Here is a 69,115-nt window from a genome sequence, read left to right as displayed (position 1 = left end):
TGCTCAGTGCCAGACAGGGAGGGGTGGGCAGCAGGGGCAGCCTCTCGCCTTCTCCAGAGGTGACGGGATGACGTCACTCAGTCCCCACACACACATGGTGCCGACCTTTGGGGACACGTCAGGCCCAAGCTTCCCAGCCAGGGGTGATGGGTCCCGCCTGGGCCCCGGATCCTTTCCCAAGAGCCCCCGCCCAGCTGCACCCTGACGGTGGAGGCCCATGGGGTGGCTCAGACCTGCCTGTGCATAGGCATCATCTTTGGGGGCCTCTGGCCTGCTAGGGGCTACCTGCTCCTCCAGCGTCCTAGCCCCTCTGCCTGGAGCAGCCCTGACCAAGGCTGCTGTGATCCTGGGTTCTGACATGCTGCTGAGCCTCGAGAAGGAAGCAACCCCTACAGCCTCCCCACACACCTGGGGAGCTCTGTAGCTTCTGAGGTGGGGGGTTTCCTGGGTCCTTCTGGGAGGAGTCTAGAGTAAACAAACCTGAAGTGTCTTCCAGAGCCAAGGCCTGCTTGCATGTGCACGTGTCCACAGCAGAGATATCCATCCAGTCTCCCATCTACATATCCACATCCATCCATCCACTCCTCCATCCATCCATCCCTCCATTCTCCATCCACCTGCTAACTCACCCCTCCATTATCTATCTTGCATCCATCTACTCATCCATCCTGCCACTCACCCATCCATCCATCCATCCACTCATCTGTCCGTCTACTATCCACCCTGCTATTTGTCCATCCACCCACCCATCTACTAACCCATCTATCCCTCCACTCGTCCATCCAGGTGCTCGTCCATCCTGCCTTCCACCCATCCACCCACCTGCCCACTAAGCCATCCATCCATCTACACACCCATCCACCCATCCACCCCACATGTGTTCTGAGCTCCTGTGCAGGCACGTGCTGTCTTCCAGGAGCTGGAGTCTCTTGCGTTAGGGAACACAAGGGAGCAGGAGAGAGCTTTGCCCTAGTGGAGCTGACCTCTGGTTGGGGAGACACAAGCATTTAACGTAAGGTCAGGCAGTGATGGGTGCCATGAAGAAAAGCAAAGCAGAAGGAGGGCTCCGAGTGTGCTGCGACCTGTCCAGATGTGGTGCCTCACGCATGCTCGGTCCTTAACCCTTGCATGTGCATGCCTGTACACATGATCACAGTGCCTGCAGCTCTGATGTGTCTGGGGAATGGGATGCAGCATCTCCAAAGGGGTGGCTCCGGGCAGCCCCCACCGAAGAGCTCTGTTGGCTCCATGCCCCTTGCAACCCTGGCTTCCCCATGGACCTCTGCGGCCTGCTCATCTGGCTCAGCTGGGAAGGGTCATGGGTGGCTCCTCTACAACTGGCTGTTTAAGTTTGTCTACTTGTTTGTGTCTTTTATTTGGAAGGCAGAGAGACAGACCTGCCATCTGCTTGTTTACTCTGCAAATGCCTACAACAGCCTGTGCTAGGCCAGGCTGTAGCTGGATACCTGGATCTCCATCTGAGCAGCAGGGGCCCAAGCGCATGAGCCATCGTCTGCTGCCTCCCCGAATGCTGCAGCTGACAATTTAGATTCAATGTTCCTTGTGCTAGTTGGGGTTGTGGCTGGGAACACAGCTGCATTTAGCAGTGTCACCCTTACCACCCAACACAGGGTGCTCCCAACCCCAGGCTGTGGGAGATGGAGCCCCTACACAAACACACATACTCGCAGCATGCATGTATACACACACAGTGGGAGGAGAGAGGCCACCCAGGGCCCTTTCACCCCTGTTGGGGGTGTGGGAAGGCATTTGGAGGGGGAGGTCCCAGCAGGACTTGCCTCATGGACTCGGACATCGGCTGTCCTTCCCAAATGAGGTGGCTGGCTCCAGGCACCGAGCATTGCAAAGTGAGAATATGTTCCTCAGGAGACCGTCAGTGTGCACTCTGATTTCAGAGCACACCGCTCGGGATGCAGGATGAGTTCATCTTTCTAAACCCATGGTTCTCCCCAGGATTCATCCTCCGTCCCCACAGGAGATGTGGCAATGATTGAGGACACTCCTGTTGTGGCCTAATGGGAGGGGGGGATTGCTACCAGCACCCCGGGGACACGGTCCAGCATCCTGGAGCACACAGAACTACCCCGCCCCAAATGTCAACAGCGCTGAAGCTGAGAGCTAAATCCCTGGACCAGCATCATGCCACCCTGACTTTGGATGTGCCAACGGCCTGGGTGTGTTCAGTGTGAACTCAACACGTCCAGGTGACCTGCGTGGGTATGTACCTCTTGGGAAACTGGAGCCACTCAGAGGGAGAGCCAGGGCAGACTGTGTGGAGAGAGAGCTGCTGTGTAGCCTGCTTGGCTGCAGGGCACAGATGCCAGGCCTAAGAGTGTGGGTCATCCTGGGGCAGGGAATCCTGGGAAATATTTGAAGCCAAGGGAGGATGGAGTCAGTTGCATATTGTAGAAAGATCCTTCAACAGTGATCCCCTTACTCACAGAGTTGGTGACAGTACAAAAGTTGGACATGGCCGGAGTCTGGAAGGAAGTGGGAACATGGGATTCCCATGCCCTGATGGTAAGAACAGAAATTGGAGCACCGAGTTTGCACAGTTCTCAGGCCTTGCCTTGCAGATGTCAGGGTGTGACGATCTTATCTCAGTAATTCCACTTCCAGGCTTCTTTGCTGCAGAGGCTCTGTTGCTTGTGGGCACAGGGACAAGAACTGTTGCCCCCTGAGGTGTCCATCTTGGAGAGCATGAGCTAACGCGTCGTGTGGTCTTCACACAGTGGGTCATTGCTGTGCAGGGGAAAGTGAATGCGCCGGACAGTCTGAATACAGGTGAAAAGTGGGGAGCAGAAAGGGCCGCCAGAAGCATCCACCATCAGGATGCTACCGTAGGCCCCCTCATGCAAGGTCTTGGTGGTGGTGGTGTCAGCTCCCTGCCACCATCAACCACAGGCCACAAACACTAAATGGAAAATTCCCAAGATAAACAGTCAGTCAGCTTTGTTCTGAGCAACGTGATAACATCTCGTGCTGTCCTTCTCCCTCGGCCCAGGATATGACTCAACCTCCCTGTGGCATGTCCACGCCGGCCGAGTATGCACTACCCGCCCGGCAGTCACTCGGTGGCCCTCGGCTGTAGACTGGCTGCCGCCGTGTGCAAGTGCTTCTGTCCAAGTAACCCTTTTTGGTTTCACCATGACCCCAAAGCACTGCTGCTGGCCGTTTTGACACAGGATGAGCTGTAACTGCCTTGTTTTATGATTACTTACATTCATCCCACACTGTGCTCATCAGTAGATTGAACTTTAGCATCCCGTGCAGGATGGAAGCAGAGTGTGTGGAGGGCTCGGTGATAGGTGTGGCTTCGGGTGCGCACTGTGGGTGTTGGAACGGATGCCTGGGCAGGGGGGAAGAGGACTACTGTAAAGTGTAAAACACCACAGAATAAGAATAGCGTGGTTGGTGCTTTTCCGTGGCAAAAGTGCAACATTTGCTGGAATGCGGGGGTCCTGGCTACCTCTGGGGTGGGTGGGGCTGGGGACGTGGACGATGTCTGTGATGTTTCTTTCTTAAAGCTGCCTCCATTCCCCCCTGCCCCCGACCCTGGAAGGCGGGTGGGAGCGGTGACTTCCACACAACGGACAGAACGTGCACATGCAGAGGTGACGGCGCCATCCGTGGTTGCCGAGCATCACTTAGGATGCAGCTGGGAGGGCCAGGGTGCCCAGGCCCCTGCAGCTGTGAGAGAGGGGCAGAGTCTGCTGGGAACCTGGGAGAACTCGGAAGCCGGCCCATGCCCAGTGCAGCCTCATATGAGAGGGCCAGCCCTCGTCCACTCCCGGACCATGGGCAACAGCACCGTGCTCGTAGTATTATTATATTAGCTGTGCTTTGGCGTATCTGAGACATTTCATAATTGAATTTTTAGGATTATTTATTTATTTGAAAGAGCTGCAGAGAGAGGGAGAGACAGAGAGGTCTTCCATCTCCTGGTTCACCCCCCAAACGCTCCAAGCACTTGGGCCATCTTCCGCTGCTTTCCCAGGGCACATTAGCGGGAGTTGTGTTAGGAAGTAGAGCAGCAGGGACACAAATCGGCACTCACATGGAATGCCAGTGCTGCAGGAGTGAATCAGCAGATAGAAGATCTGTTTCTCTCTCGCTCTCACTCTCGCTCTAGCTCTGCCTTTCAAATAATTTTTAAAAAAAGAAAGAAAGAAAGGAGAAAGATCGCTCCAGTGGTCTCACCGGAAGGAAGAGGAGACAGGCAGCAGACCTGGGGGGCTGGGAGACAGGAGAGAGGTGGGGCTTCACTGGCTGCTGGGCAGGTGTGTGTGGAAAAGCCCCCCATCCCTAATGTCTGAGCAGAGGGAGGGGCCAGCATGCTAGGGAAGCCTGGACCACAGCCTCACAGCCCCACCCCCAAGCAGCAGGGCCTCGCCTGGCAGGGGAGGGCAGGGAAAAGGCACACAGACTACATTTTCCCAGGGCCCCCAGGGGAGCACTGTGCTGGGCGGTGGGTGGGGCCTGGGGAGGACAGATGGGTGGAGGACTGGAGCAGCTGCCCAGGGCCTACCCTCTCCCCTCCCCAGCCCGCGTGTGTGGTGGAAATCCTGTCCCAGCCCCGCCAGTCCCTGAGACCCCTCACATCCTTGCCCCTACCAGTCCCGTCTTCCCAGCCGTGTGAGAGGGATGACCTGTGAGGCCTTACCTGAGTTGGGGGCAGGAAGGGAGGAAGATGCTACAGCCACCACACACATACCAGGAGCATGCCACTGGCACCGGCCCAGGCCCTGGCAGCATGTGGTTCTTGGGGAAATGGAGCACAGAAAGCGAGGGCAGTTTGCCCAGCTCCCCCCTCACCCTGGTCTTCGAGGCATGGAGAAGGGCTTGGGAGCCCAGGCTGAGCAGTGGGGCTGCCCAGGATGAGCCATGAGTGGGAGATAAAATGGCATGAGAAAGGGTCTCCTTGCTGGGTGGTTTCCCCAAGGAGCCTCCGCGTCCCCCCAGTGTCTTCACAATTCTGCAAGGTGTGGTCTTGTTTTGCCTGCGGGAGCCCCGGGTGAGCTAAGCCCCTTGGTCTCTGCTGCATAGCAAGGGAGAGGCAGGTGTGTCTTCCCCCAGCCAGGCCTTGGCGCTGAGTGGCATTGGTGTTAGGGAGCGGGAGGCCCTGAGGGCACAGGGCAGGGGAACTCAGATAAGGCTCCTCCAGTTCCTTGATTGAGGTTTTGAAGGATGATGAGAACTTCTCCAGGGGAGAGGGACCTGCCGAGAACAAGGCATGGGACAGAAAACTGGTTATTGTTAATGCTATTATGATTATTATTATTTTAACTACACAAGTGGCAAAATCTCATCAAAATAATAGACTGAGGTCACCCAGGGAAGAGCGCCTGTCCTGGCTCCTGCATACCACACTTCTCAGAAGGGGCAGCTGCTGTGGATCAATTTCCAATGGTCCCAGGCACGTGTCCATGGCTGCACAAAGCCAGAGCCATGCTTTACATGTTGTTCTGCAACCCTCCCCCCCACACCCAGTGCTTATCCTGTGCTTACATGAGAGATCCCCCAGGAGGGCTGGCCGGGCCACCGAGCGTTTGCAGTCGGGCTCACTTTGGTCAGCCGGTGGTATGAACCAGGTCTGCTTGTGCACTAAGTGGGGCTTGCCTGTCTGACATTGGTGAGGCCGAACCCCGCTCTGAATGTCTACTGGCTGTTCAGGTCCAGGCAAAAGCCAAGAGAAGCCCTAGAATTCCATGTGGGTCTCCTACCTGGGTACAGGGTCTCGAGCACTCGGGCCATCTTCCACTGCTTTCCCAGGAAGCTGGATCAGAAGTGGAGCAACTGGGATTTATACTGGTGCTCATGTGGGATGGCGGCATCGCACGCGGCTGCTCAGCCTACTCTGCCACAGTGCCCACCCCATTTGATGTATCATTTTGCAGATTTTTCTCCTTTTGAAGGTGGGTTTTTTTAATTATTTATATTAAAAGTAGATTTTTGCATTCTGAAATGGTGCATAATTTGCAAAACTGTCTCTCGTTCTGCTATGAAATTATTCTGGAATATTAATTTTAATCATTAAGGTTATTAGACCGCATTGCAAAACCTTGGGAAAATGGGAGAAAGAAGAAGGAAAAAATCATCTTTCACATAGATGCCGCTGTTTGGTAATACTTGGTGAAAATTCTTTCCACTCAAGTGTCGTAATTACTGCCATAATTACTGCTGTTTAGGTAGATGGCATAAAGCACATTCTTGTTGTTGCACAATCACCGCCATCGGTCTTCAGGATCTTTCCACCTTCCCAAACTGCAACTCTGTCCCCACGCAGCTGTCACTCACCGCCCACCCTGGCATCCCCTGTGCTGCTTGCTTTCCCTGTGGCTCTGATGCTCTAGGGACCTCTTCCCAGTGGGCTCAGACAGCGTCCGTCCTTGAGTGTCTGCTTTATTTCACTTCGCGCCGTGCCCTCAGGGGTCTTCTGTGCTGCAGTGTGGATCAGAATGTTCTCCTTCCTAAGACAGAGGAATATTCCAGTGTAAGGATGGACCCCATCTTGTTTATGCACTCATCTGTCAGTGGACTTTGAGGGGCTTCACCTCTTTGTCTTACATAGATGTATTTGAAAAGCAGAATGAGAGAGAAAGAAAGGATCCTTCATCTGCTGGTTCACTCTTCAGATGGGCCCAGTGGTAGGGACTGGGCTGGGCTGAAGCCAGGAGCTGGGAAATCCATCATGTCTACCACATAGATGGCAGGAATCCAAGTACTTGGGCCATATTCTGCCTCCTGCCTAGGCACATTAGATTAGCAGGGAGCGGGATTGGAATCAGAGCAGCTGAAAATCAAACTGGCACTCTGATATGGGCTGCCAGCCTCCCAGGTGACGGCTTAACCCGCAGCACCACAGCTGCAGCCCCTGTCTCCGCCTTTTGACTGGCGAATCATGCTGCTGTGAACATGCGTGGGCCAACATCTCTGTGAGTCCCTGTCTTCACTTCTTTTGGATATTTACTCTGCCCTTCCCCCTTTCTGAGGTAGTACGCCATCTCTTGGTTTTGTAAATCATGTCCTAAAAATCTGTGCCAAGAGCTTCTTGCAAAAGGTGCTTGGATGGAAACCTAACACTGAAGTCCTGGAACGGGGGTTATGAGCTCAGAGCTGATTGCAGAAGCACTGTCCCAGGCGAGCCTGCCACCCAGCCTGGAGCACAAGCAGGCTCTTCTGGTTTGTTCAGCAGCTCCTCTGCATCTGGGAAACTCTTGGTTCCTAGAGAGGCTGATGGAGCCTAGTGGGGTACAGTGAGTCGCTCTCACCATTTGGGGGGTGGCCCAGCTGGGTAGGTTGCAGTGCTTGGTGTGAAGACTGCATCTGTCTCAGGCCTACAACAGACATGTGTGGAGTTGTCAGGACTCAAACTCAGTGTCCCCAGGACCCAAGCAGACACGGGGACAGGGACGGGGGTCAGGTGAAGGGGAGGAAGCAGGACTTCGGGAAGAAGCAGTCTCCTTGCATCTGAGTAGAGAGATTCAGAAATGGCCTAGACTTCTGCCTATTCAGGGGAGAGTCCCTAATTTAAAATCACTTGTGACCCATTCTTTTTTTTTTTTTTTGCAAAACACCACACAGCCCCGACAGAACTTGTGCCTTGGTGGGCTAGGTCTCTGGAGGAGATGATCCCAGCGGGATGCTGACCAGCTGGTCGCTGCGGCCTTGATTGATTCGGGAAAGCTCCTTTATCATCCATTATCTTGTAAAGAATAGAGTCTGGCCCATTGATCTGCTTATTCTTATGGCAGAACCACAAGGTTTGAACGATTGTGATAACAGAATCCTGTTTAGTATTGGAAACCATCACACATACACATACACTTCACTTTCCTAATTTTCTGACTTAATTCTGCTAGTCTCATGTGTGAGTTTTTACAGATAAAGTTGGAACCGTTCTATCATTTTGCCTAAACACCACACACACACACACACACACACCAGCGCTTTGCAGGGATACCTTTGATCTTGAAACTCATTTCGGGCTGGCCTACCTTGGACTACCTCTACCTTGGTTGCTCTATTTCCTGTGGTTCAGGTGAGCGCTGCTGGCAGGCCTGTGTGGCGGCCGGCATTCCTCATTCCTTTGGACATTTTTCCCCTGGGGCGCGGCCTGTTTCTGCAGCCCTGGGAGACCAGGAAGACTGTTCCTTTCTCTCTCTCTGTCTCTCTGTCTCTCTCTGTCTCTCTCTGTCTGTCTCTCAGTTACCGGCAGGCAGAAGGCACTGGGCTGGACCCTAAGAGTTACAAAGGCAACTTGGTTTCTTCCTACGGAGAATGGAAGAAGCCAGGCCTGGAAGAGGCCCAGCAAGAGGAAGGGAGGAAGGGCTGTGGACCCAAGCCGAGTTGTGGGCCGGCCAGCCCCACCTGGGTGCAAACAGATGGAACAAAGGCTGACCCCACCCCGGCCACCCTGGCGCCAGGCCCCACGGAATCATAAAGGCCGCCATCGCCCTGCTAAAGGCAGTCAGTCGCTCACACTACCTGCCCCATGTGTCTGGCCTCGCTGCGCATTTTGTGGCCACAGAATCAAAATTGGCTGCCCTACACAGTGGACAGTGGGAGGCGCTGTGGGGAGCTCATGGGTTTACAGAGCAGGGAACAGCAGCCCTCTGAGCCTGGGCTCTGTGGTTCCAAAGTAACCAGGACTTGAACCTGAGCCCTTACCCTGCGCCCCACTCCACACCTCCCCCTGCCTCTCCGAGCTCTGGCCAATGCCTCCTGGTCAGAAACGGCTCCTGCCTACCAGAATTTGTCACCAGAGCAAGAGTCTCGGTGGATGTCATTCTCACCCCACACTCTGGGAACAAACAGGGCCCATGGACAGACACTTGTGGGATACAAAGAGGAATCTCTGCACCTCCCACAAGCCAGTGAGGGACACAGGGGACAGAAGAGGGACAACACACAGTCCCTGCATTCTTGGAGCTGCCTCCACAGGGAGAAGGAGCCCACCCATCTGCTCCTGCCGGGTACCCACCACTGGGCCTGGCCTTCGGTGCTCTCAAAACACTGATTGACAGGGGAAGGGACATAAGCCAGGGGGAACAAGAAAGAAGGTGGGCTCCTCGGATGCTCATCCCGAGCTCTGGGCTCTGGATTCTTCCCTCTAGGCCCTGAGCTGAGTTCTAAGCTCTGGATTTGGTGTTCTAGGCTCTGGGGCCTACAGCCTCATTCTCCATGTCCTTGGTGTTAAGCTATGGTTTTCTGGGTACCAGCCTCCAGGTTGTAGATTTGGGGTTCCACGTTCAGGGCCCCAGGTTCTAGACTCCGTGTTCTGAGATCTGGATGCTAGGTTGAGGCTCTGGCTCTGTCTCCAAGTTCTGGGTTCTGAGCTCCAAGCTCCAGGCTCTGTATTTAAGTGCCGGCCTCTGTGCTTTTCATCTGGGGCGCTGGGCTAGAGAGTGCTGGGACACAGAGCTGTGGTGCCTGGTTTTAGCTTCTAGGCTGCAAGATTCTAGACTTCAACCCCGGGCTCCAGGTTCTGGCTCTGAGCAATGGGCTTTGGGTCAAATAGCAGGGTTTCCAGGAGGCCAGGAATGCTGCCTCGCTGAATGCGTCAAACGTAAGCTCCTCAAAGGCAGGAATTCCTGTTGTCTTTGGAGTGCTCGTGTCCGGGAGCTGTGCTGCAAGCACGTACCTGTGCACACTTGAATCCGTGATCACCTAGGCACAAAGCCTGCAGCTGTGTCCGTCCCTGCCCTCACGGTGGCTACAGCTGGCAGGAAGACGCGAGGCCTGGTTACTCTGCAGCTGGATGTGAGGAAGAGGAGCTGCTGAGAGGGCCTGGGGGTCCAGGGCCACTGCACCGTCTGCTCTGGGTACCCAGTCTACAGGGAGGGAAGTGGGCAGGGGAGTGGAGAGACACAGGGCACGGGTGTCCATGGTGAGTCCCAGAGCCGCCCATGCCACTCCATCCTGACGGCTGGGACAAGCTGGTGGCCTCCCCAGCTCTGTGACCCTGCTTACACCAGCAGTCTGTAGCAGGATTAAGCCAAAATCTCCTGGACCAAAGACATCGGTGATCAGCCAGGGAACCTGGCAATCAGGAACGGCCGGAGGAGTCAGCCAGAGATGCTGTCATTCAGACGGAGCATTGACCTGAGAGGGGCGTGCCACGCGCTAATGACCGGAGGCAGTGCTCAGAGGCCTGGTGGCCAGAACTAGCACCTGGGGACATGAGAGACAGAGGATGTGAGGCATCAGAGCAGTAGTGATGACAGCGTGGGGTGCACTGGTCCTTGATGCCCAAGCATGCAGGAGACACTGGTGATCCGACTCGGCGCCTTCAGACGCGGCTCCAGGGAGTGTGGTGAGGGCAGCTGTGTGTGACCGCAGCACCGATGACCCGAGAATTTAGTGATCAGAGACACTGGTGCTGATGATCCCAGACGCCAGGGAACTTGGTACCCAGTCACCGGAGACCAACCACGCTGATGGAAAGTTCCATGGCGAGAGAGGATTCTATAATCAGGGCCATTGTCAATAGGAGATATTGGTCATGTGACATGGACATGGCTACAGAAACATTGGTGAGGGGAAATAGTGTGATTGGAGCGGCTGGAGATCACAGCTCACAATCCATCATGAACACTAACCCATGACTTGGGTAACACAGATGACCTCGCACATGCGTGACAGGGTGCATGGTGACCAACACACAGGTGTCAGAAACATCGATGAGAAAAGATATTCGTGATCAGATGTGGTGTGGCAACTACTGGGAGCCGCTGGTGACCAGACACATCGCTGATGAGAAGCATGGATGAAACACTGGTAGATAACTGTTGGTGATCAGAGAGCTCTGGTGGTCGTGTGTGTCTTGACCAGGAACGGCAGTCATGGTGGCTGTCTCTGATGACCACCATCATCGACCCCAGATGACAGCAGTCAGTGGCATCAGTGAACAGACACCAGTAATCATGTTGGCCAATGAGCAGGAATCAGAAACCAGAACTGAGAGGAGGTGAATGGGGGCCGGGGGTGGAGTCAGGCCTTGTTGGGCTCTGCAAGAGCCTCCCCACTCCCCACAGGAACTTTGTTGAGCCATGAGGAGAAGGCCCAAAGGCTGGAGACTCCTCCCTCCACCTCCACAGTGGGCACCCAGCAACACGGACCTCTGTGAGGTGACAAGGAGGAGACCCGCAGGGAAGCAGTTCAGAGGAGGGGTACCAGGACATCCATGTGAAATCCAACCTTCAAACCCAGGCCAAACAGGGCCCCACCCCATACTCTAGAAGCCCCTCCCTTCCACCCCACGACAGGCAGCAGGAGCAGCACCACACAGCTCGCAGATCCACACCCGGGACCCAGCAGCCCCGGGAGCTCCCAAGACATGCCGGGGCGTTCACAAAAAGTATTTTATTATTCTTAACAGTATTCACTTTAGAGGAATAGGAGGATAGCATACAATCTTTACAGACAATATATAAATGTTGTACATAATTAACAATAACTTAGTTCACTAATCCAAAATAAAACCGGTCAAATAAAACATAAAAACAGAAAATACTGCCGATTCCTCTGCTTCTGCGATACGAGTACAAAATAAGTTACTCTGGCCACGGTGCTCCCGCAGCGGCAGCCTGCCCTATTGCACAGCCCTCGTCCCGGGCCGCCGCACCCCGCCACCACCGCGGACACAGCCGGAGCTCGGGACTCGTCTATGTACAGCTGTACCTTGGGAAGGATCCAGAGAGCCACAGTGAAGCAGACCCCCCAGGACCCCAGCCGGGAGGTGACCCCAACTTCTGGCTTTACACAACGCCAGCCAGCCAACAGGCGCCCACCCTGACCCCAGCCCTCAGCTTCCCTGCTAGGGCCTTGGGATCCAAGCACTTTTTGCAAACGTAACTGCGAAAGCGCCAACCTATTTGCAGTCTGATTCCCTTCCAGAGCGCAACTTCTGCAGCACCGTACAATTGGACCCAAAAAAAAAAAGTTTAAAAAATAAAACGACTAACTCATCAGCGAGTTAAGCTTATGTAGTTTTTTTTTTTTTTAATGTTTTTTTTTTTTTTCTTTCGTCTCAGAGTGAGAGGGGAAGGGTGGAGGGATTTGCAGAAAAAGGCGGTATTTACAGGGGGTCTGCCTGGCAGAAGGCGGGCCGTGACCTGGGCCCGCGGAGGGGACATGGGTCACACCAGCTTCGGCCTTGTCCGAGCCAAGGGAGCGATCTGGAGACATTTCCCCTTTCAAGAAAATGTTGTTTCCTTCCTGTGACCCAGCCCTGGCCTGGGAATCTGCGCCGGACCGGACCGCCCGCGATTGTCTCTGCCTCCAGGGCCCGGCCACCGGCCCCTCGGTGGTGTTTGGGAGATGGCAGCCAGAGGAGGAGAAGGGGGTGCAGGCTGGGGTCCCGCAGATCTGCCTCTGCCCCATGCCACCCCACGCCGCGGCCCTGGCAGGTGGACAGGCCCAGGGGAGAAGTGGGAGAGCTTGGGACAGCTCAAATCTCCGAGTCTCCAAGTCCTTGTTAGAAACAAGAGCAAAATAAATTATTTTTGCCTACTCCTTTTTCCTTCAAAATAGGATTTCCTTCATCTGTTCCCCGCCCCCTCCTTTTCTGTCCCCAAGTTGTCCTTTTAAATTGCTCTCCACAGAGTTGTCCACCAAGGAAACCCTGGCTGGGCGGCAGCCGTGCACACGGGCGGCCTCTCTCATCCCGGCTGAGAGCGTTCACAGTAACTGCCCCCAGGCCGACACGGGGCCCTCAAGGGAGAGGGGCCCAGGCTCTGGCTGGGCTGGCAGGAGCGGCAGCAATCTGCAGGGAGGGCTGGGCAGCCAGGGGTCGGTCCACCCATCCTGGGAGTGTCCAGCCTCAATCCGCCAGCCGCCCTCCTCAGCATCGCCCTGTCGTCCAGCGGGAGGCTGTCCCTAGCCCATGGCGGTCACCATGCTGGATGGGTGAGGGTGGCCAAAAGAGAGGCTGGAGGAGGGGTGGATGGGCGTCGGGGTGGGCAGGATGTGTCCTGAGTGGCTGAAGGGCGGGAGGTGGCCCACAGGTGCCATGTGTCCAGCCAGGGCAGCCGCACTGAAGGGGGACGACTTCTCCTGCATGCACTTGGACAGCTCCTCGAAGCACTCCGCCCCTTTCTTGCTCTTCTTGGATTTGTTGGACATCTTCCGGTTCCGGGTCTGGATCCCCTCCTTCTTCATAGTCAGTGGCCTGTTAACCTAGAGGCAACCAGAGGCAGCCCTCAGGGGTCAAGGTCCCTTCCCCAGCAGGACCCCCTGCTGGACGTCTGCACAGGCGGGGCAAAGGCAGGCCTGGCCTAGGGGTCCCCAGGAAATCGGCCATGCCTCTGGGCCAATCTCCAGACGCAAACTGCAGCCCTGCCCTCATCAGCCGCTACCCTGTCAGGAGGGCAGCTCTGGCTGGACAGGACTGGCCCACTCCAGGCATTCACTCAGCCTTCCACCAACAATGCCAGACAACTGAGATGCTTCCCACCCCCAGCATCTTATTTTATTACAGTTTCTATACATTTTGAAGTTTTAAAGTATATTTACTTAGAGGCAAAGAGTCAGAGTGAGCTGCCATCAGCTGCTTCACTGGCCAGATGCCCGCAGTGGCCTAGCCCTCTCAATCCTAGCCAGGAACTCATTCCGGGTCTCCCAGTGTTGGGGTGTCAGGAACCCAACTGCTTGAGCCATCACGGCCGCCTCCGCCCGGGGTCTGCCTTAGCAGGAAGCTGGAGTCAGGAGGTGGGGCCAGAATTCAAACCCGGGTGCTAGGATGTGGGATTCCAGTGTGTAAACCACTGCCCACAGCTTTTTTTTTTTTTTTTTTTTTTTTTTTTTTTTTTTTTTTTTTAAACACAGAGATCCCACCTCCCACCTCCCTGGACCCATTGGGCCCTGCCAGCCAGCTCTGTCCTTTAAGCAGGGACCCCTCTTATGGGAGGGCCTTCTGGCGCCCAGGGCTTGTTGTGCGGGCAGCAGCAAGCTTCCCAAGCCAAGCCAAGCTGGATATTGTGACTGGGGCCTCTTGCCTGGCAGCACAAAGAGCAGAGGTCCCTGGGGAGGGGCAGGCAGGCCGGGGCGGGGCGCACTCACATTGTGCAGCTTGTAGTAGAGGCCACAGGCGTTGCAAACAGGGTCTCCGTTGGCGTTTCGGCGCCATAAGGTGGTAGTTGTCGTCTGACAGTTCGCACAGCAGGTGCCTGCTCTCCTGGCGGCGGACTGGGAGGGCGGGGAGGGCGGGCAGCGTCAGCGGGCTGGCTCCCACGCCCCGCCTCGACCCCCCTCCCTGACCGCCTCCACCCGCTCCGCCAAGGGAGCGCTCAACCTCACAGGGGAAGGGAGACCTCTCAGGACCGAGGAATCTCAGAATCTGAGAACTCCACAAGTCCGAGAATCACGGAGCTCTAGAAGAAAGAGCTCTCAGAAGCCGGCTTTGAGAGTCCAGGGGATCGCAAAATCGAGACGGGGAACTCAGCCCCCTCACGCAGCTGCTGAGCAATCCAATTCCGTGACCAGGGAAACTGAGGGCCTGAGAAGGGCGGCCCCCAGGCTCTAGAGCCTCCCTCGGAATCCATAATCCTGGATGAGTCAGGGTCCCGGGAGGCCAGGGCCAGAGACCCCGCAGGTTGCCCAGGATGGCTAGGGGAAGGGCCAGGCAGCCACTGACATGGGCCTATTTAAGTCAGACTGCGACATAACAAGGTTAAAAATGCCCTTCCTTCGATTGCACGCTCCACGTTTCAAGTGGGCAGGAGTCACGTGCATGTGGCCAGAGACACATGTCCATGTGTAGCCAGCTGGGCCAGGTGCTGGGCTGCTGGTCCAGCCCCATGACCCCAAACCTCCCCCTCCCAGCCCCTCTGTGTCCCATTCCCTCAGGAAATGCCTGGGAGAAAGTGAGGAGGAGCCTTTCTCCAAGAGAGCAGACCCTTACCCCGGCCCCCAGCTCTACCAGCGCCAGCCCCACGCCCACAGGCGGGGGTCCCCCCCAGCCCCTTGCTGGAGGCCACAGGCCCAGGGAGGGGGTGGTGGAGGGAGCTGAGGCCAGCAGCATCGGGAATGGCCCCAGGCCCGAGCCTGGCCACGGAGGGGATGAGGGACTGCAGCTGCGGGGGCGGGGAGGGGCAGGGTGAGTAAGAGGCCTGAAGCTGGAATTCTGACTCAGGGGCCAACGCCGTATCCTCCACCCCCCTCCACCCGGGCCCTCACCCCGCCCTCGCTCCAGGCGGGTAGAAAGGGCCCCCAAAGCGGGGGAACGATTTAAGCCTCATAAATCACTTCGCCCTGAAAAAATATATTTATTATTCTTAGCATTTTGCGCATTATTTGCAGAGCGGAGGGTATTAGAAATTTCAAAACAGCCCAGCGAGAGGCAGGACTGAGCCGGGGAGACTCTCACAACTCACAGAGTCCGGAAACAGATACACGGAGTTTCCTTATCTTCAGGCTGCAGATGTCCGGATAGGAAACTCCGGCAGGAGATCCGAAAGGGCATTTTTTTTAAATCACCCAAATGAAAATACACAGTATAGGTGACTCCATGGAAAAATAATAAAGGGCAGGTTTTTTTGGTGGCCGGCATGAGTGTGTGTGTTTTATTTAAATAAGCGGGAGGAGATTGGGAGTTGGAAAGCCGCGGGAGGCTGCCCAGAGCCAGCCACGGGGAAAAGTACTTCACGGCCCTATTTTTATAAAGAGTTAAACAGAGGCCAGAGGCCGGGAGGTGGCCCCTGGACACTCAGCGAGGGGGCATCCCTGAGCCGGTGACTCGGGGCTGCCGGTGGGCTGCTGATGAGGTCTGGCCAGAAAGAAGGACGCTGCAGCAACTCTAATGTCAGAGGGGTTTTAGTGCAGTCTGCTCGGCCAGGACAGTCGGGTTTTCTCCCCCTTGACCCGTCCAGGCGGGGGTCCCTTCCCCGGCCCCGGGTCCCAGCCCGCCTGGCCGCGCCTTACCAGTCTCCGCTTGGGTTTGATGAGCGGCCGGTTCTGCCCGTTCATCTTGTGGTAGAGCCCACAGGCGTTGCACAGGTAGTGGCCAGTGCCATCGCGCCGCCAGAGAGGGGTGGCCGTGGCCCCGCAGTTGACGCACTCCCGGCCTTCTGGATGGTGACAGGAGGGGAGACAAGGTCACGGGCGGGAGCCAGGGCGGGCGGCTGGGCAGCCGAGCCGGCGCTGGGCGCCACTCAGGCATGCGGTCCGCCCGGCCAGGCTGCATCTGGGCTGATTTCAGTCCCAGACCTGGGAGAGGGAGGAACTTGGGAGAGGGTCCCCAAAACCGTTTACGGCCAAAATCCCCCATGACAAATCCTCCCGGGGCAGAAAGGGAAACAAGGGAGGAGGACGGCACGGGGTCAGGGCCAGGAGAGGGTATTTACAGCAAACTTTGCCCAGGGCAGGGCGGGGGTGGGAGTCACCCAGCCCCACCTGGCTGCGGCCCGCCCCAGGGGCCACCTTTGGGCCCGCGATTTCACCTCTCTCCTTTCTCCCGCCCGGTGTGCGTCCCCAGTCAGCACCCTCCACCCTCTCGGGCTTTCTGCTCCCCGTCCAGGGTCAGAAAGAAAAGTTATCTGCCCCCAGCTGTTCTCCCCTTCCTCGGAAGCCCTCCGATCCATTCCTGGATCCGGATCCAAGCTGTCAGTCTTTAAAGCAAAATTTAAAAGGAGGCTCTTTCACTTTGAAACTAAGTGGCCTTTTTGTTTTGTTTTGTTTTGTTGTTGGTTTAGTGGTGCTTTTTTTTTTTTTTTCATTTTGTTGAGAGGCCATCTGGAATTCAAATAAAATGAAAACTAACTTGAGAGAAAGGACTAAGAAAATGCAAGCTGGCCGGTCTGAGTGGAACCGGGGACCCCCGAGTGGAGTCGGGGCAGCGGGAGCCGGGGGCCAGAGCCAGCAGCCACAGGCTGCCCCAGGAAATTCTCCCCGATTCACTCGAAAATTGTCGGTGGTTCCTGTACTCAGGATGAAAGTTTAAGGAATCTTCCCCTGCCAGCTATTAACAGCAGGGCCCCCAAGCTAGCCTCGGGTGTTTGTCAACGGCCAGATTCCTAGACAAATTCAGCCTGGCCCCAGCCGGTCACTGCGGGCATAGGGGGTGCGGGCACCCGCAGCCTCAGCCGCCCTGGGAGAGAGGGCCGGAGGGCTCACCCGGGCAGGAGCAAGTCCAGGGGATTTTGCTTGGGGCAGATCTCCCAAGGAGATCAGGAGGCATCAAAATCCCAGGATCAGACTGATTAACTTGGAGAACCAGATTCCTGAAGGCTCTGGACCTCAGGAGTGCCTGAAGCTCACACGTGTGCGTGTGCACACAGACACACGTACACACACGCACACGCAGCCCTGCTTCTCGCCTACAGCCTGCATTCCCGCGCTCTCAGTCATAAGGCTGCTCGAATTTTCACTTAAGATCTGGGGAGGGCAAGGGGGAATTCCCATTCTGGTCTGGCAGTGGCCAACTTGGGAGGGCAGGTGGCAAGGGGTGTAGGGCAGGGGATGGGGCTTTGATGGCCACCAGGGACACTTAAGAAGAAGGGACAAAGTTTCAGGATCCCCTCTCCCCCGTTCTGAGGTCGCAGACGTCTGTCAGGGGCTGTCAGAGAGGAGCATCACCTGTTCCCAGATCCCCTCTCCAAATTCACAGTGCGCCCCAAAGGCACCAACCACCCCCACTTCCACCAAGAGCCCAGCCCCAGCCTTTACCTGAGCAGGAGCGTGCTTTGCTGCGCTGCTTAGGGGTGAAGCTGGAGGCCGGGCCGCCCAGGAAGCCCCCTGGGTGGAAGAGACCGCTGCCGTAGTCGTGGGCGGCAGCCGGCACGTAGGAGGGGTAGGTGGGAATGGGGTGGTGTGTGGCGGGCTGCGTGCCCATGGCGGCCAGGCCCGGGCGCAGGGGACTGCCACCTTCCATCTTCATGCTCTCGGTCAGCGACACCTGGTACTTGACCCCGTCCTTGTCCTCCCCCCGGGCCGCGCTACCCCCTGCAGAAGAGGAGGCCGGGGAGGCGGCCCCTGTGGTGCTGGGGTCTGGAGACACTTCTTTGGGCGGTGTGGGCGGAAAGCCAAAGAGGTGAGAGCCAGAATGGGCAGCAGTGGGGGTGAGGGAGGCCACGGAGCTCCCACTGCCTCCCCCGCTCCCTCCCCCTGCCCCTGGGTACACGGAGAGCGGGCCCCCAGGGCCTCCAGCAGCTGAGGGGTGCAGCGGTGTCTTGGAGAAGGGGCTCACGGTCCAGGGGTTGTGGTGGTGCGCGGCGGCAGCAGAGAGGGCTGCTTTGCCCCCGTCCAGCCAGGGCAAACCCGGGCTGTGCAACAAGTGTGGACGGCACATCTGGCCTCCGGTGAGCCTGGCTGCAGGTGGAAGGAGAGTGGGTCAGGGAGGCAGGGGGCTGGGCTGCGCCCTAGACAGACACACAGGGTCACAACTCAGAAACCAGCCAGCAGGAGCCCCCTCCCCAAAGAACACCAGAAACACAGCGCGCCAGCTGCTAGCAATCAGAGTTACCAAGCCAAGGCTGAGGGACCAAGGCCTACGGGGTACCCTCAGGAGCCAGCTGGAAATGGACAGAAACCCCGTTGGTCCCCAGTCTTCCCCAGGAGGCTGCAGCCCCCCTTCCCTCCCCGATTTCTCAGCTGCTCGGATCCCTGCGGATCCCACATCCGGGAAGCCAACAGCAGGGCCCTCCTCCCTTCCCTCGCCTGGCGCGCGGCGCCTGCACTCTGGGTCACCCACGGGCCCGGGCTCACCGTGCGCGGGGCTGTAGGAGACGCGCGCCCGTGCGTGGGCTGGGTTGGCGTAGTAGGGGTTGCCCTGCGAGTCGAGGTGGTTGAAGAAGACGTCCACCTCGTCAGGGGGCAGCAGCTGTGCGGGCTCCATGTAGTTGTGCGCCAGGCCTGGGTGGTGCGAGTCGGGGTGCTGCGCATTCAGCACGGCGGGGTGCGCCATCCAGCGCGGCTGCTCCGGCGCCACCTCCATGGCCCGAGGTTCAGGGTCTGGGTGGAGGCAGTGGCGGCCCTGAGCGACGGAAGGGAGAGTGAGGGGTGCCTCCGGCCCCCGACACCGCCCTCCAAGTCCCACGACGCGCCGTCCCGCACGCCACTGGGCCGCAGCGGAGCCCTGCGGCGGGCCAGCCTCCGGCGCGAGGACAGCGCAAAGCTCAAAACGAAAGGAAGGCGGGGGAGGGTGCCCAGCCCCGCACTCTCACGTGGTGACCCGCAGCCCCGGAGCCCAACACTCGTGCACTCGGGGTCACGCACAGAGACTGGTCCCGACGCCCGCGACCCCCAACACACACAGAGTGGTGCCCAAGGCGGGCGCTCACACTGGGCCCCCGCCCTCGGGGACAAAAACAGAAACACGGACCAAAAGTTAGAAAGCCAGGTTCTCACCCCACCCCCCCGACACGCACGCACCGACGGCGCAGGCGGCGCACCGCTGACCTGGGCGCCCCAAATGCGCACAGGAGCCGGTGGCTGAGAGCCAGGCGCCCCCCAACTCCCTTCCCAGCGCACGGGCGCACGACACCCTCAGTACCCCTGCCCACGCACAGCAGAGCGATCGCCCACCAGCTCGGCGCGGCTCGCAGTCATCCGCAGAGACCCTGAAGCTAAGAAAGCCGCAGGCCCCCTGCCGGCTCTCGAACCCCAAACTTACACGCGCAGCGCCGTGGGGACAGGAGGCACGCGGGAGCCGAGCGCAGGGGGCGCTGGGGGGCGGCGGGCCCTGGGACGGCGCGTCGGGAGGCTGGCAGGGCTCACGAGGTAGGGGCGGGGGGCAGCGCGCGCCTCGGCCTCGGGCCCGCCCGGCTCCGGCCCCTCGGCATCCTCCGGCCGCCCTGGCGCCAGCTGCCGACTCCTGCACAGACATGAAGCGGGGGCCGCGCACGCCTAAGAAGCCAGCGCCAGCCAATCAGCGCGGCGCGCCGCCCAGCCTCCGCCCCCCATTGGCTGCGCCCGAAACTCCCGGGCCGCGGACCGCCGGACTGACCCGCGGCCGGCCCCCTCCGCCGGCGGGCCCCCTCCCAGCGCCCTCCCGGCGGCCCCTGCTGCCAACGCCGCCCGGGACCCTCGCCCCCGGCCGGCCCCTGCGCCCCTTCCTGCGGGCTCTCGGTGTCCTGCGACCGCTGGCCCCTCCCGGTCACTAAGCACCAAGCCGGCCTCCCCCTCTCCCTCCCCTGGAGCCCCGGGGTCCTGTGCCCGGGACCCCGGCCCCTGCGCTCTCTTGGAGGAAGCCCCACCTCCTTTACCGCGGGTCGCGGTCAGTCCGAGTCCAGCTCCCAGCCTGACCGCTCCTTCTCCCAACTCGGGCGCTGGCTGGGCGGCGGGTGGGAGGGCTCCGAGGGCCGCTGCGGGACAGCCGGAGCCGAGGGCCTAGAAGGCACCTGGGCCCCAAGTACGCGGCCGCTCGGGGCTATGCTTGACCGGGGGGGAGGTGGCCAGGCCGGCGGCTCCAGAGAGGGGGAGGCGGTGTCCCCTCCCCGGGCGTGGCCTTCGCAGACCCCCCGGCCGAACTGCCCGGGGCGAGGCGGTGGAGCCGGCCCTGGCGCCGGCGCGGGCTCGAGGGAGACGCCTCGGGCAGGAGAAGGCATTTTTTTCCTCCCGCGGGTCCCTGAGGCGGACCCAGGGGATGGGGCGGAGGTGGCCTTAGGACTCTGTCCCCTGAGTCACCTGGAGTCGCCCTCCGCACACCTCCCGCCCCCAGGCCCGCTGCGTGGGTCGAGGGGGCCGGACGCACCGAGGTCTTTGCTTCCCCCACCCTCGGTTGTTCGGATTGGGGAGACGAGGGCTCGGAGGGAGCCTCACACCGAGGATGGGGTGTGCCAGGCGCACACCTGGGGGGGAGCCTGGACAGGTGCGGGTTGCCGGGGGAGGCACCGACGGCCTCCAGCCACTGTCCCCTCGCTGGGCACAGCGCTCGCAGTGCACAAGTCCAGAGGGATCCCAGGTGGGTCCGGTGCTGGGGAGGGCTGGGGTCTGGGCCACCCCCGGGAGGCTGGGGGAGGGGCGGCAGGATTGACAGTCGGTAATTGGGTAACTGGAGGCGGCTTCTCCGGCCGGGCGGCCCCGCCACCGCGACGCCGGGCCCCTGACGTCACCCGATTCGCCAGGAAATGAACTTTTTAATAATCTGAGGAGGGAGGAAAGCCCTCGGTCCCCTCGGCTCGGGGGGCGCCCAGCCGGGCCCAGCTCCGCCGGCGCGCCCCCGTCACCTCCTGCCAGGCCAGCTCGGGGCAGCGCCCAGGGGGGCGCGGGCCCTGGCTAGGGCCTCCCCCGGCCTCTGCGTCTGGCGTCCGTTTGTCCGGTCCCCGGCGCAGGTAAAGGCGTGGGGGCTGGGGGGGGGGGGAGGGCGGAGGCGCATTGGGCTGGGAACCGGCGCGTCTTGGGTCCTCGGGGACCCGCTGCTCCTCCCGTTCCTCTCCACTCCGGGGCGCGCAGGGCCGGGCCAGCCCGGAACTGCGCTCCCCAGGAGAGGGGGCCGGCGTCCGCCCGGGAAAGCGCGCGGGACCCGGGAGCGGGAGCGCCACAGGCCTCGGGAGCCGGGCCTCTGCGGCCGGGCGGGGCAGGTGAGCGGTGCCCGCTAGCGGCGCGGGAGGGCCGGGCCGGCGGCCTCGCGAGCGTTTCTAACTTCTCCTGGCCTTTCGCTCGCCATCCTCCAGCAGCGCGTAACGTGAGATCGCCACGGAGCCTACCGGAGCCTCTCCAGGACGCCGCGGCCCGGGAGATACCCCGCGCTGGGCACGGCCGCTCGCGGAGCTCGAACCCCGGACCCCGCGCGAGGCCGAGCGGCCGCTGTCAGCCGGTCGCGGGGCCGGGAACGCCGGAGCCGAGCGGAAGCTTCTCGGCCGGCAGCGACCAGCGCCGCAGATCGCAGGGAAGTGGCCGCGCAGGGCCCTCGACAAAGCAGGTAATTCGCCTTTTTCTGCCAAAGGCGCGCTTTAAAAAAAAAAAAAAAAAAAAAAAAGCTCAAGGTGTGTCTGCGGAGTCTGCGCTTCGAACTCAGCCTCTCCGGGGCAGCGTCCTGGCCCCCGCGGGCGTAGAGGTGGCCAGTCCGGCTGGGTCCCCTGCCCGAGCGGAAGCCCTGCGCTGCCCGCCCGCCTGGCGCGGAGCGGACGGCAGGCCAGGGGATTTAATTACCCCGCTCGGCAGCTCAGAAAATCGCCGCGCAGAGGGGCTTAGCGGGGCGGTGAAGCAGTGCTTGGGCAGAGGCCTCGGGAGACCCGCACCGACCTCCCTGCCCGCGCGACCTGGACGTAGAGAGGGACGGGGACGGGGGCGTCCCGCCAGGTCCCTCGGGCGCTCCCGGGGGTGCTTTGGCGACTCCGCGGGCAGGCTGCTGGCTGGGCCGCGCCTCCGCCTCCGCGGGAGCTCCTGCGTTGGACGCGGGACTGCTGCGTTCTCCGGTAGGAACGAACCCGCTTGGGAGAGAGAAACCGCTCCGAGCTGCGCGCAAAGGAGGGTCTGCGCTCCTGGATATGTGGGAGTCAGACCGACCGACACCAGCGGGAGCCTCTCCTGCTTCGGCCACAAACAAGCCCACGTCCCGGGAGGGCTGGGGCAGCCCCCAGGACCAGCTCCATCTAGGGCTGCGCTGCAGGCCTGCTGGGAACAGATTTATTTCCGTTGACCGAGTCGGGCTTTGGGGTGCCCAGAACACCGTTGGAGGGGCACGGTCCCCTCTTCGATTTTTTGCTCGCTCCCGAGAGTAGCTGAAAATGCCGGCGGTTGCCTTTGATCGCACTAAGAAACTGCCGTTTTCCTTGCCTGGGAGCAAGATTTCTTGTTGGGGAAGATCGGCCTCGAAACCGAATTTCCTAACGACCCGTTTGAAGTGATGCTGGAATCCCAGCCCGACAGGCAGAGGGACGGCCTCGGACGCTTTGCCTGCAAGCTGCGGGTACCTGGTGCCGGGAGCCTGGTTCTGGCGCACCGCACCCACGACTGCCCAGGTCTCCCCTGCTCAGAGCTGCCCTCCCTTCTATGCCCTTTGTTTAAACTTTGCTCATCCAGGCGGCCCTCTGGGACCCTAAGTTTGCCCTCTTTGAAGCCTAATTCTTCTCGCCTTTTGCTCGGGCTGGCTAATTGGCCTGCAGTGGAGGGGCGGTTAGCCAAGAGGCTGCCCTCCACGGGGACGTTTAATCCACAACCTAGCGGCCCCCAACTCACACTCCAAAAAGCCTTGAGGGCTGTGAAGGAGAAGGTGGGGGCACCCCAGCAAGAGAGGGCCAGAATCCCTCTTGGAGATCTTAGATCTGCTCTGTCTGCCAGCAGCTTTGCCTCCAAAAGGGTCCTCAAGGGGAGACTTTCCCTAACAGTCCTTGCTGCTCTTTGGGGCCCAAGTCCAGCTCGACCCTCACCCCCAATCAAAAGACCCCATCTCCCCCAGCCTCCGGGTGAGGCTCCCAGCCCTTGGTACCTTGAGTCGTTTGGCATGGCAGACACCCGTTCCCAGGTTCCAGAAGTCCCGGCCCCTTGTGGCAAGGCGCCTGGGAGATTCCAGTCGCCCCCTTTTTTACTGGGTTACAGCCGCGGTGGATCACGCCGCGTTCCTCCCTCCTCCACCAACAGCTTTGGTTTACGCTGAGCCCCCGGCGGCCCGCGGCTTGTCAACTGGTAAATGCGTTTTGTTAAACGCAATTTGTTTGCAATTTGTGAGCCCTGCTGGGGAAACGCTCTCCAGACGCCTGGGCAGACGCTCTGGCCCTACCTGGTTCTCGAATCTCGCCTGTTGGTAAACGAATCCCAACGCGAGGTGCCTGCGTAGACACCCCCCCCCCCCAAGCTCGTCACCGCCGGGCGTTCTCGACCCGGGGAGACGTGGCTTTTTCCAAAACAACGAATTTCCTTCCTTGTTTTCCGGTAAAGGAGCCGCCGCCACACCCGAGCCCCCTGAACGCGGGGCCTTTCCCCTCGCGGTTGGGGCAACCCGGAGTTCCAGCCTGGCTACCGCCGAAGGATTCTAAATGCCCCCGCGTCCAGACGCAGCCAAAACGCCATCCACGCCTTCCCGGCGGCAGATCCCGGAATCCGGGCGGCCCCATTCTTATTGAAATCCCACTAAACGGATTCCGACTCCGGCTTGAGGCAGGGGGGAGCCTTCCAGACCCGGTGCTCTCCCCCACCCGGACCCCAGCCTCACAAGGATAAAGGACGGCGCGCGGGGGCGCAAGCAGGAGCGAGCCGGGTTAAGCCGCGCAAAGCCGGCGCACGGGACTGGCCGGCAGGTGCAGCCGCCGCTCCGCTGCCCGGCTCGGGCGCATCCGCCTCGGCAGCCCCGGGATGGGGGGTGGAGGAGACAAAGGCTCCTGCTCGGGGACCGGGAGGGGGGAAGCTTTTCGAGGCTCTGGAAATGCCTAGGGCTGTCGGCTTGGGGCTCGGAGAAATGGCCAGGCAGGAGGCCCGAGGCAGGCCTCCTGGCCCCAGGGCCCCGAGTATTCTCCCTGGGCATAGGTCCCTGTGCCCGGGAGTGCCAGTCGCTAGCAGGGCCAAGGCGAGCCCCAAATACGGAAACCACAGGGCCAAATGGACCGTCCGATTTGGGCGCCCAGCGGGCAGAGCGGGGGGACGGGAAAGGCCGGGGCCGGGCCAGCCGGGTGGAGTGGAGAGAACTTACCGAGCGCGGTGCGGTGGGCGGCGCCCCCGGGCGGACAGGGCCGGAGCGGAGCTAGGAGCACGGTGCGGTGCGTGGCTTAGGCGGGCCGGGGCGCCCGGGCGCGGGATGGCGGCGCTCACCAGCAGCGCTGGGCCAGCGAGCCGAGGGGCCGCATAGCGCGCAGCGGGCCGCTTTTGTCCGCCTGCTGGGCGCTGTTGGTCGGCGAGGGTGGGGGTGACGGCAGGCAGGAGATAGAGACCTGAGCGGCGAACCCCAGAGGCGCTGGCCTTGCAGTCTCACTCGCGCTCTCACCGCCTCTCCCTCCCCCCTGGCCGCAGCTTTTTATTTCGACATCACTTTGAGGGGGCGGGAGCGCCGCAGGAGGGCAGGAGGATGCCCCGTCCAGCCGCTAGGCTGGCCGCCCGCGGGCCTCGGAGCACGCGGGGAGCACTCGTCCGCTCCTCCACGCCCCAGGTCACTCCGGTCCAGTCCGGAGCGCCAGCGCGCGCCCCTGCTTTCCGGGAGTCTCTGTCCTGAGACTCTCCCAGGACCCTTGCGAACCGTGGGTACCGAGCACTGATGCCCTCACGGACACGCACACATCTGTACACACAGCTGGTGCTGGGTTAAGGTCCCTGGACAGGCCATCTGGGCATCAGCACACTCAAGAGGTAGCTCCACACTCTGGTACCCGCACAACTCCCTGGCTCCCAGGCCAGTTTGGCTAAGTGTAGACCCACCCCCTCTCCCTCCCCACCTCCACTCCAATTCCCAATTCCAGAGCGGGCATGGGCGTCTTAGGAGTGGAGCTTCCCAGGCAGATCCCCACACTGGAGGGAGCGGGATGCCGAGGGCTTGTTCTGAAGAGGCTGAGGCAGGGGGCGAGGGTGGGAGTCCCTACCAGGAATTTCAGAATCCCATTCCAGCTGCCCAGGGAGAGAGAAAAATGACCTGGGGATCTTGGGCCAGAAGAGAAAGTGCTTCGCTTTGAAAGTACTCAGGTGTCCGAGGGTCCACAGTTGGGTGCTCAGGTGTGCCCCCAGAGAAGAGTGTGCCTGTGTCCCCCACCTCACCCCACCCCGTGGCACCTGCTGTCTGTGGTCTTTCTGGAAATCTAGTGGGGATGGCACTGATAGGTGTTATGTATAGGCTTCGTGCATGTGGTTAATACCTGTGCCCATGAGCACAACGCAGTGCCTGCCACATGTGTCACTGTGTCCATTTCTCCTCGTGAGTTCCTCAGGCTTTGTGTATAGAGCACTGGAGCTTGACCCCAGACCGCACAAAGGAACTGTGGGACTGGGTGTGTGACCCGGTGCCTGTGTATCTATGGGATCATCGTGTCCAAGAATCATGTCATGGGGAGTGGGTATTTCCAAGTGTTTGTGTGTAAATGCGTGTGTCTGTGTGTGGAGCAGCGAGGGGGCACCCTGTGTCCTTGAACTGGTGTTTTTGCTACACATGTGCACATGTATCTAGGCACATACTGCTGCGTCTCTCTTTGCTAGTATATTCCTGGCTGTGTCCGCATGTGTGTGTCTGGATAGCCACGTATGATTCTACTTACTAATTGATAACTGTCTGGGGGGACGGTGTTTGTATCTGGACAAGCATTAGCCCATGTGTACATCTGTCTTTAACAGCATAGGTATGGGTGTGTGTCAGTGTGACTTTGAACTGGTGGCAGGGAAGGGGAGATGTGTACAAGTGTGTCTGAACATCTGCGCATGACCCTGGGTGTGAATTGATGTGTGCAGGGATGGCTGGCTGTGGTCTGGGCGTCTGTACAGATGGCTGTGTCTCTGAACCGGGTGTATTTCTCTACCTGTGTTTGTGGTCTGTGGAGGAGTCCGTTCCTGGGTGACACACCGTGGGTGCATCCCCTGGGATCACCAGCCGCCGGCACCCTTTCTCACCAGCAGGGCAGCCCGCCAGCGGAGCTCCGGGGTGCCATTTGTGCGGGCACTTTCTGTCTGTCTGTGGGAGGGGAAGATGAGCTGATAAGGCTTATCTGCTGTCGCCAGCGCCATGCTGAATAACTGCTGTAATGAGGTGGCCTCGCTGGGACCACCCGCTCCCAAGGCACCCCCCTCATAAGGGAGGGCCGGCCAAGCCAACCCCCTAGCCCGTTCCCAAGCCAGGAGGGCCCTGGTGTCTATGGGGCCTCCTTTCCTTGGCGGGAGGGGGGGGTTCCTGACCTTGCATCCACCCCTCCCCCCAAATTGCACCTGCTGTCTGCCAGTTATTGGGCTGGGCTGACCAGGCTAGAGCTGGCAAGAGTCTACCCATCTTGGGTATGCGGCCAGGGGCCGGGTTTGATGGGCACCCAGCATGACACCCAGAGAAGTGGGGACCTCTGAGGTGAGAGGGATGGAGCCACCCAGAGAGACCCAAGGACAGATTTTTTTTTTCCCCCAAACAGCAGTAGTGACAGAGAACAAAAGTACTGGTGGGAACGGGGGTCAGGATTGGAGACACTCGGGGACAAACAACCAGAAAGTGGCAGAAGGGTCAGAGAGATGGGATTAAGGGAACAGGACTGCTGACCGGAGAGAGACAGAGGAGAGAGCGAGCCAGGACGAAAAATACAGAGGGGTAGAGAACCCCCGAGCGGCTGCCAGTGCTCAGAGGGAAGGGGCAGAGGCCGAAAAGGCCGGGAGTCCAGAGTCGGGAGACAAAAGAGCGAGGGCTGGGCGGCCTGGCCGGCCTGAGAGGGGGACCCCGGACCGCTGAGCCCGAAGGAGAGCCGGGGGAGCTGAGCGCCAGGCGGCGGCCGGCAGGGGCAGGGCGTGAGCGCGGAGCCCGCGGGCCGGCCGCGGCGGCGGCAGCGGCGGGCAGGGGGGTCCGCGCGGGGCTGCGCCGCTGTCCGGGGTAATTTTTCATCTCGGCCGGCTAATCTTTGTTCCCGGCGAAGATAATGAATAGCCAATCGTTATCTGCCCGGCTCCCGGAGGCTGCCCGAGAATGGGGTTGTACAGGGCTGGGAATTGTTTCCAAAGTGCCGCGGAATAAATGGTGTTCCTTATCTCTGCCTTCCAGATTATCGGAGCCCTTTCAGAGCGCGCACAACAAATGCGCCCGCCATCGAATGCATCATTTACCACCGCAGATCCGCGAGCTGATGGGCCGGCAGATAGCCGTCCGCGGGGGGCACGCCGGGCGCCCCGGGGCCCGCGCCGCCGAGTGTGTGCGCCCTCGGGTGTGCCCGACGGGTTTGGATGCACTTGTGGGCGTGCCGGTGCGTGGGCACCGAGCAAGCAAGGCTGTGGGGGGTGCGCGCGCGCGAGTATCAGACAAGCGGGCAGCGAATGCGCGCCCAGGGGCTCCCCCGTAGTGGACGTGTGTGCCCGGGGCCGGTGTGGCTGTCCGAGCGGGCACGCCGGGTGCACGGGCGTCCCAGGGAGGGGAGACGCGGGTGCACAGGGGCGCGGGTGCGAGCGCCCGCGCTGAGCAGGCGGTTGAAGGGTGCCGGCCGGGGGAAGCGAGTACGCTGTGCACAGGCGGGCGGCCGCGCCCCACCATGTGTTTGGGGAGCCGGCACTCCCACGTGCACGTGCGTCTGCGGTGGGTCCACGGGGTCAAACTTCCTGACAGGTAGAGCCTTTCTCTGGGCTGTGCGTGGGACTGTATGAGGACATTTGTGGCCTCGGGTACCTCTCTGCCCAGGTGCACTGCCGGGGGCCGAGGAGGGGCCGTCGGGGGTCCGCCCTTGTGCCTGCGCGTGTAGCCTCAAAGCCGGCAGTGTGACAGACGCCGGGGCGGCCGAGGGCCGTGTGCGGTGTAAGCCGAGCGCTGGGGTAGAAAACTGGGGGTGCAGGGGAGTCGCCCGGGTATGCGGCTGCCCCAGGGCCCTGGCGCCAGCGCCTTCCCGCTGGGGCTCCGCAGGCCCCGAGCCCCGCCGCCCGGGGTCCCTGCGCCGTGAGTGACACGCGCCGCCGACAAAGGCTGTATTTTTCCAGGCTCGCGCCCCGCCCGTGCGCGCGCGATGGTCCCCATGGCGACGCAGATAGCGCCGCAGCCATTTTCCCTATCTCCCGCGAGTCTATTATACGGCGGGATTAGCTCATCTCCAGGCAGGTCAAACCCAAAGTCACACAACCTGCGGCGCGGGCCCCGCCCCCCTCCCGGCCGCCCCTCCCCCGCTAGGGTCGGGTCTCAGCCCCAAGACCACCCCCCCCACCCCTCCCCAGGCCGGGCCGCGGCCCATGCGCAGGCCCAGAGCGCCACCTGGCGGCCGCGGGCGCCCGGAGTCGGGGGGTGCGAGAGCGGCAACCTGGGGCGAGGATTGGGGGGGCCCTTCCTCCGGGGCATAGGGCTCTCCGGGGCATAGGGGCTTTGTTTGGTCACTGCAGTGTTCCCAGGGCTAGACGGGCACACAGTAGGTGCTCCAAAGGTGCGTGTTGAAAGGATGGATGGATGAGCAGGAAATTCTAGAGGAGGGGGCATCTGCCAAATGCCACAGCCTACTTGGCAGTGAATCATTTCTGAGAATGCATCCCCTTGAATTTAGAATAAAAGCCAAACCTATGTAGTGGCCCTTCCTTGCCCAAAGGTAGCGGCCTTCTATCCCATCTCAAAACAGGTGGAATTGCCCCCTCCCCGGGGGGGGGGGGGTTGCCTATGTCTGCCCTGAGTGCCAGGCTCCTACCATCTCCCCTGCCTTTGTCCTGCTGTGCCTGGCCCCACCAAGCCACCCCAGCGAGCCACGTAGGACCCTCCGTACCTCTGCACCTGCCACGCTCCCAGAGGCAGAGAACACTTGGCGGCCAGCTCTCAGGCAGCCGCGGCCTCCCTGGGGCGAGATGTCACTCATAATACAAGATAATTATCCCAGGCTTGTTATTCGGCCGTGATGATTAATTGCTGTGCATGGGCACGGACAGCAAACCGTAGAGAGCAGAGACGCGGCAGGCTGGCTGGGCTTCGAGGTGAGCTCGGCCTGCCCGGCTCTGTACTGCAAGGGGCTCAGTGGGCGCCAGGCCAAGCTTCACCCTGCCCAGACAGGCTTGGGACGAACCCTGGGAAAGGCCTTGGCCAAGCGCTCCTGAGAAATGCCCCGACTGATTCTCCCCTGGAATTCTCTCATGGGAGAGCTCAGAAGGGGCCTCGGGCCTCCACTCCCGTCCACACCGCACACACGGCCCTGCCTTGGTGGAGGCCGAAAGCAGATTCCTGCTTCACTCGGAGCCTCAGGCTCCAGGACTGCTGTGAGAGTGAGGCACGAGCGAGGATCGATAGAGTTCGGAGCCCAGGCTCTGCAGATTGGCGGCCTGAGTCTCAGGGGCCTATGCCAACATTGTCAAGTGCAGCTTCAAGTACAGACTGCATTTTCAGCTTCTCTTAAAAAAATTGATAAGATTGAGGGCCGGCGTAGTGGTGCCTCACATTAAGCCACTGCATACCACAGGAGCACTGGTTTGAGTCCTGGGTGCTCCATTGCTGGCCCAGCTTCCAGTGTGCCTGAAAAGGCAGCAGATGATGGCCTGAGTACTTACTTAGACCCCTGCCACTCACATGGGAGACCCAGATGGAGCTCCTGGCTCCTGGCTTCAGTCTGGCCCAGCCCCAGCCATTGCAGCCATTTGGGGAGTGAACCAGTAGGTGGAAAATCTCTCTCCATTTCTCTCTCTCTAATTCTGCCTTTCAAATAAACAAATAAATAATCTTCTTTAAACATGGTAAGATTGACTATGCTGGACCTGCATTCCTGTATCACAACAGAAGGCTGGATTCTGTGGCCCCAACCCCTGGAGCCGGTGCCCCAGGTCCCCAGCCACACACCTCTGGCCCCGGGGTAGGGACTGTGTCCCTCATGGAGACCCTGGGTACTGTGGCTGGGTTGGTTCAGGCTTTCTCCCCCACATCTGTTAGTAGAACATATAATGTCTTTCTCCCTCCAGATCCTGTAAAATATTAATTAATTAAATAATTAATCCAAGCAGCATTTTTAAATAACATGCTAGGCCACACTGTAAGGACCTCCAAGGGTACAGCCCCAGTGGAGCAGTCAGTAGAGTGGAGGAACCAGACCTGACTCACGACCCAGATCAATAACCGATCACAAATGATAAGAATTCCAAGGGCAAAGAACCTATACTTACTGATGTGGAATGCAAGCTTTTTTTTTTTTAATTTATTTGAGAGGCAGAGTTACAGACCGACAGAGGGAGAGACAGAGAGAGAGAGAGAGGTCTTCCATCCACTGGTTCACTCCCCAGATGGCCGCAATGGCCAGAGCTGCACCGGCTGGTGGGGGCGTCCACTGGCACACTCCCAGTGGGTGGGCAACGAGACGTTGTCAAACTTTCGGAACTGTTGTCTTTTTTTTTTTTTTTTTTAAGATTTATTTATTTATTTGAAAGGCAGAGTTAGAGGCAGAGTCAGAGAGAGAGAGAGAGAGAGGTCTTCCATCAAATGTCTGGAGCTGCACCAATTCGAAGGCAGGAGCCAGGAGCCTCCTCTGGGTCTCCCACATGGATGCAGGGGCCCAAGTGCCTGGGCCATCTGATACTGCTTTCTCAGCCCAAAGCAGAGAGCTGGATCAGAAGAGGAGCAGCCAGGACTCAAACCGGCGCCCATATGGGATGCTGGCACTGCAAGCAGCGGCTTTACCCGCTACACCACAGCACCAGCCCCTTTGAGAAAGGAGTTCAATTATGGAACTTGGTTGGATGTGCTGTTACATCTGCGAAATGCAGCAGGAGCTCCGAGACTGTGGCCAAAGATGGGAAAGGAGCCGTTCGTGTGGAGGGGCAGGGGACGCTAGTGTGGAGCAGGAGGGCGGGTGCCCTGTGTGCTGACGCAGGGTGTTGGGAAGACAGGACTGGCGTGAAAGCACAGGCGCGAGGGGTGCCGTCCTCTGACGAATGGTCGAAGGAGAGATGCACAAATGGTTGCTGACGTATTTACACGAACTCTCTTGATAGAAAAGCAGAGGCGCCGGTAACAGTGGTTGAAATCTACAAAAGGCCCTGGGCCTGGGTGGGAGGAAGATGTGCCTGTGTCCCCTTTGATGAGTGTTGAAATTATATAGATAGAGGTCGGTAGGTACATACACACACACACATACATGTTACATATATAGCCTCTATGTTCAAAGGTTAAAATCCAAAGCAAAAACTTTGCAATGAATAAATTTGGGGCAGGCATTTGGTGCGGCAGGTTAAACTCCCACTCAGAACACCTATGTCCCGTATGGAAGTTCTGGTTCCGGCTGCTGGGCGTCCCATCCAGCTTCCTGCTAGTTTGCCTAGGAGGTACACAGGATGGCTCAAGTACCTGGGCTCCTGGCCACCCCTATGGGAGACCCAGAGGGAATTTCTGGTTCCTGGCTCCTGCCTGCTGCAGCCCTGGCTATTGTGGCCAGTTGGGGAGTGAACCAGCAGATGGAAGAGCTCTCTCTCTCTCTCTCTTTCTCATTGTCTATGTTTCTCTGCCTTTCAAGTAGATGAAAATAAATAAACTTTCAAACAAACAAACTAAAGAAAGGAACTTTGGACCCAGGCTGCTGGCCCATCTCTGGGTGCTGGAGAAACAGGTGGTGGCACATCTTCAAAAGAGAAATCGTGTGGCAGTGACATGGTGTGTGTCTGTGTGGAGAGGTGCAAGGGATGTGATGTCACCGTCGGAGAGAGGACTGGTAGAATTTTAACCAAGAATATGTTGTTTATGGAAACGAAGTAAAAGCATGGAAACACAAATGGGATTAAACCTTCTAGAAGATTTTAAAACAAGATCAGGACAAGATCTTGGATTGGGAAACTTAGGAAATGTCAGTTCTCCCATATTTTCCATTTAAATGTAATGTAATTCAAATTGAATACCAAGAGGACAATTAAAAAAAAAAAAAAAACTGGATAAAGTGACCTCAAAGATTATGTGGCAGAATAAATGCCCAAGAATAACCAAGGAAAATTGGAAAAAGAATAGCGTGGGGGTTTTGCCTTACCGGAAATAAGAAGGCACTCTAAAGCCACTATAATCAAATCAATATGGCACTGGCAGAGACATAGACAATGGAAAGGATGGAGAATGTGAAAATAGGCCCCGGTGCCTGTGAGCAGGTGGTAGATGCGGGTATCTGTGAGCGTGTGCTGTGTGACAAAGGTGCTGCTTCACTTGGAGGGAGGAGGTGGGCGGGCAGGTCCCTGCTGGCACCAGGAAGGCCATGTGCAGGGCAGTAAAGCTGGACATCTCATAGACCTTCAAACACATTCCAGATGGGTTACAAATTTCCATGTGAAAACTGAAATGACTGACGACAATCTTGCAAAACAAGATTCCGCGAGAAGGAAGAGCACGTGCCAAGGCCAGAGGGCACAGCAGCTCAGTGAGGTCGACAGGAGCCCCCCACCATGGCTGGGAGGAGGGCGCAGCCACAGGGCGAGTGGGGAGCGCAGGGGTCGGGGCGCAGCGCCCCCGAGTTTCCATCAGTATCTATCGATGTTTCCGTCATGTCTCTGGATCCCCTGTGTGGCTTCCTGGCTCTTTTTCTTTCTATCAGTGCGTGTCTTTAGACTACAAATTATTTCCAAGAGGCAAACTTTGTATTACTCCCCAGATGAAGCGTACCAAGGGCTGGTTACGTGTGTTCTGAGTCCCATGGAAATAATGTGGCGACTATTAAGGAGAAAAAAATGTTCTGGAATCACTTATGTTGGCATGTGGGCCCTCCCCTGCCCTTCTTGCACCCCCCCAGACATCTGCCATTCCCGCGTCTCACCACTTCCCACCATCAGCACTGGGGCCACCCCGGCCCACACTGCCATCAGCTCTCCCCGGGGTTCCTGCCATAGCCTCCTCCCTGGGAGTCTCCTGGCATCCCCAAAGCCAGCAGCCAGAGGGGTCCTGTGCAGACCTGAGGCTGCACACCCTCCCGCAGTGCCGGGCTCACTCAGGAACCCGCATGAGCTGATCACTCACTGCCTCTTTGATCTCACTCCATTCACTTTGCTCCACTCCAGCCCAGTTGGCTTCCTTCCTGTTTCTCGGACAGAGCTGGCACGTGGCCACCCCAGGACGTTTGCACTTGTTCCTGTTAGCCCTGAAGGCACATGGCTCCTGGATGGATAGACCTCAGGTCTCCAACGTGCTGCCTTCCCAGAGTCTCTCCCGGTCAGCTGTGGGTGACTGCAGGCTGCAGATAGTTCCTAGAGACCCTGCCGTCTCCAGGCAGCGGCTGGGAAGAACCAGCAGCCTTGGAGCCAGCGGTCAGGTGTGGGGCTGATCTCCAGCTTCCTGCAGCTCCCTAACAAGATGGAGGCAGCACCCTTGCCCTTCCAGGAGTGACTGCTTAAGATCCAGAACATGTCGTGGTCCAGGGCCATGGCCGCGCATTCAGCTAAAATCCTAGGGAGAGAGGGAAGCATGGATTTGGAAACTACCTGGCAGCCTCTTCCACAAAGCCCTCTGTCCTTGTAACGACCAGTATTAATTTGAAAGCCTTTGGCTCTGAACACCCGCCATGTGCCAGCTCCCGCGAAGCTGATCACCAGATTGATCCACACCGGACGTGGCTGAGGTGGCTGGCGCATGCGTAAAAGTAGCAGACCCTCAGTCCATGCTGGCTTCCTTTGCTCTCTGGCTGCCCGTCCTGCCTCTCTCTCCAGTGGCCCTTCTCTGCCCCCCACCCTGCAAGGCTGGATCTCACCTCTAGGAAGAAGCCCTGTCCTATCTTCCGCAGGGCACCTGTCATAGTTTCCGTATTTGTCCACTGTCCACCCTCCTCCCTCTAATAATAATAAGAAGAGGCTGGGGTCCCCAGGGCCCAGCCGGGAAAGCAGAAACCACTGGCAAGTCGGAAACGTAATTGAATGCTTAAATTCGGGGACAGGATTGTGCAGGAGGTAGAGCTGCTGAAACAGGGGCAGAGGCAGCACAGCACTGAGTAACAGGAAGCTGTTCCCTCCCCCAGGGGCAGAGAGAAGCGCAGCATCCACGTCCAGTGGCAGCTGGAGCCACAGAGCAGAGAGAGCCAGCCAGCGACGCCACCCGAGACGGAGCTGAGCGGAAAGACCCTGGCTGCCCCCTTCCTCCCACCCTCCTGGGCTCCCATTGGCTGAATGCACAGGAACCCAGCTGTGAAGGGGAATCCACCTGTGAGGTAGGTCCTGACGTGACCATGACCATGACCGTGAGGCAGAGCTGCGATGGGGGCGGGCCGGACTGAGGACTAACCCTAACCAGACCCAGGAGGTGGCATTGGGACCTCGTATGTCTCTGGAGCTTTGCAGACCTGGTCCGGCGTGATGCAGGCTGGGGCTGGGGCTCTCAGGGGACCATGACGACACCAAGGGTCCTGCTTGGCCGGGATCCAAGTATCAGCTCCTCTTGCTTCAGCCCCTGCCAGGGGGCCTGGCCTCCCCCTTGCGCTTCTGTGTGCCCTTGCTTTCGAAACACTGCGCAGGGTACAGCCCGCCTGCGAAGGCTGTGAAAAAGCTCTAGGTGCGCCTAAGGGGGCTCCCACCCATGGCAAAGTGGGGAAGCCTTCGTCCAGATGCACGTGCCGCAGGAGGAAGCCCAAGGATGGGTGGATGGGCCCTGAAGCCGGCAGGGAGGCCTGGCGCCAGAGCAGACGGCCCACACGTGGCTGGTGGGCATGTGTGCTGGGGACCATGCTTTGGCAGGGGTGTGGCCGCCGTAGCAAAGATGTGCGCACCAGCTCGGCAGTTCCACAGGACTCACAACAGCCACAGAAATGACCTGGCCCACGGATAACATGCCCGCACACGGCCCACAGGTGTGGCACAGCCGTGTGGAGGAAGGAATCACTGTAGCCATGCAGGAGAGCGCCACACAGCAATGCCAACTCCCTAGTGGTGCCAAGAGAAAGGAAAGCAAGCCATGGGCGGGGCGTTTGGTGCAGCGGCTCAGCCGTCGCCCAGGACACTCACGTGCCGCGTTGGAGTGCCTGGCTCAGGCCCCAGCTCTGCTGCTTCCGAGCCAGCTTCCTGTGAGTGGGCACCCTGGGAGGCGGCAGGCTTGTGTCCTCCGTGGGAGACCCAGATGGCCCAGAATGGGCTGGGCCAGGCAGAAGCCAGGAGTGTGATCCCGGTCTCCCACCTCGCCAGCAGGGGTGTTTGGGCCATTAGCAGCGAGCTGGATTGGAAGTGGAGCAGCAGCTTTAACTGCTATGCCTCAACACTGGCGCCCATGATTTCACTTTAATTGTGTTTACAAGCCAGTAAGACATTTCCACATTCTGTATTTTCACACTCAACGTTTGTACAGAGCATTGCAAATGCAATACTTGGGCACAGACACTGAGGGGGTGACCCCTGGGGGTCTTCAAGAGCAACGCTGGCCTTGGCCTCCTGGGGAGTGTCAGGACATGTGCAGTTCTTCACCTGGCCCAGATGAGCCCTCTCGGGCTGCTGTGAGGCCGGGAGGGATCCCAGGACATGGCCTGACTCCAGGCTCGTGTACAGTAAGTGGCAGGTGTTCAGCAGGGTCCTTGGCAGATGGCCCTTATCTTAGGAGTGGATAGAGACCAGGCAGGGAGGGGGCGTTGCACAGGGGAGTGTAGCTTTTGGCTAACACACTGGCGACTTAATCAGGGATTGTCACAGCTGCCCGGTGGCACTTACAGATGAGCCTCCTCTTGGACGAGAGAGCAACTGGAGGCCTATTGTCCTTTTTCCCCATGTCACAGGGCAAATTGCATCCTCCCTCACCCCAAGCTGATCTGCCCACAACCTAAACCCCACCCCAGCCACTGAGAATGTGACGGCATTTGGAGACCAGGAATGTGGGCTCCGGTTGGTCGCACATCCAGAGGCTGCTGGGAGAATCCCAGGGAATGCAAGACATTGAACGCTCATGGGGTCCGGCAGTGCAGTCCTAGGTATCCACCCAGAGAAATGAAAACACAGCCCCAGGAAAATGTGTGTGCCCAGCACTCATCATAACGGCTAAGAAGTGGAAACAACCCAAGTGCCCATCAGCTGCTGAATGGGTTAACGAAGCGTGGCCTGTCCGTTCGATGGGCTGTCCATACAATCCAGCTGCAGAAGTGACCTGACACTCGGGACCGCTTGGAGATGCTATGTGATTGGAGCCGGGCACAAAAGGCTGTGTGTGATCCACGTGTGTGCAGCGCTCCTAACCAAGGCAGAAAGCGAAGACGCTGCCTGGGATGTTGGAGTGCTCGGGTTCGAGTCTTGGCTCTGCTTCCTGTTCTAGCTCCTGCTAGTATTGTACACCCTGGGAGGTGGCAGATGGTGGTTCAAGTAGCTGGGTTCCTGCCACCCACCTAGGAGATCCAGACTTGGTTCTGGGCTCCTGTCTGTAGCAGGCACACGGAGAGTGAACCAGTGGACAGAAGATTCTGTTTCTGTCTATGTTTTTCTACCTTTCAAATAAAATTTTTTAAATGTTTTCATTTTGGGGTGCCGGCATTTTGTTATAGCAGGTAAAGCTGCCTGTGATGCCAGCAGCCCTTATGGGCGCTGCTTCATGTTCTGGCTGCTCCACTTCCAATCCAGCTCCCTGCTAGTGGCTTGAGAAGGCAGTGGAGGATGGCTCAAGGGCTTGGGCCCCTGCTGCCTTTGTGGGAAACCAAAGGAAGCTCCTGGCTTCCAGCGTTGGCCTGGTCTAGTGCTGACCATTGCTACCATTAGGGGAGTGGCCAGCAGATGGAAGATCCCTCTCTCTCTGTCTGTCCCTTTCTCTATTTCACTGACTTTCCAATTAAAAAATATTTTTAAACAATGTTTTAATTTTTAAAAAATTGGAGGGGGGATTTTTTTTTCAGCCAGATTTGGAGTTTTTCTGATAGTATAACATAATCAAAAATTTAAATATTCCCCTCTTTATTATTTCTTTTTTTTTTAAAAGATTTATTTATTTATTTGAAAGTCAGAGTTACAGGCTGGCACTGCGGCTCAATAGGCTAATCCTCCACCTGCGGCGCTGGCACCCCAGGTTCTAGTCCCGGTCGGGGTGCCGGATTCTGTCCCAGTTGCTCCTCTTCCAGTCCAGCTCTCTGCTGTGGCCCAGGAAAGCAGTGGAGGATGACCCAAGTCCTTGGGCACTGCACCCGCATGAGAGATCAGGAGGAAGCACCTGATTCCTGGCTTCGGATCGGTTCAGCGCACCGGCCATAGCAGCCATTTGGGGGGTGAACCAACGGAAAAAGAAGACCTTTCTGTCTGTCTCCCTCTCTCACTGAGAGAGGTCTTCCAGTCACTGGCCCACTCCCTAGACGGCCGCAACGGCTGGAGCTGCACTGATTTGAAGCCAGGAGCCAGGAGCTTCTTTCGGGTCTCCCACATGGGTGCAGGGGCCCAAAGACTTGGGCCGTCTTCTACTGCTTTCTCAGGCCATAGCAGAGAGCTGGATCCGAAGTGGAGCAGCCGGGACTTGAACCAGCGCCCATATGGGATGCCGGCGCTGCAGGCAGAGGCTTTACCTGATACCCCACAGCACTGGCCCCCTCTTTATTACTTCTAAAAAATAAATTGCAGGGGCCGGCACGATGGTGCAACGGGTTAAGCTGCGGTCTGCTGTGCCAGTGTCCTGTATGGGCCCTGCTTCCAGTCTGGCTGCTCCACATCCTATCCAGTTCTCTGCTATTGCATCTAGGAAAGCAGCAGAAGATGGCCCAAGAATCTGGGCCCCTGCGCCCACGTGGGAGACCCAGAGAAGCTCCTAGCTCCTGAGTTTGGGCTGGCCCAACCCTAGCCGTTTGCAGCCATTTGGGGAGTGAACCAGTGGATGGAAGATTTCTCTCTTTCTTTGTCTCTCCTGCCTCTCTGTTAACTCGGACTTTCAAATAAATAACTAAATCTTTGAAGAACTGAAAAATATTTGAGGTACACAAAAGGTGAAATAAAATAATATTTAAAAATTTCTGTACCCAACGCCTAACTTCAGCATTCAAGTCTCACCGACACAGTTGAAGCACAGGAATTTACTACATACCAAGATAAAATATGTGACCTTGGAGTGCAAAGGAATTTCATAAGTGTTGCAAGGAAAGCAGAAGCTATAAAGAAAAAAGATTGATTTATTGAACTATTCAAAAATTCCAACTTCTGCCTCATAAAACATACTACAAACAAATTTAAAAGACAAACAATAGATCGACATAGTATTTGCCATGTATATAATGAAGTAACAGCCAGCATCTATAATATGCAAAGCATTCCTAAAAATCAATTAGAAAAAGCCAAATAACCCAATGGAAAAACAGGCAAGTCACACGAGAAGAATAGAATGGTCAGTAAAGATTTGAAAAGGAAGCGTGCCCTCATTTCTGATCAAATAAGTGGAAACTTAAGGAGACACCAGTTTTCATCGGGCAGATTGGCAAAAGCCATTTGCATAAATAACAAGAACCGCGTCATCCGTCCCACGGCGACAGCAAGCAGGTTCTCTCGGACACGGCTGGTGCGAGTGAAAGTTGACGCAGCCCGTTGGGAAGGGCAGCTGGCTAGGATGGATCTGAATTTAAACTGCTCACATCACAAACGGGCGCCCAGTGATACAGCACACAGAGGTGCCAGCACGTGGGAGAATTAGTGCCCGGCCATCACTTAAAGTGGCAGCAGTAACGGAAGCGGCGTCCGTGTCGGTTAACAAGCCTCTACAATCACCCACAGCCTCCACTACGCAGGTAGAGGGCGTTTTCCATCATCTCTCTGCAGTTACTGCGGTGGGGGGCAGGAGTGAGGGCGGTTATGACCGCGGGGCAGCCGGTCCCGGGAAATCTCTGTACTTCCCTTCCAATTTTGCAGAGATCCTGAAACTGCCCTTTTTAAGTCTAAAAAACCAAGTTACAGAGCAGGGGTGGGGAGCATCCAGCCCACAGGTCCTCTGAGAGCTGCAAAATCATTCGTTCTGGCCCTGCCAAGGCAACCGCAGGAGGGACTCGAAATTCAGTCAATCTGTAGCAGGTTATTTTTACATTGATCATTTTGTATGGCCCGTGACTGCTGTTATAATATCCAAATGGCCTTTCGGAGAAAATATATTATAGAATAAAGGATGTATTCTGATTCCATTTTATTAAAACACACACACCAAATATGTTGCTGTATAAAAGTACATTCTGTTGGGTGTCTCTGAGTGGCACTGTTTGAATTGTAATAGCATTACAAAAAGCATAGGGTTCTTGTAATCTAAAAAAATAACCTTTCAAAACCCTACAGATAGGTTTTATCATCAGACCGAGTACATTTCCTTCTATCCCAAGTTTGCTGAGAATTTTTATTGCGAAACTGTGTTGAAGGTTTTCAAGTGCTTTTTCTGCATCTTTCAATAGTTATAATGCAGCTTTCTCCTCTTGTTGTATTAATATAGTGAATTATATCGGTTGACTTTTGGATATTATACGAACTTTGTATTCCTGGGTTAAGTCCTACCTAGAAATTATACATTTTATTTTTTCTGATATTTCTGTATTTAATTTGCTAGAATTTTGTTAAAGACTTTTTCATAAGGGATTTGGGTCCATAGTTATCTTTTCTTGTTATGCTTTTGTCTGTTTTGGTATCAGGATAATGCTTGTCTCATAAAATTAGTTTAAAAGTGTTCCTTCTTTTTTTTTTTTTAAGATTTATTTATTTATTTGAAAGTCAGAGTTACACAGAGAGAGAAGGAGAGGCAGAGAGAGAGAGAGAGAGAGAGAGCGCGCGAGTCTTCCTTCTGCTGGATCATTCCCTAACTGGCCACAGCGGCCAAAGCTGTGCTGATCCGAAGCCAGGAGCCAGGAGCTTCTTCTGGGTCTCCCATGCAGGTGCAGGGTCCCAAGGACTTCGGCCATCTTCCAGTGCTTTCCCAGGCCATAGCAGAGAGCTGGATCAGAACAGGAGCAGCCGGGACTCGAACCAGCGCCCATAGGGGATGCGAACCAGAGCCCATAGGGGATGCGAACCAGTGCCCATAGGGGATGCCGGCACTGTAGGTGGTGGCTTTACTCGCTATACCACAGCACCGACCCCCCCCCCCCCTTTTCTAAATTATGAAATAGTTTTCTTTAAATGATTTCTTTGTGGAAGGGTTTTTAGTGGCAAACTCGGCTTCTTTAGTTGATTTGGGGTTATTCAAAATTTCTGTTTCTTCTTGGATCAGTTTTGATAGTTCATGTCTTTCAAGGAAACTGTCTGTTTCATCTGAATTTACAAATTTACTGGTACACAGTTGTTCATATTGTTTCTTTATCATCTTTTAAGTGTCTGAAGAATCTGTGGTGTTGTTCCCTCTTTTGTTTTTTATTTTGATGAGTTGTAATTTGTGACTTTTTTTCTTGGTCCATTTAGTCGAAGAGATGGGCTTATCAATTTATTTGCCATTAAAAAACATTTATTCTATTTGTTTTATTATTTCTATTTTCCATTTGATTTCTGCTTTTTAATTTCCTTTTCTTCTGCTTACTTTTTGCTTAGTTTGTTATTCTTCTACTTTCTTTTTTTTTTTTTTTTTTGGATAGGCAGAGTTAGACAGTGAGAGAGAGAGACAGAGAGAAAAGTCTTCCTTTTTCCGTTGGTTCACCCCCCAAGTGGCCACTACGGCCAGCACGTTGCAGCCGGCGCACTGCACTGATCCGGAGCCGGGAGCCAGGTGCTTCTTCCTGGTCTGCCATGTGGGTATAGGGCCCAAGAACTTGGGCCATCCTCCACTGCACTCCTGGGCCACAGCAGAGAGCTGGACTGGAAGAGGGGCAACCGGGACAGAATCCTGTGCCCTGACCAGGACTAGAACCCGGGGTGCCGGCACCGCGGGCGGAGGATTAGCCTAGTGAGCCGTGGCGCCGGCCCTTCTACTTTCTTAAGATTGGAGCTTGGATAACCCCAGAATCTGAAAAATACTCAAAAAGTATATCTGGTAAAGGCTTATATCCAGAATTTTTAAAAGCGGGGGGGGGGGGGGGGGCGCTACAACTCAACAATAAGACAACCTACTTGATTACTTTAAATGGACAAACTATGCGAACAGTCACTTCGTAAAGGAAGATCTGTGAAAGACCAGTAGAAGCCCAGGAAGATGCCCGGTGCCGTCAGGGAAATGCATTGAGCCGAAGTGTAGAAGACCGACCACAGCAAGTGCTGAGGGTGGGGTGTGGCAACTGCTGTTTTCATACCTAGTGGAGATGCAAAATGGGACAGCCACTTTGGAAGCCAGGATGGCAGTGTTTTTCAGTTAGCCATTATTTACCATGCTATCCAGCCATTCCTTCCCCGGTTTAGATAGATAGATAGGTAGGTAGGTAGGTAGATAGATAGGTAGACAGACAGACAGACAGACAAAATGAAAACAAGACCTGTGTGTAATGGTGTTCAAGCAGCTCCATTCACAATATCCCCAAACAGGAAATGATGACCCGGGTTTCGTCAGCTGGGGAAATGGATGAACGGTTTCGGCGTATCCATGTTATGGAATAGCATTCAACAATCCAAATGAATGAAATATCCATTTACACAATGGCGTGGATGCATTTCAGACACATCAAGCTAAGCAAGAGAAGTCAAACACAAAAGACCATCAGCTAGGGGTGGGCCCTGGGCGCCTGGGACACCTGCATTAGACATCGGAGTCCCGGCTCTGCTTCCGACCCAGCTTCCTGCTCGTGCATGCCCTGGGAGGCAGCAGTGACGGCTCATGTGGGAGAGCTCCTGGCTCCTGGATTTGGCCTGGCCCAGCCCTGCCTGTCACAGGCATCTGTGGAGTGAACCAGCAGCTGAAAGACACGCCTCTGTCTCTTTGTGTGTCAAATCAATAAGCAAATAAGTCTTGACAGATCAGATGCTGTGTGATTCAGTTTGATGAAATTCTAGAAAATGTACAAATACAGTAACAGAAAGATCAGGGGTTGCTTGGGCTGGGGAAGGGATCGACTGCAAAGAGACCAAGGATGAAGTCCAGGCTGATGGGACTGGCCAGGCTGATTGTGGTAGAAGCTGCACGGCCAGTACCACTACAAGAACTCATCCAACTCTGTGTCTAAAACGAAAGAATTTTTTCTTATGTCAGTTACACTTCAATACATTTATTTATTTATTTGACAGGCAGAGTGGACAGTGAGAGAGAGAGACAGAGAGAAAGGTCTTCCTTTTGCCTTTGGTTCACCCTCCAATGGCCGCCACGGCTGGCGCGCTGATCTGAAGGCAGGAGCCAGGTGCTTCTCTTGGTCTCCCATGTGGGTGCAGGGCCCAAGGACTTGGGCCATCTTCTACTGCTTTTCCAGGCCATAGCAGAGAGCTGGATTGGAAGTGGAGCAGCCAGGACTAGAACCGGCGCCCCTATGGGATGCCAGCACCTCAAGCCAGGCTTCAACCCGCTGCACCACAGCGCCGGCCTGTCATATGCATTTTCTTCCTTTTTTTTTTTTTTTTTTTTTGACAGGCAGAGTGGACAGAGAGAGAGAAAGGTCTTCCTTTGCCGCCAGCACACTGCGCTGATCTGAAGGCAGGAGCCAGGTGCTTCTCCTGGTCTCCCATGGGGTGCAGGGCCCAAGCACTTGGGCCATGCTCCACTGCACTCCTGGGCCATAGCAGAGAGCTGGCCTGGAAGAGGGGCAACTGGGACAGAATCCGGCGCCCCGACCAGGACTAGAACCCGGTGTGCCAGTGCCGCAGGCAGAGGATTAGCCTATTCAGCTGCAGCGCCGGCCAATACATTTATTTTTAAAAATAAGTTATTTTAAAACCTACTTTAGGGGCCTGTGCTGTGGTGCAGCTGGCTAAGCCATGGCCTTCAGTGCTGACATCCCATATGGGCACCAGTTCAAGTCACAGCGGCTCCACTTCCAATCCAGCTCCCTGCTAATGCACCTAGGAAAGCAGCAGCAGATGTTCCAAGTCTTTGGGCCCCTGCACCCACGTGGGAGACCTGGAAGAAGCTCCTGGCTCCTGGCTTTGGACTGGCCCAGACCCAGCCGTTGTGGCCATTTGGGGATTGAACCAGCTGATGGAAGACTTCTCTCTTGTCTCTCCTTCTCTTTCTGTAACTCTGCATCTTAAATAAATCAATAAAACTTTTTATAAAAAAACTAATTAAAAGATATCCTTTTTAAAATATTTTAATTTTAAAAATCTTCTTTGTTTACCTTAAAGTACAGTCTGCTTTCTCGGAGAAAAGGAATGTCAACACGTGTCATTGTGAATGGATCGACACACTGGGCAAGCACACAGCCTGACTCAGCCATCAGTAGGCAGAGTAACGGCCACCTCCCTGGAGGCCACGTCCTACCACCCAAAGCCGGGAATATGTCACCTTCCAAGGCCAAGGGGCTTCGCAAATGGGATCAAGTTAAGGATCTTAAGATGGGAGATTATCCTGGATTATCCCCCTGGGCTCACCATGGCCCTTGTGAGAGGGCGGTGGGAAGAGGGGGAATCCGGGGAGAAGCCCCCACAACGCCGGAAGCAGGATGAGGGAGGGAGGGGTCGTGAGCAGGTGGCGGCTGGGAGCCGACGAGTTTGAGATGGCAGAGACGCCTCCGAGAGGCCCCAGAAGTCAGAGAGGTGGCTGGTGCTGTTTGAAGCCACTGCGGTAACGTGTTCCGGCAGCAACACAGCGATCATTGGAAGACACTACACCATGACACGGGCGAACCTCAGGCCAGAGGGAAAAGCCCACGCTCAAGGCCGCACCCTGCGAGGCCCAGCTGGATGCCTTTCTGGGTTCAGAGTCTAACACTCCTGCTTCTTCATCGTGTGGCTCCTGGGGGGTCACTGAAGTGGCGTCTGCCCCCTGGAAACCCGTGCCTTCCAAAGTGCCTGGGCCACTGCAGACCCTCAGTAAGCAAGGCGGGGAGGGCAATGCCCAGGGCTGCTTCCCGTCTCCAGGCCCCACGGAGCGGGCCCTGCTCAGTCTGCTCCTCATCAGAGCTCCACTCTGGGCCAGAGTGTTCTCGGATCCTCGGCAGCCACTTCTCCCCTTTGTCACAGAACTGTGCAGAACGAAGCCTTGAGGTGCCAGCCTCTTTATGCTTCAGAATGGATGTTGATTTAGTTGCACCAAAGGAAGATGAGCGAGAGTTATCTCTGAACCTCCAGGTCATGCCTTCAGAGGAAGCGGGGTGTCCAGTACCTGCCCCCTTTCCAGCCTGCTGGAATGAAGCCATGATGGCAGGAGCGGGCACAGCCATCTTGGCTCACAAAGGAAGGGCTCATGGGACAGGCAGAGACACCAGGGTCCTCTTCATTGTGGACCACAAATAAGCTGTGACTTGGACTGCCCCTTGAGAGCTAAACAGTGCCTCTGTTAAAGCCGCTGTCACTCTGGGATGCTTGTGACGCCACTGAACCTGAGCCCGGCATAGAGGAGGCATACGTATCTGTCACAGTGTGGGGCCTTGGGGACATGTGTTCCTGTGGATGTTGCTGTGATATGACGCCTGGAGCTGACGCAGCCGTTTTCTGACTTTGAAGAGTCAATCCTGGGGATGGGATGAAAGCAAACTTGTCACAGCTGGCAAAGGGGACAGATGTACAGCCAAGGTGGCCTGGGTGATGCCCCTGAGCCACTCTGTAAGCCAGACCAAGAACGCCTACCACCAGACTCCCTGTGACAGGAGATAGTAACTGTTGGTTCCAAGAAACGCGGCGTTCAGTTTGGTATTGTACAAACATCAGAAAGTGCCCTTCCCCCAGCCCAGACAGTACAGCCTACCACATACCTAGGCTATAGGGTGTCTGTGAGGAGCTGCAAAATATTCACAGAGCCTGGAATTAAAAGACAAGTTTGGCGTGGATGTTCAGCCAACCGATTAAGATGTCTGTGTCTCCTATGGGAGTACCTGGGTGCAATTCCTGGCTTCGGCTCCTGACTCCAGCTTCCAGCTAAGGCAGACCCTGGAGGGCAGCAGGGATGGCTCAAGTGATCGGATTCCTTATGCTCTTGTGATAAACCTGAACTAAGTTTATAACTCCTGGGGCTGGTGCTGTGGCATAGTAGGCTAAGCCTCTGCCCGTAGCAACAGCATTTCGTATGAGCGCCGGCTCCTGTCCTGGTTGCTCCTCTTCCAATCCAATTCCCTGCTATGGGGAGGCAGTGGCAGATAGCCCAAGTGCTTGAGCCCGTGCACCCACGTGGGAGACGTGGAAGAAGCTCCTGGCTCCTGGCTTTGGATCGACACAGCTCCGGCCATTGCGGCCATCTGGAGAGGGAAGACCTTTCTCTTTGTCTGCTCCTGGCTTTGGATCAGCTCAGCTCCAGCCTTTGAGGCCATTTGGGGAAGTGAACCAGCAGATGGAAGACCTGTCTCTGTCTTTCCCTGTAACTCTGCCTCTAAAATAAATAAATAAAAAATCCTAAAAAGAGAAGAGAAGAGAAGAGAAGAGAAGAGAAGAGAAGAGAAGAGAAGAGAGAGGTAGGGAGGGAGGGAGAAGGAAGGAAGGAAGGAAGAAGGAAGGAAAAGAAAGTTTCTAGCTCCTGGTGTTGTTCTGGGCTTCTGGGGAGTAAACCAGTAGACAGGAGTGTTCTCTCTCTCTGTGTGTGTCCTTCTGCCTCTCAAATAAATAAATAATGTTGAAAAGATACATTGACTTGGGTGCAAATACTTCTGAAAACTATGCTTAATTTTTCGTACTACGCACTGCGATGGATTTTTGAGATATCCTCACACATATGCGATAGCATAGCCTATGGTCCTAGGACCACGGTGAACGAAACGACACAAAGATGAAAATCAAACCCAAGAGGAAGCGCTGCAGTGAAGAGACGTGGTAAGCAGGAGAGAAAGGAGGCTGCCACCGGCGCGACACAGTCCTTGCCTTAAAAAGAGCGGAAGGCGTCCACTCGGAAATAACGACAGAGAGTGTAGCACAGCAGATACGTAAGCCAGCGACTTCCTGGCGCATCATCTTCCTGCAGCACGAAGCCTGCCCCCAGGTGTCTGCGACGCTGCTGATGTGGGTGGCCGTGCACCCACACCCGTGAGCGATGCCTTGTGCCACGCCTCGCCGTGGCTGTGACGTCACTTGGTGGCAGGGGTTTTCCAGCTCCTTGGTAATCGTACAGGCCCGCTGTGTGTGTGCACGGCCCACGGTGGGCAGCAGCATCGCTCTGCCCACAGGACTGTGCTTTGGGAGCGTGCTCAGACGCTCAGGGGTCCCCAGCCAAACCATCCTGGGCTCTGTGCTGCAGGAAGCGTCAGCACTGCGGCTTCTTCCTGCCTTGGTGCATGGGGCCAGGCTCTTCCGGGATCGCCAGTTCTTGTCTCTCTCTCTCTCTCTCTCTCTCTCTCTCTCTCTCTGGCCAGGAATGCTGAGGGCTGGGAAGGCTGCATTGCTCTCTCAGGGCTGGGATTTATCAGGCATCTAGCAGTCCATTAAGCTGCACGTGAGCCATGGAGTTCTCTGAGCCCCTGTCTCCTTATCTGCAGAATAAGCTAATGTATCTAACAGTCTCTCTTGCAGGATCTTTGTGTGAATCAAATCGGATAGTGGATTATTTTTAAAGTTTGTTGTAAGCCCGTTTATCCTACTAAAAAGCGAGTTCTTGAGGGCAAACGAATGACCACAATATATCTGTGACCCAAGAAGCTGTGGCAGGGCCTAGCACCAGCCAGAGGCTCAGCAAATATTTACAGGTGAGTTTTAGGCACGGCAAATCAGGGCAGTGCAGCTCTCTCAAGGCTCAAGAGAAGGCTCAGGGTTGGCCAAGGCCAAGTCGACTGAGGAAATCCCAGCACTTCCGCTTGGGTAGCTAGAGACGAAATTTGCTTTCCCATTCATTCAGCTATTGCAGGGTATCCAGCCAGAACTGCTGCACAGAATTTGCCGCATGGAGAAGAGAAGCTTCCGAAGACCAGTCTGCAGAGGAAGCAGACCCCAGAGACTCAGGAAACAAACAGGCTTTGTAGATCTCAGTGAAGCCCCTGGATCAAGCCAGACCGGACTACCACCCTTGGAATTTTGAGTCGCATGCAGCAATATTTCTTCCATGCCCTGTTCCTTCTTTTCTCCTAAGACAGTTTGTGATCCTCAGCTGCCCTAATGAATAGCAGAAGGGCACTCGGTAAACAGCTGAGTCCTACCCGTGCGAGCGGAAGCATGGCTGCTGGGTAGGTTAGTGGGACTGCAGGTGGCTAATCCTGGTTCTGCTCTACCTGGGTGCAGCGCAGTGAGTGGTCACCCCTACTGTGGGGATGAAAAGGCCGTCAGGAGCTTCTCCTGCTCCAAAAAACGTTCCAGAGATCTTCCAAAACACAGCAACTCCCAAGCACTTCCACCACTGTACTGGTGGACGGTCCCTCTGCCTCCAGAGTGCGTCTTCGCCACAACGTTTCTGGCACTGGCCTGAGTTGAACACTGCACTTTGATGGCCAAGTGCTCTGTCCTTCAAGGCAGGGAGAGACCGCTATGGTTTAAAGCAGCCTGAATAATGCCCCAAGGAGGGCAGCCAGCAGACAATTGGCTAGAACAGCAAGCACTTGAACTTGGCCTACATCCTTTGTTGCTCCGGGTCCTCTGAGGTTCAGCTACTTCGCGAGGACCCCCAAGAACAGATTCCAAGAGGTCTACTCTGCATCTCGAGAGGGCACAAGGAAGCAGGGTCAGACAGAGTGAGGCTGAACCCAGCAGAGGCTCAGCCAAGTCAGAGCAGCTCTGGGGCCAGGGTGGCCCTCAGAACGGGTCTTTGATCTCTTCTGCTGACCAGTCACTGGACGCAGGCTGTCCCCGGGAGGAGGGCCTGTCCTGAGAGCAGCTTCCGGAGAAGAACTCAGAGAGTGGCGGCAGCAGCCAGTGCAGAGGAAGAGCCAAGGACCTGTGCGACGCCCCACGGTGTCCAGGACTCTCCAGACTCCAGCGAGCCTTTTCAGGAAGTGAGAGTGTTCCTGGTCCTCTCTGTCCTTGGCCCTGTTTTTCTGGCTTTGCCATCTGGATCATCCCCGACCCCTGGAACAATGGGGCCCAAAGAACTGTGGACCAATGGCCGTCAGGCTCTCAAAGCTTCCTGGAGGTGGCCAGGCCTTAGGCCCGGGTGGTCAGCTGTCCCCAGGTGGCCTGGGTAAGCCTTCCTCTCTCTTTCCTGCTCAGCCAGAGGACCCTCACCCCATCCTCTCACAATGGCCGTGGAGTACACCTCCTTCCCACCCCGCTCCCCTGGCTCACTGTCTCCCAGCATCCTTGGATGAGTCTGAGCAGCACCACGTGCCCCTGTAGGTCCTCCCTGGCACACGCCCTGGGTAGGATCCCACCGTGGACTGATGGGTGAGGATCTCCCTCCACTCTGACTTCAGGGCACCGGAACCCCAAGAGGAGCTCTTAGCATATGATGATGGCTTCTCCAAGACCATACCCTCCTGGGTGGATCTCATGTCTTTCTGATGGGAGGATTGTGGGGGGTGGGGCAGTTCCTGGAACCCCCCTGGTCTCCCTGGCCAGGGGCCCTGGGCACAGCCTGCAGAGTGAGGAGCAGGGGCCTGAGGCTGCTGGCTTCCTGGGAGGCACGATCAGTCGTGTTTCCCTCTCAGTCTTGCTCCGACCTCTCTGGGAGGCCTGGCCCGTGCCAGCTGACACATGTGGCATGGCGGGCTGGGTTGCAAAACATATCCGGCGTGGCAGTTGGTGAAGGAGTTATGCAATCGCTGCCAACTTACGGAAACCACCGTGCGATGTTCCCCAGGAGGAGAGGTGCCTGGCTCTGCCACCCTGGCCACAGGCTCGGGGTCGCTGTCGGTGTCCTGAGGCGCGGCGCTGGCTGAGTGACAGATGTTCTTGCCGAGACGTCGATGCAGGAGGTTCAGTTCTGTATCGGAAAGAGCGCGACACGTGGATGACACGGAACCCTCCTCCTCCTGGGGCAGCCAGTCCAGCAGCAGGTGGCGTCCTCAGGTAGCCTAAGCACAGCTGTGCCCATCATGGAGGGCTCTCTCCAGGGCCATTCCCGGGACAGCTGCTCAGCAGTGGGGTGGAAGGAACCCTGCCATCCAAGCAGGCAGTCAGGTGAGCAGTAGCCCCACCCCCTCCCTCCAGCTTCCCAGAGCCCCCGCCTCTCCCTCAGCCAGGAAGTAGTGGACCAAGCATGCACTTCAACACCCAACCCTCCTGGAGCTGAGTCCCTGCTCTGCTGTCCAGCCTCCTCGCGGCCCCAGGTCAGCTGTTTACCTTCTCCCAGCCTCTGGCTTCTCTGAGGACGAGAAGTGAAAGCCGGCTCACTGCCTCCACCCTCCCAGGAAACCTCACCCCTGGGCTCCCTCAGTGCCTCCAGGGATGGCAGCCTGGGCCTTCTCGAACTGTTCGTATGACCTGTGCTCACAGGTAGTGGAGCAGCAAAAAGGTCATGGGAAAATGGGGTTAATAACGCAGAGCCGCGTGGCCCAAGACCCACAGTCTGGCTCCTGCTGTGACAGTGCTTGGTGAATCAGGCCTGGGACCCTCTCTCTTCCTGCCCCCACCCTCCCTCCGATCTGCTCTCCAGTGGCTGCCTCCTGGACCACTTCGTGGCCATCTCCTGCTTCTGGGACCCTCTGCCCCCTCAACACCCTCCTTTGTGACTAGCTGCTTCTTGTCGACCCACTACAACCTCTCCTCTCCTTGGAAGTCTCTGAATTCCAAATTTTATCTTCCTGGGCTCAAGAATCTGCTAAGAGCTTAGTGTTCTTGACCTCCCAGCCTTTGAGGACCAGTAAGTGCCTGGAGAGAGACACAGTGCCAAATGGCAGGTGCACCTCTCTGGGGGTCCTGTATTCTAGGCCTTCAACCCCTCATTGCCATAGCAGCTCTTCAGCAAGATGGCTTTGAACATGCTAGTTATTCTCAAAGAGACAGCTGGCCTGCATCAAGACTCTGCCACTGGTGGGGGTTTCAACCAGAGCGGTTGACAGTGAAGATGAAGGAGTGGAAGATGAAGGAGTGTAACGAATACAGTTTTCTCCTCCAACCTTCCCCCCACACACACACCACCCGTCCTCAAGCATTGCCTGGAAAGCCCCTCTCCTCATCTCCACCTTCACAAAGCTCCTACATCCTGAGTTCAGGGTGCACTCAGCTGTCACTCCAAGTGCAGGACAGCGCTAGATGCCCCTGGCTTCAGCGACTGGATTACTTGTAGGCATGTGGCATGGGCTGCGCCAATCAGAGCAAATCTGGGACTTCTGCTGGAACCATCTGGAAAGTAAAGTCTTCTTCCACAAGGTGGTTCAGCTGGTAAGATGAGAACCTGAGAGTGCATGGACTTCTGGGCCACCTGGGAAAAGCCCACATAAAGCAGAGCAGAGAGACCGACGCAAAGACTGCTCTGTATGATTCTGTCTCTGTTCAGTGCCTTGTACTTCCCAGTTGCATCAGCCACACTGCCTTGGTTTTGTGTAAGCAATTTGAGTTGCAATTCCATCACTTGCAAAAAAAAAAAAAAAACTCATGGAAAAATCAAGAGTTCTGACTAGGAAAATCCCATTATTTTCAACACCAAATCACTTATCATGCACCAAGTGTTGGATGCCTTCCTCAGATTCAGTCTTCTGGAAAAGACAGACATCAACCAAGAGGAAACACTATTTTATGTGTGATTTGAAAAAAATGGCAAAATTACAAATAGAGAGAGATCTTCCATTCGCTGGTTCACGCCCCGCATGGCTGCAACAGGGCTGGGCCAGGCTGAAATCAGGAGCCAGGAGCTTCCTCTGGGTCTCCTGTGTGGAAGCAGGGGGAAACACTTGGGCCACCTTCTGCTGCTTTCCCAGGTGCATAGCAGAGAGCTTGGATCAGAAGTGGGACAGCCAGGACTCCAATGGGCGCCCATTTGGGATGCTGGCATTGCAGGCAATGGCTTCACCTGCTACGCCACAACACCAGCCTCAGAAGATAAAGAATACTTTTCAAAAGCCTGTTATAAACATGTTCAATATGTTCAAGAAGGCAGAATAAAACATGAACATGATGAAGAGAGAAAATTAAGATAAAAAAAACTCAAATTTGCACAAGTGAAAAATGCACTGGATAAGATTACCAGCACATTAGACACGGCAGATGAGAGACAGGGCAGGACCAGAAGAAAAAGCAAACCAAGGACGAATGGGACAGAGCTCACAGGAAGCAGCTAGTAGTGTGCTTGATTCAGCCACATCAATAATCATTTTAAATGTTAATGGCAGCAAATTTCAGATCAAATTTTTTTGTTTAAAAAATGACCTAACTCTACATTGCCTAAAAGAAATTCACTTTAAATACAAAAACTACAGATCAGGAAAAATAAACAAAAGAATGGAAACATATATGTACTCTGCAATTACTAAAAAAAAAAAAAAAAAAAAAAGCTGGCTGGCTATAAAAAGTAGATTCCAGAACAAAGACCATTACCAAGAATAAAGAGGCACATTTAACAATGATAAAGGGGTTAATTGGTCCAGAAAAGCTAACAATCCTAAATGTTAATGTACCTTACAACACAGCTTCAAAATCCATGCAGCAAAAACTGAATAAATGAAACAAAAGATAGAGAAATCCACAGTTATGATTGGAGATTTCCAAACACTCTCTCCTAAACTGATGGAACAAGCATAGAGACGGGGACCAACAAGCCTAAGAGCACTGTGTTTGTAAATAAAGTTTTATTGGTACACAGTCATGCACACTCCTATATATATATATATATATATATATATATATATATATATATAGTTGATGGCTTCCCTCGTGCTATTGTACCAGAGCTGAGTATTTGCAACATACATGGTGCCTCCTGCAAAGCCAAAAATATTCACAACTCTTTACAGAAAAATATTGACATTTTTAGGACACTCCATCCAAAATCTGAACACACATTTGTCCTACAGGAACACCAGAAAGGGACGCTTGAGCCCTAGTACTCACAGCTTCTTATCTCTGGGCCCGAGTCACTTTCATTGCTGTTCCTTGTCTCACGAAGATCACACAGCCCAAAGCCAGATACAAGGAGTGGGCAGATGGACTCCACCTATTTCTAGGTGATAAGAATAAGTCACCGAGGACATCCGCGATGATGACAGAGCTGGGTTTGATCCCAGGTTTAAGCGATGAGGGACAATTTCCCCCACTGGGTTTTACAGCTACCCTGGTCGTCATCCAACCAGCACCAGGCTACCATGGGAAGCCCACACTGCCCCTTCTCCAGGAAGTACATGCCCTGGGGCGCCCGCCCCTGGGCTATACCTAGCCCTCTGCGATGGTCCTCCCCAAACCCCACTCAGCTGTCCACACACATGTCACTGGGGGCACTGCTCCTGCCAGATTCCCAGAGGAAAAGCAAACATGTGATTGCTGGGAAGACATTCCGTACGCCCAGAGCTGGCTACGCGAGTGTGGGGGACGTCGGCCACCCCAAATCTGTTTCCTCGGGGAACAGACCATTCCGAAGGGGAATTCCTAGAACATTTCGGGAGGGTGGACGTCCTCCCTCGCACAGGCCCGGCCAATCAGAGCCACCAAGGATAATTCAGAAATGGGCACATGAGCCAGTCGGAGCCAATGCTCAGCCAACCTTACGGGTTTTTTTTCTGGGACTAACGGGAAAAGGGAAGTTTTCTTTCCACTGGAATTGCTGAGTAGGTTGATTATGAGCCTGAAGCCTTTGGGAACCCTCTCGCCAGCACCAGGAGAAGCCTCCAGAGAGTGAAACTCACACAGAGGTGCGGGAGGTGGCCATTCCTGGAGCTGGAAGAATTTTCCATTGTTCGCTGAAGCATCCAGTTGGGTTTCTGTCACATACAGTCAAATGGACCTGTTGGATCTGATCAACCATGAAAGCCAACTCAGGAGACCAGCTCGGTGGCATAGTAGTTTAAGCCTCCACCTGCAGTGCCCACATCCCATATGGGCACCGGTTTGAGTCCCAGCTGCTCCACTCCAGTCCAACTCCCTGCTGATGGCCTGGGAAAGCAGTGGAAGGTGGCCCAAGTGCTTGGGCCCCTGCACCCATGTGGGGGACCTGGAAGAAGCTCCTGGTTCCTGGCTTCAGACTGGCCCGGCCTTGGCCTTTGCGGCTATTTGGGGAATGAACCAGCAGATGGAAGACCTCTCTGTTTCTCCCTCTGTCTGTAACTCTGCCTCTCAAATAAATAAATAAATAAATCTTAAAAAAAAAAAAAAAAAAGGCAAGTCAGGGTTCTCCTTGTTTTACCAGGCAGAAGCTTTCCCCATTCCTAACACCTCGCCCCTGTGCAACCTGAGAGCCCCTCCCACTTCCTTGCCAGTCAGGCTGCCCCTACGGCCCATTCTCCCACCGTGGAGCCAGGTCCACCAAGAGTGACACAAGCTCGCTCTGGGAGGCGAGAAGAAACAGCACTAGACTGAAGGTCCCCAAACTTTGTGGCACGCGCTCCCATCCCCATGTACCTGTTCATAAACTACATATTTTACAACACTATTTGAAGTTTATATATTCATAAGGCTTCATTCATTCCTCTTTGCAGGAATTCTAGGGGTAGGCATTTGACCTAGGAGTTAGGATGTCGCCTGGGATACATCAGAGCACTTGGGTTCAACTCTTGGCTCCGCACCCAATTCCAGCTTTTTGCTAATGAGCACCCTGGGAGGCCATGGTGATGGGTCCCTGCCATCCTTGTGGGAGACTCAGATGAAGTCCCTGGCTCTGGCCCTGCCCAGCCCTGGCTGTTGCAGGCACTTTGGGAGTGAATCAGCAGATGGGAGCTTTCTCTCTCTGTTTCTCTACTAGTTAAATCAAATAAAATGTTTTTCTTTTCTTAAGTGGCTATGTGTGTTTAAACACGATAGAAATTCTATTCTCCAGCCTGGGCTCTTCTCGCTCCTCCCCGGAGTTGTTTTCCATATTCCCCTGCCTGGGGAGGGTCTGGTGAATCAGACCATGGAAATAGGGGCCCCTGGGCTGGGGGCAGGCAGGGCCGGGTTTCCAGGAAGCGCTTGGGCAGGAAGCCAGGCAGGAAGGGGCTGGAGAGTTTCTGGAAGGGCAGCCTAGAGAGGTCCGGCCTCTCCCGCTTCAGACAGGGGGAATCCGTGGCACTTCCTGGCACATGCCAGGCCTGGGGGAGGAGGGCTGTGGAGCGGAGGGGAGGGGAAGGAAGGGGACGGGGCTTTCGGGGCTGGCTCACCCAGCCTGGATTTGGGCTGGGGTGGGGGCCGGAACAGTCAGCCTGGGCATCTTTGCCGCTAAGCCAAGTGCCTCCTTGTTTCTTCGTGGAGCTGTCAACGCTGAGCCCACAATGCAGGATTGAGTGCAAGGGTCTCCCGGCTGTGGCCTGGCCCAGCCCTGGCTGCTGCAGGCATTTGAGACGTGAGCTAGCAGAGGAAAGTGATTTCTCTTTCCATGTCTGCCTTTCAAATAAATAAGAATAAAAGCCTTCAAAACTGAAAGGTTGAAGTTGAGTGGGAGCTCCCAGTGAGTGGGAGCCTGAAGCGATTCGGAGGAAGTGGAGGGCCTCGGCTACACCGCCCGCCGGAGCGCCTTCACCCTCGGCCCCGGGGCCGGGGAGCCAGGACCACGTGGTTGGCCCCTGCCTCACAGGCTCTCGGGAAGCGGGGCCTCCAACGCACCAGCCCCTAGCGCGGGCCACCGCCAGAGCAGGTGACAGGGCGCAGAGCCACGCTGCGGTCAGACAAGGCTGCCCCGGGCTGGACATGGAGGACGCCGGTCAGGAGGGACCCCGGGCCCCCCAGGTTGGAAACAACAAACTACATTTCCCAGACCCCTTTACGGCCAGGGCGCCGATTGGCTTCCACCAATCAGGGGCACCCGTGTGTGATTTGGCGGGAAGAGGCCGTCTCCCGGCGGCCTTTGGGGGTTGGCCGTAGGTACTTCAGGTCGTGGGGAGCTGGGGGCCCTCTGCAGGGGTGCCTCAGGGTCCGGCTCCGGCTTCCTGGGTGTTCGCCCGCCGCACAGCGCCCGCAGTGGCCCCGGGCCCCGGCACCGCCGCTGAGGTGCTGCGTTCTTCAGCCGGCACGGGCCAGGCCGTGAGTCCCGCATGACGCCCACCCGCGGCAGAAGCCAGGGCCGTCCCAGCCGGCCCGTTGTGCCGTGGCCCCGGGCTCACCCTGGACACCTCCGCCAGGCCGCCCCGCAGGACTTGGAGCGCATTGCCCAGACAACGGGCGAAGAGGGGGCCGACGCGGGCTGCAGGTCCGAGTGGATGGCCTCGCGGAAGACGGAGAAGGAAGAATGGTGGCAGGAGTTGGCGAGGCCGTCAGAAGCAGGGAGTGTCTCGCCGAGGTGACCCACCCCCCGGGGCTGTCAGATCCCCTGGGCCGAGCTCGGTTGAGAGAGCCCCCAGGGCGCCAGGGTCCGTTATTAAAACAAGAGGGGGCAGATGCCGGCCCCCAAGAACTTCCAGCAAAGAGAGACCTAAACTACCATCCTGCTCCTGCCGACGATGACAGTAACACACATTGTCCCAGCAGGGGCTCTCCCCAGCCTGTATGGGACCCTCGTGGTCGCCGTCAGTCCCCGAAAGCAGGCGCTCGCAGCACGTGAGTACTGAGTATTGAGCACCTGCTGAGGGCCCCGCCGCGACAGTGACTCCCCGAGGTGAGCTGGATCATCTGGGAGGTGTGGGAGCGGGCAGGCCGGGGTGGGGGGCATAGAGGTGGAGACGGTTGAGTGGCCCCTCAGAGGGTGTGAGGCAGCACACGCGGGAGTTACCGGACATCAGGGCCTTCCAGGAAAAAGGGGTCGCATGGCTGTCGGCTGCGGAGCCGGGAGGCCCCTACGGCTGAGTGGAGGAAGTGAGTGCCACAGAGGCAGAGGCTGAGCGGAGGAGAGGGTTTCGTGGGAGCAGGATCCTGCTGGCCGCCATGTGGGGAGAGGTCATGGTAGGGAGAGGCGGGGGCCTGGCAGGCAGCAGGTTTGGGGTGCGCAATGAAGGTATGGCTGGTGGCATAGGCTGATGGGTACAGGAGGGGTGAGGGACCCAGAGCCTCATCCCCACGCGAGAACACCTGGATGCAGCAGGAAGTGAAGCAATGTCTCTGGACGCTGCGTGGGCCTCGGCAGGCTGTGGGTACCCGCAGCGCCACCCAGGCAGGGCCAGGCAGGTGGCTGGGCCACCCAGAGGAGGGGCTGCCTCATCTGTGCAGGCTGGGGTGTGACCCCCACCAGGGACACCACCACTCGTGGGCCTAGAGTGCCTGGGCCCTCTCTGGAGAGGTTCTGAGAGCAGAGGCTGGCGTGTTTCAGGAAGGAAACCCTCGCTCCTGTCTGGGAGGCTTGGCTCAGCCCAGCCAGGAAGCCGCCCCTCCTGCTGCCCTCGCTGGCCGCTGCGGGCAAACACTTTTGAGGACAGGAAGGGGAGAGGTGAGGTGCGCGTGGAAGCAGCTGTGGAATGTAGGGGCAGCTGGGCCAAGGGTCCTTTGCCATCCTAAGCACTGAGGGTGACTTCCAAGCCCCCCAGTGGTGAGCAGGCCTGGTGGGTAGGGCGCCTCCCCCCCGCACCCCCATCGCCTTACCCGGCCGGAATTCCTGCAGTACGCTTTGTTCTCCCACGCCTAGAGCCATCAGACCCAGGCAGGGGCAGGGCCAGCTGCAGCAAGGCCTTAGGAAGCCACCAGAGGCCCCGGGCCCGAGGCACTGCCCCATGGTGCCTGCCAGCCCTCCTCCAGGCAACCTCCCTCCACCCACCGGCGCCACTGCCTGCCCTGGCCTCGCCGCCTTGGAGCCGCCTGGAAACTGGGCCCAGTCCAGCTGGACAGGCCACGGTAACAGCTGGCAGGCTTCCCTGGGGCCACCCCATTTCTGGTGGCCATGCCTGTTGTCTGCAAGAGACCGGCCCTCTTGCCTTCCCTTCTACCACCCAGTTCCCTCCTCTCCCCATAGCAACCCCACCCCCACCTACCTGCTGGGCGCCGTGTTGGGGACTGTCTCTGAATGAGTCACAGTGAAAGCTCCAGTAGGCTGTGTGACATCAGGAAAGCAGTTTAACCTCTCTGGGCTCAGAGTAGCAAAGCAAGGGCATCCCTGAGATAAGAAACATTCGGTCTCCGTGGACCGACTCCGAGCCTTGCAGTCAGAAAACCTGGGGGAAAAACACTTGGGTGGCAGCACGGAGTTCCGAGTTCGGTGTTGACTTCGGTCTATCGGAATGTTGTAAGACAGAGCCCTCCCTCTGGCCGTTGTTCCAAGGCTCTGGCCTGCCTGCAGGTGCCTGCAGCAGCGCCACTTTCATTCTTCAACCAAGGAAGGGCCTGTAGCAGGGGGAGGCAGACGGGGCACTCAGAGCTGGGCCCTGCTGGACTCCCTGGGTCCAGCCCTGGCATCCTGGCCTAGGGTTCACGTTCACCTGCACCCCAAGCCCAAGGTCTTAGGATCCACAGCTATTGCCTCCAGGTGATCCCACCCCTGTCAACACCAAAGGGGAAAGGTCCTTAACCTGGAAGCAGGGCGCAGGTTACTCCACAGGACTGAGTAAGGGCGAGGGGTGTGTGTGTGTATTGAATGTGAGCTGTAAGTGAATGTGAACATGCATGTGTTGAATGTGAGTGTGTAAACTTGTGTGCATGTGCTACATTCTAAGAGGGCGTGTCGTCGAGACACAGTAGGTTAAGCCACTACCTATAGCCCTAGCAAACCATATGAGCACCGGTCTGAATCCCAGCTGTTCCACTTCCAATCCAGCTCCTTGCTAACACACCTGGGAAGGCAGCAGAAGATGGCCCACTTGCAACCCATGTGAGAGACCTGAATGGAGTTCCAGGCTCCTGGATTCAGCATGGCCCAGCCCTGGCTGTTACGGACTTTAGGGGAGTGAACCATCGGGTAGATGATCTCTCTCTTTCTGTAACTCTGCCTTTCAAATAAGTAACAAAAAATAGCACAGGCCTGTGAGTACCCAAGGTCATTGTGTGTGTGTGTGTGTGTGTGTGTGAGTGCATCTGTATATGGGAGTGCATATGTGTGAGTGTGTATAGGGGAGTACATGTTGGTGTGTGCGTGTGAACATCTGTGTATGGGAGTGTGTGTGCCTATGAGTGTGTACCTGTGTACAGGAGTGTGTGTACATGTGAGCCTGCATCTGTATGGGAGTGTGTGTGCATCTGAGTGTGTATCCGTGTAGGGGAGTGCATGTGTGTGGAAGCATGCATCTGTGTATGGAGTGTGCACTTGAACGTGCATCTGTGTATGGGAGTGCCTGTGTGTGTGCATGTGTACGGGAGTCTGTGTGTGAGCACACATCTGTACAGGAGTACCTGAGTGTGCATCTGTGTAGGGGAGTGCTTGTGCATGCATGAGTGTGCATCTGTGTATGGGAGTGTGTGTGTGTGTGTGAACAGCTGAGGGCAGAGGACGAGAGAGTGGGGCGGGGGCGAGACTTGGGCTGTGCTTGAGAACATGAAAGAGCGATGAGTCAACGCTGCATTGTTTTTCTAAACTCCTAATGCAAACAACATGTGGGGCAGGGCCCAGCTGGTGCCCAGGGAGCCCCTGACGGGGTCCTCAGGAAACAGGTGCTCCTGAAAAGCTTCCTGCCGCCGGGCTGTGGCGAGAGGGCGAGGCCACCATGCATTTACGATCTTCAGGCAGGCCCAGCTGCAGCTGGGTGGGAACCCACGGCCACGCGCCCCAGCAGTGCAGGCCTCAGCTGGGATAGGCTACGCGCCTTGGCCACACCCAGCTTCACAGGCAGGTGGGAGGTGTGTCCCTGCAGTGCTCCGCCCACTCCGTGGAATCACTGATGAGGGGGTTATGAGCATCTTTCATTTGCAAAGCTGTCACCAAGAATTCTCCCAACGTGTGGCTCCGATTATGGCGCCAACAGCTGCGAATGCTTGGGGCTGTTTCTAAGCGCCTTCTACAACGTGGCAGAACCTCAACCTTTGCATCCTTGCCAGTTTGAGAGGACGATGGCACCTTCTAAGGTGTGGAGGCTAAGAAGAAAAAAGCGAGGCCTGGCAATGGGGCACAGTGAGTTCAGGTGCCACCCACAACGCCGGCATCCCATATGCATGCAGGCTCCAGTCCCAGCTGCTCTGCTTCTGACCCAGCTCTCTGCTAGTGTGTCTGGGAAAGCAGCAGCACAGGTGGCTCGGGTAATTGGATTCCTGCCACCCATGTGGGAGACCTGGATAGTGTTCTCAGATCCCAGCTTCGGCCCTAGCCATTGCAGGCATTCGGGGAGTGAACTGGAGCAGAGGTGTAAATGGGAGCTGTCCTCCTTCACTCCATCCTATCTTGTTATTCTGCCTATGAAATAAATAAATAGTTTTCAAAAGTTAGAAAAATGAAAGTTTTCTCATTACTATCATTTTTTTTTTAAAGATTTATTTGTTTGAAAGGCAGAGTTACAGAGAGGCAGAGAGGTCTTCCATCCGATGGTTTCCTCCTCCAGATGGCTGCAGTAGCAGGAGCTGCACCAGTCTGAAGCCAGGAGCCAGGAGCTTCTTCCAGGTCTCCCATGTGGGTACAGGGGCCCAAGGACTTTAGCCATCTTCTACTGCTTTCCCAGGCCATAGAAGAGAGCTGGATTGGAAGTGGAGCAGCCGGGGACTCGAACCGGTACCCATATGGGATGCTGGCACTGCAGGCAGCAGCTTTACCTGCTGTGCCACATTGTTGGCCCTTATCTTTTAAATCTTGTACTAAGGCACATTTAAACAGCTGCCCATGTTACTCCTTACCCCTAGAGCACTAGTCCTACACTCTCAACATTAAGTAATAGACTTAACCTTCAATTGAGTCTCAGCACTTTTTTTTTTTTTTTTTTTTTTTTTGACAGGCAGAGTGGATAGAGAGAGAGACAGAGAGAAAGGTCTTCCTTTTTGCCGTTGGTTCACCCTCCAGTGGCCCCCGCGGCTGGCGCGCTGCATCTGGCGCACCGCGCTGATCCGATGGCAGGTGCTTCTCCTGGTCTCCCATGCGGGTGCAGGGCCCAAGCACTTGGGCCATCCTCCACTGCACTCCCTGGCCACAGCAGAGAGCTGGCCTGGAAGAGGGGCAACCGGGACAGGATCGGTGCCCCGACCGGGACTAGAACCTGGTGTGCCGGCGCCGCAAGGCGGAGGATTAGCCTAGTGAGCCGCGGCGCCGGCCGAGTCTCAGCACATTTTAACCACCACAGGGGATGGCTGCTTCTCTCCCTGACCCTCCCAACCTGTGCAGCCTCAGATCTCTTACCCTGATCTGCAGCAACTACACCCTTGCCAGGGTCCAGGCCGAAGCCCCGCGTCACTTTGAGTGTTCTCTTTTTCTCACGCCTCATGCCTGCCTGGGCATCTACTGGAGGCTGCAAGGATAACCTGCCTGAGAGCTGGAGTTGGCAGCTGGAGCTGGCAGCCTGGAGGCAGGGGAGACAGCGGGGCTGAAGACAGTGTCTGGAAGCCACCAGTGAGCAGAGGGGCGATGTCCCCACGGAGTAGGTAAAGAGACCGGAGAGGAGGTTCTGGGAGGACTGATGGCGAGCAGCCAGCCACAAGGAGGGGACACAGCCAGAGCAGGCCTCCCGAGGCCATACTGTGCGCCCTACAAGCAAACAAGCACAAACCCTGATCCGTGGAGCTTGCCAACAGCCATGACATGAACAACTCCCACTGTGGCCCACCTCAAGCAGCAACGTGGTGTCGTGAACCATGGCCTGGAGAGCTGTGCACCAGTCACCTGTTGCAAACCAATAGGAGCTGACTCCCGCTCACCACCGCCTGGAAACCCAGCAAAGAAGGCCTTGCCAAAAAGAATTGTAAGAATGAATGTGACCTATTCAGTGCCGTCAACCTGTCAGATTAGCTGAGAGCTTCCATGGTGATGATTGTAACATTCTGCCACACAGAGATGTTCAGCCAAGCTCAGGCAAGACACCAGGACAGTACAACATGTCCTGTGTGCAAAGTCCAGACCTCCCAGGACAACACACAAACCAGGGAAAGAAAGAGAAGCCACTGCTTACTGCATGGCTTATGTGTTCTCAATCTCTACCGTTTTCTAACAGATGCACCAAGGCCATAACTGTCCCTCTGAGTATGGCTTTAACTGCATCTACAAATGGGCTTTAAAAAAAAAAAAAAAAGATTTATTTAGAAGTCAGAGTTACACCGAGAGGGAAGGAGAGGCAGAGAGAGAGAGAGAGAGGTCTTCTGTCCTCTGGTTCACTCCCCAGTTGGCCGCAATGCCTAGAGCTGTACCAATCTGAAGCCAAGAGCTTCTTCCAGGTCTCCCATGGGGGTGCAGGGGCCCAAGCACTTGGGCCATCTTCTACTGCTTTCCCCAGGCCATAGCAGAGAGCTGGATTGGAAGTGGAGCAGCCGGGACTCGAACAAGCACCCATATCAGATGCCAGCACTGCAAATAGCAGCTTTACCCAGCGCTGGCCCCAGCATTCTACATGTTTTTATGTGTAGTATTTTTAATTATCACTTGTTGAAAATATTTTAAATGCCATCAAGCCTTTTTCTAAGGTTTTAGGGGTTTTGTTGTTGTTTTTCAAGATTTATTATTTGAAAGGCAGAGTCAAAGAAGTAGAGAGAGAGAGAGAGACATGTCTTCCATTCGCTGGTTGACTCTCCAAATGGCTGCAACAGCCGGAGCTGAGCTTATCCGAAGCCAGGAGCCAGGAGTTGCCTCCGGGTCTCCCATGCGGGTGCTGGGGCCCAAAGACTTGGGCCGTCTTCTACTGCTTCCCCAGGCACATTAGCAGAGAGCTGGATCAGAAATGCTGCATTTGGGACTCAAAGCAGCGCCCATATGGGATGCTGGCACTCCAGGTGGCGACTTTACCTGCTATGTTATATCACCAGCCTCTGTTGTTGTTTTTAAGATAAATGCTTAATTTCCAAACATCAGGATTTTTTAGTTATCTTTTTAATGATCATTTCTGGTTTTTTTTTGTTTTGTTTTGTTTTTTGTTTTTTTTTGTTTTTGTTTTTGTTTTTTTTAACTTTTTGACAGACAGAGTGGACAGTGAGAAAGAGACAGAGAGAAAGGTCTTCCTTTTTGCCGTTGGTTCACCCTCCAATGGCCGCCGCGGTAGGCGCGCTGTGGCCGGCGCACCGCGCCGATCCGATGGCAGGAGCCAGGTGCTTCTCCTGGTCTCTCATGGGGTGCAGGGCCCAAGCACTTGGGCCATCCTCCACTGCACTCCCTGGCCACAGCAGAGAGCTGGCCTGGAAGAGGGGCAACTGGGACAGGATCGGTGCCCCGACCGGGACTAGAACCCGGTGTGCCGGCACCGCAAGGCGGAGGATTAGCCTAGTGAGCCGCGGCGCCGGCCTTTAATGATCATTTCTAAATTATGTTGTGGAATATACTTTTTTTAAAAAAGAATTATTTATTTATTTATTTATTTGAAAGCGCTACAGAGAGGGAGAGACAAAAGATCCATCTGCTTGTTCACTCCCCAGATGGCCGCAATGACTGGGGCTGGGCCAAGCCGAAGCCAGGAGCTTCTTCCGGGTCTCCCATGTGGTGCAGGGGCCCAGACACTTGGGCCCTCCTCTGATGCTTTTCCCAGGCCATAGCAGGGAGCTGGATCCGAGGTGGAGCAGCCAGGACTCAGACTACTGCCGACATGGGATGCTGGTGTTGGAGGCAGTGGCTTTACCTGCTATGCCACAACGCGGGCTCCATGGATATACTTAACATGATTTCAGTTCCTTGAGATGGTTTTGAAACTTGCTTCCCAGTAACAGTTCATTTTGGTAAATTTCCAGGTGTGAGCTTGAAAAGGACGTGTTGTTAAGTAGTTAAACCCAATGCTCTACACTTGTCTGCTAGGTCAAATTCGTGGATCATTGTGATCAAATTGGTGTGCACATATCCCATTGATGTTTCCCTGCTTGTTGTGAAGTTACTGAGAGAGATAAGAAGTATGTTAATGCCACCCATTATAATTGTAGATTTGTCTGTTTCTCCTTATCTGCTTATTTTCTGTTGTCTGTTGCTTCCTCTGGTTTTCATGCGTGTTGTCTCTGCCCATCTCTGGTTATTTTTATTGTCTGCTTCACGTTATAATTTTAAACAAGGAGCCGGTATTTAGCTTGGTAATTGAGGTACCCACATGTCATATCGGAAGACGTGGATTTGAGTCCCAGCTCCAGCTCCTGACTCCAGCTTCCTGCCAGTGCAAATCCTGGGAGGCGTAGGTGACAGCTAAGTGACAGGGTTCGTGCCACCCACATGGGAGAGTTGGATTGGGTTCCCACATCTCCGTTGCAGGCCCAACCCAGACCCAGCCATTGCAGACTTGGGAAGTGAACCTGTGTGTGTGTGTGTGTACAAATAAAAAAAAAAAAGGAAACAATTTAAACATTGTCAGTAAAAATAATTCAGTGTCTAGAATGCTCTCCTCTTCGTCCAGAAGGGGTTCTGCTGCTGCTTCTGGGTGCCGAGGGCACCAGCAATCCTAAATCCAGTTTTGGAGTTGGGGATTATTTGAAGCTGAGCGGTAGTGAGTGGTAGTTCCTGCCAGGGCTGTTCTAGGGCTGCTGCGGGCATTTGTGGAGTGAATCAGTGAGTGGAAGCTCGCTCTCTCTGTCTGTCTGTGTGTGTGTCTGCCTTTCAAGCAGAGAAAAGTAAATAAAAATTATTAGAACACACTCATTCATCGCAGGTGCTGGGTCCCCTAGGCAGAGCACGGCCACCATGTGTGCTGGCTCTAGGGAGAGACAGCATCTCCCAGGGCAGGGTGGAACCTTCAGGGTCCTGTTGTTCAGTCTCCCTGCACCCTGCCCTGCACGTTCACCTCTTTAGGAAGTCACCTCTGCTGGAGCACCCGCAGTGATGGGGGGAGGGGCTCACTACCCTTCCCTCCCACTGGGAACAGCAGGGAAGAAAGTGACTATCACACAGTTGTTACCTTCTTGTGAAATGTTAATAAGAACTGAGGAGGACTACAGGAGGTTTGTTTAGTTGTTGAGCAGGTCCATTGCACTCACTCCTGCACAGTAGTTTTCTTTGTATTATCTCATTTAGTGTTTGGAACTGAGTTACTGTGCCCCTCCCCAGGCCGCCAACAAAGACAGGAAGTTCTCAATTTACGAACTAATTGTGCTCCTGCAGTTCCTTTGTGAGACTGCTGTTTGGATGATGGGACCACTGCTCCACGTAAACAATGCTATAAATGGCCCTGGGGGCCCCACACCCCCTACTCCGCAAGCCCCTCAATGCTGGCTCACCCTTCACACCCGATGGACCTCCACACACAGTAAAGGGAATAGAATGAAGTTGGGCTAGACAGCAGTCCCGAACAGTGAGAAAAACCCTGATGGGGGCGGTGGGACTGTTCGTCTTCCACACTGGCTGCTGGAGGAAGTGCCTGCCCCAGAAGGGGCAGCCTGGGAACTGGTTTCAAAGCCAGCTCCCTCCCACTGGTAGAAGGAGATAGCTTGCCCCATAACACTGGATCTGATGGTGGGGATGGTGCAGAGACTCTGAGGAGTGGGCTGGACCCAACTTGTGTGGCCCCCCCACCCTGCACCTCTCCCAGCAAACGCCAGGTCCGCAGTGCCTGGCACACAGGAAGTGCTCGCTGAATGGTGATTCACACTGTTAAAAATAATATAAGTGCAACAAGGTCAATGTCTGGAGAAGACAAAAAAAAGCAAACAGTTCCCCAGGCTAGGCACTGAGCCCTGATCAGAACATATGGGCCTCTCCCACCTCACCCTTCCCAGTATCTCTGCCCTGCAGTGAACTGGGAGCTAAAAGGGAGCCTGTATGCCTGCCTACTTCATTGTCACAGAGGGCCTTGGTGAGGGGCCGCTTCAGCCAACCAGGGCAGCCTTGAAGTCCGCTGAAACCTAGGAGACACAATAGATGCAGGTGGAGTATTCCTTATCCAAAATGCTGGGGACCGCAAATGTTTTGGATTCCAGATTCCCCTCCCCCGCCACTGGGGGACATTTGCATATATGCATACATAATGTGGTCTGTACCGTGGTCCACTTGCTCCTCTGACAAACCACAGCAGAGAACCAGCTGAGTCCTGGCTGCTCTGCTTCCTATCCAGCTCCAGGCTCATGCATCTGGGAAAGCAGCAGAACGTGGTCCAGGCTCTTGGACCCCTGACACCCCTGTGGGAGATCCAGATGGATATCCAGGCTCCTGGCTTCAGCCTAGACCAGTCCTGGCGGTTGTAGCCATTTGAGGAGTGAGCCAACCAGCAGACAGACAGATCTCTGTCTCTGTCTCTGCCTCTCTGCTCTTCAGATAAATACTTAAATCTTTTTTTTCTCTTTTTTTTTTTATTTTTATTTTTGACAGGCAGAGTGGACAGTGAGAGAGAGAGACAGAGAGAAAGGTCTTCCTTTGCCTTTGGTTCACCCTCCAATGGCCGCCGCGCTGCAGCTGGCACACCATGCTGATCTGAAGGCAGGAGCCAGGTGCTTCTCCTGGTCTCCCATGGGGTGCAGGGTCCAAGAATTGGGCCATCCTCCACTGCACTCCCTGGCCATAGCAGAGAGCTGGCCTGAAAGAGGGGCAACCAGGACAGAATCCGGCTCCCCAACCGGGACTAGAACCCAGTGTGCCGGCACCGCTAGGCGGAGGATTAGCCTGTTGAGCCACGGCGCCGGCCAGTACTTAAATCTTTTAAAAAGGAATTATCTTTATTTATTTATTTATTTATTTATTTTTGACAGGCAGAGTGGACAGTGACAGAGAGAGAGAAAGGTCTTCCTTTTGCCGTTGGTTCACCCTCCAATGGCCGCTGCGGTAGGTGCGCTGCGGCTGGTGCACCGCGCTGATCCGATGGCAGGAGCCAGATGCTTTTCCTGGTCTCCCATGGGGTGCAGGGCCCAAGGACTTGGGCCATCCTCCACTGCACTCCCTGGCCACAGCAGAGAGCTGGCCTGGAAGAGGGGCAGCCAGGTCAGGATCGGTGCCCCGACCGGGACTAGAACCCGGTGTGCCAGCGCCGCAAGGCGGAGGATTAGCCTAGTGAGCCGTGGCACCGGCCAAAAAGGAATTATCTTGAAGATGAGTCCTTGGCTAATCATGAAATTGGTTTTTGTTTCATGTACAACTCACACACAACCTGAAGGCAGTTTGCCTGCTGTCTGCACCTGTGCTCTGCCCACCACCTGTCATGTGAGGCCAGCTGTGGAGTTGTCCACAGACCCAAAAGCTTTCAGACTTCGCAGCATTTCAGATGTGGGGTTTTCCGAGTAGGTCTGCTCAACCCATGGGGAATTCAGACAACACTGCACAGGCTGTGCGCATAGGCTGTCTCCAGACCTGGCTCGTTCACCCAGAGCGTGGTACTTTGGACAGTCATCTCAAAAACTCATAGCCGCATTTAGCCAAGAGCAGCCACAAAATTCCAGTCCCAGTGTTCAGGTGTTCTCTCACCTGATAGCCATTGTATGATCTAAATGACACAGGTACCAGGGGAAGAAGAAAGATGGGGCCAGTGCCACCGCTCAATAGGCTAATCCTCCGCCTGTGGTGCCAGCACACCGGGTTCTAGTCCTGGTTGCTCCTCTTCCTGCCCAGCTCTCTGCTGTGGCCTGGGAAGGCAGTGGAGGATGGCCCAAGTGCTTGGGCGCTGCACCCACATGGGAGACCAGGAGAAGCACCTGGCTCCTGGCTTCAGATCAGCATGATGCGCTGGCTGCAGCGCGCCAGCCGCAGTGGCCATTGAGGAGTAAACCAACAGAAAAAAGGAAGACCTTTCTCTCTGTCTCTCTCACTGTCCACTCTGCCTGTAAAAAAAAAAAAAAAAAAAAAAAAAAAGATGGGCATACGAGGTCAAGGTTGCATTCACGATGCAGGGAGGGCAAGCTGTGTGTGTGTGTGTGTGTGCGCCCACGCACATGCGCTGAGAAACTGACGCTTTGCAATATTTCAAGTAAGGAAAAGTGGCTAAAGAATCGATCAACCAAGAGTTTAAAAATGAGCCAGGGGGCCAGCCTTGTGGCACAGCAGGTTAAGCTGCTGTTCATGACACCAGCATCCCATATTGGTGCACTGGTTCAAGTCCTGGCTGTTCCACTTCCTGTACAGCTTCCTACTAATGCGCCTGAGAAAACAGCAGGAGATGGGGAAGATGGCCCAAGTACTTGGGGCCCCCACTGCCCATGTGGGAGACCCATTTAGAGTTCCTAGGTCCTGGCCCAGCTCCAGTTGTTGCAGCCACTTGAGTGAACGAGTAGATGGAAGATGTCTTTGTCTCTTGTCTCTCTTCCTCCTCTGTCTTTCAAATAAATATAAATTTAAAAAGTCAAAAAAAGTGCCAGATTCCTGGCCAGGCTGCAGGGTTAGTGAGACAGCAGGCCATCCGTTTGCTTGTGTGCATGGCAGCCAACTGGACAGCCTGTAAAAACGCAGGTTCCCGGATCCTGCCCCAGCTGCTAAGTCAGAAGCTCCATGGGTGTGTTTTTAACAGGCTCACCATGCACCTGCTAGGGTGTCAAGCTGGGCAGCTCAGAGGGCTAGAAGAGCCCAAGCTTTCCATCCATAGCTCTGATTTCACAACTTCTGCCGTCTCCCTGCCATGCGACTTGGCCTCTCCGGGTTTCAGTTTTGCATGGATGAGCTGGGCACAGAAACAGCCACGTTGTGTGGGGCTTATTTTGAGGATTAGTAGCACACACAAAGCACCTGGGGTGGTGACTAGAACACAATAGATGCTCAGTAAGCCGTAGTTGCGGTTAGGATTTGAGAGCCTGGAAGAGACCAACCTGTTGGCAATGGCAGGCAGGTGAGAGCGGAGAGCAGCCCAGGGGCTCAGCACTTTGCTCTCCACAGCTTCTTGGCGATGGCTCCACCCAAGGCGCACAAGTGTTCCCTGGAGGACAGCACCTTCAGCCTGCACCGTGAACATGGCTTGTCACATTAGCTTTGAAACATGGAACAGAAGTTGTGAAGGGAGTGGTGCTGTGGGACCCCCTACACACACTTTCTCCCTTCACCACCCCATGCCTGCTACCTGAGCTCACCTATGCCAGGCTGGTGCCTCTCCCTATAAAAACAAAATTTACACAGCTCACCTGGCATTCAAATTCCAGCTGTGTGGCTTTGAGAAAACCACACAGCCACTCTGAGACTGCAGTCCCTGTCCCTAACTAGGGAGAGCATGGTGACAGCCATTCATCCATCCTGGGGACGTTCGCTGAGCAGCTACTAAGTGGGGCCCTGGATAACAGCCGGTAGACCCGTCCTCATCTCATCGCTGGCGGATAGGCCAATGGGAGAGCTGGGCTTTCAAACCCCACCCCCAAAAATGCAAATGTCTGATTGCAAAACAAAAGCGTCTACCTTAGATAGGTCAGGTCATGGTTCTTCCAACACTGTTTTAGCAGCAGAACGCTTTGTTCAACTGAAATCCGACACAGGACAAGGTCACGGAAAACAGATCAAAGGGAAGCACTTCGAGGCTCCAGAGCTGTCTCCAGGGAGAGCCAGTTCGAGGAACAGAGCTGGAAACTGTACTGGGAGCGAGAGGTGAGCAAGTGTCCGCAGGGTGGGTGGCAGAGCCCAGGCCAGGTTCACAGAGAAACAGTGACTCCCCTCCTTCGCTTTGTCCTTTCTCTTTCTCTCGTCATCCAGGACCCCCGCATCTCTCGGCTGCAGAAGCACTGCCTGCCCAGAAACCCCTGTCCCTCCTGGCTGGGGGATTCTGGGGCACTGAGCTTCCTGGGGTCCCTGGGAGCGGGGAGCCAGGGAATCTGGGCAGCCAGCGCTGGAAAGCGGCTCACTGCCGAGGCCGATTATCTGATGGAGCGCTTCCTTCAT

The 69,115-nt window shown here is 56.1% G+C and overlaps 2 protein-coding genes across 2 annotated transcripts; one reads left to right on the top strand and one right to left on the bottom strand.

The window, feature by feature from the left end:
• Positions 1–11,361: 11,361 nt before the first annotated feature.
• Positions 11,362–19,705, bottom strand: GATA2 (GATA binding protein 2). The gene is made up of 6 exons (XM_062200566.1): positions 19,631–19,705; positions 18,724–18,991; positions 17,686–18,327; positions 15,943–16,088; positions 14,083–14,208; positions 11,362–13,200 (listed from the first exon to the last, which is right to left on the bottom strand). The coding sequence occupies exons 2-6, from the start codon at positions 18,950–18,952 to the stop codon at positions 12,901–12,903; spliced, it is 1,443 nt and encodes a 480-aa protein (XP_062056550.1). The 5' UTR covers positions 18,953–18,991; positions 19,631–19,705; the 3' UTR covers positions 11,362–12,900.
• A 136-nt stretch (positions 19,706–19,841) lies between these two features.
• On the top strand, positions 19,842–54,170 carry LOC133766211 (collagen alpha-1(I) chain-like). Its single transcript, XM_062199931.1, has 5 exons — positions 19,842–20,085; positions 20,204–20,920; positions 21,633–21,880; positions 34,479–34,667; positions 53,904–54,170. Exons 1-5 carry the CDS (start codon positions 19,842–19,844, stop codon positions 53,910–53,912), a joined length of 1,407 nt encoding a protein of 468 aa, XP_062055915.1. The 3' UTR covers positions 53,913–54,170.
• The last annotated feature ends 14,945 nt before the right edge of the window (positions 54,171–69,115 follow it).

Source organism: Lepus europaeus, chromosome 9 (assembly GCF_033115175.1).
Source record: "Lepus europaeus isolate LE1 chromosome 9, mLepTim1.pri, whole genome shotgun sequence".
In the NCBI taxonomy this organism is placed as follows: Eukaryota; Metazoa; Chordata; class Mammalia; order Lagomorpha; family Leporidae; genus Lepus; species Lepus europaeus.
Note: the sequence above shows the minus strand (reverse complement) of the source record. Positions and strands in the feature narration are given on the sequence as shown.

What these genes read in the sequence shown, in the direction of transcription:
- GATA2 (XM_062200566.1), bottom strand. Translation starts at nt 18,952, where the DNA reads ATGGAGGTGGCGCCGGAGCAGCCGCGCTGGATGGCGCACCCCGCCGTG. An exon ending in CTCCTACAGCCCCGCGCACG is followed by an intron (nt 18,328 to 18,723) that starts GTGAGCCCGGGC and finishes TTCCACCTGCAG; the next exon opens with CCAGGCTCACCGGAGGCCAG. An exon ending in TCAAACCCAAGCGGAGACTG is followed by an intron (nt 14,209 to 15,942) that starts GTAAGGCGCGGC and finishes CCGCCCTCCCAG; the next exon opens with TCCGCCGCCAGGAGAGCAGG.
- LOC133766211 (XM_062199931.1), top strand. Translation starts at nt 19,842, where the DNA reads ATGAAGCGGGGGCCGCGCACGCCTAAGAAGCCAGCGCCAGCCAATCAG. An exon ending in CCCCTTCCTGCGGGCTCTCG is followed by an intron (nt 20,086 to 20,203) that starts GTGTCCTGCGAC and finishes GCTCTCTTGGAG; the next exon opens with GAAGCCCCACCTCCTTTACC. An exon ending in CAGGGCCCTCGACAAAGCAG is followed by an intron (nt 21,881 to 34,478) that starts GTAATTCGCCTT and finishes TCCCTCCCCCAG; the next exon opens with GGGCAGAGAGAAGCGCAGCA.